The following is a 66089-nucleotide window of genomic DNA, read 5'->3' on the forward strand; positions in this document are numbered from 1 at the left end:
CAAGTAGGATTATTTTAGTCCTGATTCAGATGAAACCCTGTCCTCGAAAACCGCCCCCAATATGTCCGTAAGCAACCGGCACAGTCAGAAATACACCGAGGCGCCGCAGAAATGCCCATTTCGCTAAAAGGCCGGTAGAGCGGGCGTCGTCGGGAGTTAAAAAGGACTCACTGAGCTTGACGGAGCCGTCCATGCCGAGGAGGATGTTGTCACTCTTGATGTCTCTGTGGATCACCTGGTTGGAGTGCAGGAAGTCCAGAGCTTGGAGACACTGAGCGAAAGGAAAACGTTTCGTCAACGCACGCACACACACACGCACATACGCGCACAAACCTCCCGCCAAACAACTCTGCACGCTCTGGGCGCCGAGTCAAGGTGACGGCTGAATTCACCGCACTCATTAGTATGCGCGTGCGCCGGCGTTTTTCCCGGGACTCGGCGGCTCACCTCCCGGCACACGGCGGCGATCTGGCCTTCGTCCATGCACGTCTCCGTCACCACGTCCGTCAGCGAGCCGCCGGCCAGGTACTCCATCACCACCCACAGCTCGTCCCCCACCAGGTAGCTACGAGAGAGGGGGAGGGAGGATGAGTCATGAGGTTCACCAAGGTCTTACTCAGTCTGACTCAAGATGCTTCTCCCACTCCTAGGACGCCTCTGACACAGAGAAAGTGTCTGAACATCTGAATAAGTCGTGCGTGTGGCGGGCGGCAGGTTCGCTTCGAACGCTACCATCCAGAGGCAATAAAAAAAAAAAAACATTTTGCGCCCCTTTGAGCTATACTATATACTGGACAGCAAGACAACTATCCCCTGCTCAACAAGAATTTGGGATGATCGCCAAATTTACTCAGCAATACACAAACGATGAAATGGAGAAATGAACGGTCCGATAACAAAATGATCGGAGAACATTATCACGAATGACACTACATGAACGAATATTAAATATATTTATGTGGTCAAGTATGAAAATACGAACATCAGGAAAATGCGTCATTAATGGAATAACCCTAAATGATAGAATAAACGGATAAACTGAAGACAAGATAGGATAACATAACGATCACTTCTAAATTTAATTTAAGGAAATTTAGGGGTGGGGAGTTGCACTAGCACTCAGCCACCAGCGGCGGCGCCAAAAACAGCTTTTATGAAGATTAACGTCACTTAGTGACAGATCCTTAAGAAATCTTAACTGGGGAAGTAACAATAACAGAGAAATAGAATCATCTCTTTTTATTTGTTTATTTTAGGAACAGGTTATAAATACAGCGTGTATAGACTAGAACCAGTGTTTTGTCGAGGGACCGACCTGTCCAAGTAGTTGACTATATTAGAGTTTTTATTTTCCCTCATCACCAGGATCTCATTGATGATCAGCTCCTTCTTCGGCTGCTGCTGCAGGTTCATCTGTTTGATGGCCACCTGGAAGAAGAGCGGGCCACGGGTCACATTTCTCAAAAAACAAACAAACAAAAAAAAAACGTGGGGGGAAAGCTACGGACAGAAAGATAAAGGATGCGGTCGTTCGAGGGGAAATAAAAGCTCCGACCTCCTGCCCGGTGGCGATGTCGATAGCAGTGTACACGGTGCCGGACGCTCTGGGAAAAGACAAAAACACAGGCAAGATCCCATCAACGCTAAAGCACAATTCTTTCAACAAACGTTTTCAAATGTCGTGCGAAATCAGCCGATGTGAATTCCAAGACGTCGGGGCCTTTTGGACCGTTGACCAGTGCATTAAAGGAAAAATATGGTGCTTTTTTTTTTTTACCCTAAGACTTGATCCATTTCAAAGATTATGATGAATCTAACTGAAAAAAATTATATATATATATAAAAAAAATATATAATAATTTTATATATATATATATATATATATATATATATATATTTAAGTAAAAAAATACTGGCGTAACCCTTAAATAAATAATAGTTGTTATTTTAAATGTGTTTTTCTACCTCTCCTATTGTCATTTTCTATGAGTAAAACAGACTGAAGAGGCCTTGCTGTTGAGGTTTCACCAAGAAAAACAAACATGTTTTATGCAACTATTCAGTGAGACGGTGCTCTCTGATGACAGCCAGAGGCCGATTTGTAAAATAAACAAAATAAATAAATAAATGCTGATAAAAGTGACGAATGCAGGAATTCATTGCAACCTAAAAGCTGCTACAAGGGCCTAAGACAAAATAACCCGTCTTAACTACGAACGGAAAGAGCTTCGTCATCATACCTTCGTTCTCGGTTAATTCCCGTTTGTAAATTCATAAGGACGCAATTTATTCAAAGATCCTTCGCTCAACTCCAGAGAGCGCGGATTGAACGTCAGCATCTTATTAATGAGAAGCTGATGTAGTGTAATGTCATGAAACGCTGTCGGAAGGAAAGAAGGAGCCGGAGCATTTGATTGTGATCATTTTTTCAGCCGCTAAGACTTTATAAGATAAGCATCAGTGTCTGACGGAGCAAGGCATAAAAAGTAAATGTGATAGAATGTGATGTAACCTGATCACAAGGAACGACGGTGATCCCTCACGCTCTAAATGAATGAGTGAGTAGAATAGTTTCCTTTTTTCTATTCCATGCATTTAGCTTGGATTGCATGCATTTATTTTTTGATTGGCTTCTCTTAATGTGAAGCACTTTGAGTTGCACCTCAGTTATGAAAGGTGCTATACAAATAAATATTATTATAAATAATAAATGTGTTATTTATTTTATTATATAATAAGACGTTTCTCTTTTTTTTCCCTACTCACACAATAATTGAGGAAGAACTCAAATCATGCTTTCCCACAACGCCAAAAGCATCCAACAGCCTCGTATTTACAGCCACTATCCCTGCTCTCACCTTGCGTACAGATTTTTTATTTGTATTTTTTTTTATTTGTATTTTATTTTTTTTTAGGGATGTGAAGAGCGCCATTCCGTCCCCTGAACGAACGGCGACCCATCGTGCGGCGCGAGGCACACTGGTCATTACCATACAGTATGTTTGCGTTTAATCGCTGAAATGTCATTTGCACCCAATTACTGTCACGCTAATGGGCGCCGCAGACGGCGGGCGAGTGACATTGTGGCTCTTTATTCGTCGCGCGTGGCGCCCGGGACACGTCGTCCGTCGGGGCCCCCGACGGCCCCCCCTCGGCGAATTTAGGCTCCGACCCTCCCCTCCGCGGCGCTCGCGGATAACGAAGGAGATTCGCCTCCCGTTCGGACCGAGCCTAAAGACTCGGGAGACGCCGCCGCCGGAGGTGAGGCGACTCCGCCGCGGGCCCCCGGCGATACGGGCAGCACACTGTAGAGGTTTCTCCGTTTGTTCCGCTGTAGTACACGCAGTTGGAGGAGGAGGACAGGCAGCAAGCAGCCTTAAAAGGAAGCCTGAGAGAGAGGGGGGGGGGGGGGGGGGGGGTGAATAGCATGCTGATCTAATCTGGCCCGGGGCCATTTCTGGATAAGGTTCTCATTTCCTCTCCACGTCTCTCTCTCTCTCTCTCTCTCTCTCTCTGGCCACCCCTCCTCCGGCCCGGAGAGCCCGGCTCCGCTCGGCAACGCCGCCGGTGGGTTTGCGGCAGCGGGGGGTGGGGGGTAGACTTACCCTTGTCCTATTTTCTCGAAGCGCGTGTACTTTTTCTTCGGGTCCCCCACGCTCACGATGCTCCCTGGATGGAGGCAAAGCACCAGAAACACCACGCTTTAGATGGAGTATTGGAGCTGCGTACATACTGTATATCAACATCTCTCTTTGTGTGTGTTTGTTTTTGTTTTTTTAATCTCCGCTTCGGGCGAAAATATTCCCAGGCGCAAAAGCCTGCCGATCTCGCCCCGCGTTCTTTCATTCGGGGCTGAGGATGCAAACAAGATCCCTCCAGGTATTAATCAGTCTTGCTACCCGTCTGTCTGTCTGCCTGCCTGTCTGCCTGCCTGTCTGTCTGTCTCTCTCTCTCTCTCTCTCTCTCTCTCTCATTCGGGCAGAATGGCTTTGAAAGCTCGGTCGTCTCGGCAGAACACTGAGGAAACACCTCTGCAGCAGACAGAGCCAGAGGTAAAAAAAAGTCTTTATCGGGTGGGAATTCTGTGTACCAGGATTCTGGGAGCACAAGCAAACTACGCGAGCTGGGGGTGTTTTGCTCTCAAATATCTGGACACGCACGCACACGACAAATGGACTCGGACTGCACGTACTGAGGCGCTCCAGAATCTCCTCGTCCGTCATTTTGGACTTCTTCCTCTGGCGGTCGGTGTGGCGGTACATGGTGTTGGACGTGTTCTCCGGCTGGACCTGGGACTCCGGGGGAGTCACCACCTCTTTTACGGGGGTGGGAGGCTTCATCGGCTCCATCACGGAGCGCGTATAAATCTGAAGGGGCGAGAAAACGTAAAAAATATAAATAAATCACGAAATGCAATTGCAGTATATAGAATGCAGTATATATACCTATATATAGACGAATGTTTGTACGTATATGTATGTCAGGGAGTAAACAAGCTGCAGGACGAGCCGACGCCTCGCAGGTCACCCCCCCGGGCGAGGCGGACTCACAGATTTAGTGTGCTCGGGGCGTGGCGCGATGACGGGTGGCAACTCATCCTCCTCCTCCTCCTCCTCTTCCTCCTCCTCCTCCTCCTCGTCCTCCTCGTCCTCCTCCTCGGACACGGGCGGAGCGATGGGCGGCTCCGAGGAGGAGGTTTTGGCACCCTGGAGGGTAGAGGGGGTCAGTCGGGAGCCCTGAGCGGGGTGACACTGTGGAGTGGAAAGGCGTACGCGCACAGCCCCAACATGAAGTAGACCGTGAAGTAGAATTCTCGCCAAGACATGTCCTGCACTCTCACACGAGACATCCAGGACTTTGAACCAAACAATACAAATGATCAAAGAGAAACATTCTGGGAAAGCTGAGATCCAAAGGAGACCAGCTTTCCCTGCGAGGGTTTGTTTAGCTGTTTGACTTCCGAGTCCTTCAAATGCATAACAGAGTAGCCGTGTTCTTGCTTGCCACACTGGTCTCGTCCAGCATTTGTTTTAATGCACTGACAGCTGCATTCCGACATTATCAGGTGACCAAAAAAGGTCAAAACATCAGGGGGGAAACGGCGCATTTAAGCGGAGCAAAGGAGGAACGTGAGGAGTGAGCGAAAGGTGCGAGTCAGTGCGGTTTAGCCGCAGAAGAGCGGGCCGGTTCTGGCCCGGATGAGGATGAAAGTCGGGGTATAAAAAAAACAAAAACAAAACAAAACAGCCTTTGGGAGTTTATTGACTTATAAGGGCAAGCACGCCGCAACACTGCAGTGATATGCAGTGTCACGATGCGCTTCACGCCGGAGGAAAAATGTATTATGTCGAAAGCGCAGCCTTGTGGTTCCCCCCCCCGTCCAAAAACTCCGCTTGCCTTGGATCATCTTCCTCTTATGGGATGGAAACATTTTGATCCATTCCCAGTAGTCATGCATAAATGAAGCAGCGCAGCTTAGTTCTAGTGATTAAGGCAAAAGCGCCAAGCCGCCGGGCCGGGCCGGGCCCCCGCGAGGCTGAGGACCGGGCGCCAGGGGCCCACCTTCCAAAACGGAGCCGTGCAGAAGCAGGCGGCTCACTGACCATGCGCATCAGCCTGGCAGGGGACACCGGCCCATGCACGCACTGTTTACAGTCTTTCAAACCCTTTCACATGCCGGGTGACGTTTGGTTTCGCTTGCCCCCGCAATATAACTGGTCAAATTGACGTTTGGACGCGGAGCACGAGAACATCCCCTTAAATCGTTCGACCCGATTCAACCTTTGGCGTAAAAAAAAAGAAAAAAAAAAAAGATAGATAAATAAATAAATAAACAAATAAAAAGATAGATAAATAACTAAATAAACAAACAAAATACCGTCTGGAATATCTGGTGTGAAACAGTCAAATAAAGGCGCCGGGGCGGGGAGGAATTCAGCGCGAGCCGATGCAGAGGTGAAGCAGGGGGAGGGCGACGTGGATTCATTTACCTTGTCGAATAATGCGCTGCAGGTTCTAAGGCTGACCGGGGGCCCAGACGACATCAGCCGGTTCTGAATGTGAAGGTTGGAAAACGGGAGGAAACAAAACCACACAGCAGAGGAAGGTGAATGGGCTTAGGGAAAAGGGTTAGGGTCTTCTTCTGCTTCCACCTCATCGCTATTCTCATCAGTTCACTTAAGTGACGGGTCGCACTGCATATGACATGTATCTGCGTTCACGCAACGACACAAAGGAAAACTTAGTTATCAAGCTTAGTTCGTTATTAGTTCAGCTCTAAAAACGGGATTTGTCAAATATACTGTAACTTACAATCTACACATTGGTGACAAGTTAGACCCGTACAGCTCTTCCTTATAAGGCGCGACTCAACTGACTGTCAGTTTCGGCGTCAGCCACTATTTGCTTTTTAATTATTGAAAGGCTGTTTGCCTAGAAACACAAGTCTCTCAAGTCTCATGTCTGAGTAATACGAAAACGGACGACAAATATTTACCGGAGAACAGAGGCGGGAAGCGTCTGCGTGGGGCCGCATTTGGCCCTTCTTTGTTTTTTGTCCCCCCCCTCTCAATGGCATATCCACACACGCCAAACCTTCCAATCACCCCGGAATCTCTGAAAATGACCGAATACGCGGCAAAGAAAAAACAGCCGACGTCGCGTCCCGATGAACGGCCGTCGCTGGAGAGAGCGCTTGACGGTCGCTGGAGAGGGGCCATCGATTAAGGCGCCGCAAAATACCACCAGCGGCGCCAATTATAGCCGGACGGCTCTGTACGGGACAAAGAGCGGGCGCAGCTCACCGACTGCCGCAACCTGAGCTCTGAGCACATAAACAAAAAAAAGATTTCCTAAAAAGAAAACAAAAAAACTTTCGCCGTCGGCAGAAGCGAATGTGTCCCCGCAAGGCGCCCGTCAGCGGATGGATTCCGGTCGTTACGTCTAACCGCACAGCGGAGCTCTGGAGGCAGAGCGGGTCGTCTAGTAAGCGCAAGGTGGCCGGTTCGATCCCCCGGCTCCTCCTGGTGGCGCGCTGATGTGTCCTTGAGGCAAGACGCTCCAACCCCCCCTAGCTGCTCCCCGGGCACCTCTACACGGCAGCCCACTGCTCCTAGACACGTCAGATACCAGGAGGGTAAACACAGAGATTGCAAATTGCTAATTTCCCCGTTGTGGGACTAATAAAGGTTTGTAAAAAAAACCTTTGCGGTGTTGGGGAGCCCCAACACCGCTAAGCACAGAAATTGTTTTTGATTGATTGGCGGTGACGACCGTTTGGGACACCTGGGCATTATTGGCCACTTTCCCATAATTCCCTTTGCCTACGACTCCGGTGCACGCTAACGTGGAGCCGGCCGCATTCAGTCACCATTGTGGCTTCACAAAGACCCGCTCCAGCCCCCGTCAAAGCCGCTCGCCGTGCGACTCGGCGAGGGGCCCTTTTTAGCAGGGGGGGGGGGAAGCCTGCACGTCCTAGTGAGTTCCGCCCCCGGGCGGAGGGCGCTCCACCGCATTCACCGCAACTGGGTTACGCGCGTTTGCCCAGCCGAGCGTGCTCTCGGCCGAGGCACTCGGAGCGTAGACCGCGCTGGCCGGGCCTGGCGTACGGGGCAGGTGCCGGGGAGGAGTTCCCGCTCCCGCATCTTTACGCACGGCAGCTCCGAACCAAGTTTCTATTATTTCCTTTTTTTTTTTAACTCTCTCTCTCTCTGTCTCTCTCTTCGGGATTTTGAGCCCGCTTCACACTGAACACGACAAACGACAAGAGCGGACCGGAAGTCCGTTCGCTGCCCTGGAGGGCGGGGATTGCGCACGTGAAAAGCTGCCACGCGCTGCGATGTGGAATTTCCGCATCGGCCCATTTTCTTATCAGACTTGGGTTTGAAACTAAGCAAATAGGTCGCGTACACAAAATAATGACGTGATCAACGTTGATGATTAACACTGGATGTCACCATATTCACTGTCACCATCAATGCCTTTTCACATCAGTCAATTGAGCAAATTATCATGTTTTGTTGCACTTTGCAAACGGCGTAGAAAGGAAATCTAAAACCCATTAGGGAACGCGGTAAACGCCACGCCCAGCGCATCCCCCCGCCGTTGCTCTCCCACTTTCTCCGCCGCATTTTGGGACGGCAAACACGGACGCGGTTCACCCCGCAGCCACCGGGGGGTGCACGTGCTTGGGCGCGCCGAGAGACAACGTGGTCACCGCGCTGCTCTATGCGCGGCGTACCGCGGGCCTCCCGGCCAAACGGCGCCGGGGGAGCCGTCGCTCGACTCCCGCTTTGAGGGAGGGCGCGGAGCGAAATGTGCCCGTCGAAATGAGAAAGGGGCCGAACTCAACCTCCCGGGGGGCGACTCACAAACGCCACTTTTGCGACACGCAGTCTGCTGGCCTCCAAACACTATCACATAACAGGACTTGCATAAAAATTCCTGATTTACCGACTGGTACCTGCCATTACTACAAACGTACCGAGCGTTTATTGACTTTTATTTTTGGGGGGGGGGTCATGCACTCGCAGAGAAAACATTCACTCATAATAGACAATTTACCAGATTGTTCGCCGCTATGTATCCATGGGCCGATTTGTCTGAAACGGGAGGAAAAACAAGAGAGAGAATAATTCCTGGGCTGCCCCCGGCACGGTGGCCCCCCCGGCGCAGCTTGTGCTCGGCGGTTTTCCAGCCCCCCGTACCTCCCGAGGTGAAGCTCATGTACTTCTGGTTGTTCACCGTCTCCTTGGAGTCGTAGAACTTGAGCACGTCCAGGACGGCCTGCGGGTTCTTCTTCTGCTCTAGCTTGGTGATGTTGGAGGTCTGGAGGAGCCGCGCCCACTGCTCCGGAATGCCCTGCGGGGGGGGGGGACGACACACGGAGCATCAAACTTCCAAGCGCGGGACGGTCGAGGCGCGACGGGTGAAATACGCGGATGTGCATTTCGTATTTTTTCGCCTTGGGCGCCCATGACCACTAGGCGCTGGGCCCTGTAAAAGTATGAGCATCTGCGAAAGAAAAATTATCAGAATTTGGGGGGGAAAAAAAAGAAAAAAGCAAAGAGGAAAAAAATTGATCGAATTTTGATCGCCCTCCGTGAGACTCTGGACGTAACGGGGACGGTCCAAAGTGGAAACCGCGATGGGGCCGGGCCACGTGGAGAAAACGCGATCGACGAATACATCGATATCGATAATTTGACAATATTGGGTGTGACTACCGGTGCGTTCACAAGATGTTTACACAAAGTGAATATTTGACCAAAAAAAAAAAAAAATTATAATAATAATCACGAGTAACGTGGACGTCATGACCAAGCAGAGGCCTTGATTAACATCCAGAACGGTCCATGAAGCACAGAAAATGGCATTATTTCGCTGTGACGGCGATAACCAAAACACAGGGATACGTCGCCGCACCTGAAACGGGGGGAATTTTCAACGCCACGACGCCAAACATCCAGACGGGCGACGCCGTGGAAACGTACCGTGAACTCTCCCGTGACGGCGTCGAAGCCGACGTGGATGGTGTGTTCAAAGTCCGAGGGCAGGGAGATCTCCGGACGCTCCTTCTCCTTCTTCTTGTTCGCTGCGGGCGGAAGGGAAAGGAGAGGAAAGAGAATCAGCGCACGCTTCCCCGAAAAAAACAAAAAACAAAAAAACAACAAAAATAAATAAAAATAAAATGGGGGGGGGGGGGAGACGGACACTCACTCTTGTCCCCGCCGGGGAAGATGGAGCGCAGGCGAACTTTTTTGTTCTTCTCTTCGGGAGCCATGGGGAGCGGTTTGGAGGCGTGGTTCAGCAACGAAGAGTCTCGGGAGCTGCTGTTCATTCTCAAGGGCGGGGCAGGCGGTTTCTCTTCAGCGTCGACACTATCAGACATCTTTAGCAGCGCTCACAGGGCCCTGCGGGGGGGGGGGGGGGGGGGGAGAGGAGAGAGGGGAGAGTTCAGCGTTGCCGCGCCGGTGGCCGTCTCCGGTCGGACACCGACAAAATTCCGACCCGTCCCATCGTTCGTGAATATTATGACCCGGCAGGCGGCGCGGCGTCGACTAGAACAGCAAGAACCGTCCGAGAAGTCCACGACATTTATGAACCTGTAATTTCGGTTCCCCCTAAGCTCTTTTACGGAATTTCCTGAAAAACTTCCCGAAAAATGGCCGAAAAAAAAGACAAAAAAAGACAGAACATTGAATCAGAAAAAGGCCTTAGGTTTCATTTCACTGGGCGATGACAGGTATCTGGCGTGGAAACAAAGACTTAAGAGCACGTAAGACTTGCTTCTAGCGGAGAGATCCGGCTCTTATTTGTTCCAGGGATGAGCTTCCAGGGGAAAGGCCCCCCCTGACCAGCAGCGCCGGGGGCAGCAGGAGAAAAGGCAAAGGCCACATCAAAGAGTGCACCGTGAATGCCGATCGGCCCTGTCGGGGTCCAGTAGTTACATGTGCACGGAACGGGTCGGTTCTGAGCTTGGGGTCTTCCCGAAGCCATGGTCCTTTCACCGTCGCGTCGAGTCAAACCGGGTCGGAATGCAGTGACTTCTGACTCCCAGTCCAGACAAAGAGAGTGCTAGTGAAGCCCGTCCTTGTGATAGCGGGACGGTTTTCCACGCGGTTCGCTGGGCCAGGGGGGTGGAGACGTGTTCGGGCGGTGGGGGCGACGCGGCAAAACGGCAACGGGGAGCCGGCAGGGGCAAAAGAATTTTCACATCGCTCACCCTCCCCGTCTCCCACCCAGCGATTCCACCTCCGCCCTTCGACTCCATCGCCCTGAGGCCCGGGCCCATCGTGTCACGTGAAGTTCAACATTCTGGGGGAAACGCGCCGCCTTCACTTCCCCAAAGGGCGTTTTGAATAAGTTCGACACATGAGCCCACAGCTAAAATGTACATTCTTTTTTTTTTTACGAGCAGCGGAGTTTAGAACGTATTTAGAACTCACCGTTCATTGGCGTCACAATATTTGTTTTTGACGAACGCCTCCATTTCCATGACTGGTGGACGACTTTTGGCGCTTTTAATAAAATACTCACGCACAAATATCTGAGAAACAATTAGTGGCGTGGATATCATAACCAAGCAGGTCGAGGTTGTCGATAAGAGCATCAACAGTCTGAAACATTATGCGGGGTGGGCATCCGATGAGTTCTCTGATGAGGTTAATTGATAATGTTGTATAAGACTATAAAGCATGACTGCATGATGTTTAGTTCCCCGTTTGTTGCGTGAGACCCATTTATATGTCCTGGAGCTAACGAATTATTAAAAAAAAAAAAAAAAAAAAAAAAAAAAAAAAAAAGGTCTGATGAAAAACATTCGCCATCATAATTTCTTTAAAAGCTTCTGAAATCATCAAACATTCATTATACCGAACGGCTCCCGAAAGAAGAAGCCGTTTTATTTTTGGAACATTACTTACATATTCTTTGCCTCTTATGTATCTTACAGCTATCAACCTTGGCGGAGCGCTCGATAACAAAAAGAATGATCCATCAAATCTCAGGATATAATGCTCCCGTGTAGACGAATGAAAGCACAAATATTATCATCCATTCCGATCATAAAAAAATAAAAATAAAATAAAAAAATGCTTGACGACACCAAGAACTGCTTCGCGGATTAGACTGAAAACAAATCATCAATTTAGAATCGGGACGCTCCTTTCATCTCAAGTGAACAACAAAATATTCGCCAATCGTCATTATATTAAAAACGAAGTCACGCAGACGTCGTTTGACAGGTTTGATTTAGAAAGCTCTCAAGGAGCAGTCGCGCTTCGTCACTAAGCAGATGGTGTTTTTACGCTTGGCGATGCGGTGAAATTAGTTTGTTCCGTGCACCAAAGTGGACTAGCGCTTCACCCCCACAAGGACAAGCAGTTTGCGCAATGTACATTTTGACTAAGCAAATTATTTGGATTGTGGGTTCTTTGCCGTTTATTCAGTAGACGAGCGTCATTTGCATGTTTGCTCTTGACTGACTGGCACCTTATGTTTACCATGTCTGACTGTATAATTAATAACCAAATTACAACTCAGAATGGCTCTAGCATGACCAGTGTTCCTGTAAAAAAACAGGAAATGAAATAAAATATCCCTATTTTCTTTTGGGACAAGTACGTCAGTCATGACAAAAATATAACCAAATTTCTTTTGCTTTCATGCCACACTTACAGACGAGACATATTTGAAAAAAGATCGGTAGAATTTTTGATATTATAGCTGAGCGGGTAGAGGCATTGGTAAGAACAGCTGCTAGAACAGTCAGAAAATGACATGACTTAACTGTAAGGCAGCCTTAAAGATAACGTTTGACTATACCACCATATTAAGAAGAGAAAATCACAGATCTCTAAGTCTCATATCACGATATTGATATTATAACGACATACAGTAAAATATTGCCCAGCCCTGCTGAGCAATATTCCACATAGTATTTAATGTCTTTCCATGTCTATCTTCATAAAAAAAAATCATTATATTGTGAAACACTATTTTGTAGCCCGATTTAATTAAGACAACAACATATAACCTTCTTTCCACGACAGGAGGTCTGATATATAGTCTTTTGGTTTGATACAACCAAATACTTCTTGTTACCATATCATTCAATGTGATGAACCTCTTTTGCATTCTTCAACCTGATTGTGAATCTAGAAGCAGATACGTTGATATATACATCGATATATCATGTAAAACTTTCTTTTTACATGATATGATTTTACATGATACACCCCCCGTCCCGCAAGCATCACTGTTCAGTCAAACTGATCCTCCTGAGAGGTTCTCGCTTCCCGTTATAGTTCCAGAAAAAAATCCCCAAAACAGCAAACAAATCCTCTTAAAATGGGGGATTATGCAACCCTGTATAAACTTTGCTGTTCACCAAAAATTGCATGCCAAAGCAACACGGAGTCTCGGGCAAATGCAATTATCGTGACATGCGAACGCAAAATGCAACAGAAAGCCCTCAAAGGGGGTGGAGGACGACACTGGTGAGGCCCAAGCCAGTTGGAGCTTCTGTCGACAGGATCGGCACGGAACGGGCATTTTGCGGAAGGAATCGCCACGTCAATCGCCCCAAACAATGTTTCCGAATTTCAGTAACAAATACAGTTATATTCGATATAGTCAGCCGTTTACACCGGTGCCACGGTTACGCCGCCACGGATCCCTCACAGCACGTACGAAGTTGATTCGGGAACCGGATCACGCAACACCGGTGAGACCTGACATCGGACAAACAGTCCGGAGCGAGCAGAGGGGAAATAATCCATAGTTGCGTCACAGAATAACGGCGGTGGAAGGCTCTGTGACTTTCAGCATTGGAGCCGTCCTTGCGCTTACAGCACAGAGAGAGGAGCTCCCGCCGGGTCTCTCAAAATGCCCACTTAGCGGACGGTACGGTTAATAATGCTGAGTACGATCGCGTTTTTTTTTTTTTTTTTTTTAATACACAGGCAGCTTAGACGGAGCGGACTGGACCACGCAGCCGAGGTGAAACACAGCAGACTGTGATTTTTCTCATGAGTGGACTCACACTCTGACTGATTACGCACTGGAGCGACCACAATGGCAAGGCACGGGCCAGGGCTGGGGGCTAATATCACATTCTATTTTTTTGACGAATACCTCGATGTCACTGATTTCACGATGTTTTGGAGATGACTATTGGTGCTTTCAATCAATAGGAATGCGGATGTTATGACCAAGCGGGTAGAGGCATTGGTTAGAACGGCCGGAACAGTCGACGAAGTTCAGAAAATTGCATTAATTTACTGTAAAGCGGCATTAAAACACAACACTTAACTACACCCACATATCAGCCAGCCCTGACAGGGGGGTTCCAAAGCTCTTTCTGGCCTGTGGGTGCTGGCCAGTCACTCTACACAGAGGTCCAGACGGCAGATCCAGGGAAGTCCAGATATCACTGGTTCTTCGGCCGCATAAAAACACTGACCTATTTCTAGGGCAGACTGGCAGCCCGGGCAGGCAGCACCGCGTCCCGGAACAAGCATCTCCTCTCCCTTCGCCGTAGATCGGCTACATTCTCAACATAACGATAAACATTAAACCCCGGGCATTTGTCTGTTTTAGCTGTGTGACACGGAGCTTAGACGAGGTATTTAGTGCGAGGCTAAAAAGGCATTTATTCTGTCTGCTTACACGTCTGACTCACCGTTCTGTTATTTGTAAATCGATAGTCTTGTCGTTTTTTGGTTTTGAGCGTGACCAGGCATGCCGATTATGGCAGGGCATTGTCGCCAATGTGAGACAACTAGATGTGGAATATATCGTGAGGATATCCTGATTCTCTCTGCTTGGCTGGACTCATTAGGTTAGTAGGTCTCAACAGAGACATGCGAATATACGAATATGTCAAAAGTCCTTTGTCAAATGTCTGTTTTACGACTGGATTTCATTTCCATCTCCCTTCATATTTTATTATTATACTTGTGTCCGTTGAGCACTTCATAAACTTTGGATTTGGAAACATGGCATCCTTATAATGTTTATCCATATTATTACTATCATAATGATTTTAAAAAAAAGCTTGTCGATCCGAGCCGTTTTCGGCTGCCCGAACACAGCCCGCCCAACCTAGACACCAACCGGGGATGTTTTCTGGTTTCTCCTCCATAAAATATTAATCTATCCGCCAAGAGCAGGCATTTCGCCTTCTCTTTCAAACATTAATGCCGAATTTGAATGGCTAAGGCTGGAGGAGGCTCTAATCTCGAGCCCCCGGCAGCCCAGCGATGGCTCCGCAGTGGGGGAGGGCTGGGCGAGCGCGTCTGATTAGGACCGTCTCTGTTTGCCCCGGCTTTGGCCGCGCCTCTTTGAAAGGACGCTGATTACTTGGACGGGGTGGACGGCCAGGAGACACCCGGGGATGAAGGCGGCAGGGCCCCCGAAACCGGGAGAACAAAATGGTAACATTTTGATATGTTGATAATGATAATGTTCAGAGCGACCGCATGTAAGAGGAAGGAAATGAAACAACAGCTGGAGAGAGAGACAGAGAGAGAGAGAGAGGGCACAGATTAATCTAATAATGTTATAACCACCGCACTTTACTTCAAGATAAAACTTTAAAAGGACTAAACCGGTGTTATACCGAGTTTTAACACGTTTACCAGTCGGCACATTTTACATTATCGCATGTGCAAGAAAAATGCAACAATTGCATTTTGGTAATGCTTGGTATGCTTGGTAATTCATAACTATAAAAGGAATCTCTGTACGTATCTACGTCCCTGGACCATCTCGACGACAGCTCATCTGCTCTACTCCACACTCGGCGGGCGCTCGCCGGGGACCCCAGGGCGTGCGGTGAACAATTTTTCGACACGCGGCACGTGTAAAATATAATACAGTTTCAATAAACGGTGAACAGCGAGTTTGGCGCAGACACGCACAATTAACAAACTTTGAATAAACATGCGAAAGGCAGGTTTATCCAAAAGTGTGCATCGGTTACTCCCCCCCCCCCCGTGAGAAGGAGTGTATCTCCCCGGCGCCCCCCTCCCCCCCACCGCGACTCGCCGCGGCTTTCGGGAACGGGCATGTTTCGAACAGGCGCCGCACCGGCGTAACCAACGGATCATCATTTTTTTTCCCTCTTTTATATTTTCATAAACAAGCTCTTGCCTTTTTCCCCCCCTCACATGATTTGCTCGTACACCCCAGAATGTTTTCCAGCTAGTGATGATAAAACGATTCCCCGGGTGGATGTGCGGCCCACAGCGTCGGCACAAGACCACTCAGCAATTTTCGAGCGCCCAGAATGTTCCCAGAAAAAAAAAAATATATATATATATATAAATATATTCTGGCTTGGGTGATGTCAGAGACTCCTCTTCCTGTAAAAGACTCTCCGGGAGATACACTCCAGAGACGGCTGCTATCATCTGTATTTCTCTCCTCGTTTTTGCAAAACAAATTTTGTGCCGGCGAACAGAGCGCGGGGTCTGGGTTTGTTCCCCGACCGCAGGGGTTTATCTCGCCGACCGCGCCGCCAAATTTCTCTGAGGCCGGACCTGTCCCGCGGGGGTGAGAGCGCACGCTTTCAGACTTTTTTGACATGGTCCCTATTTCGGCGTTGGGGGAAAGTTGAACGAAAACGGCAGCAATTTTAAAGTATCTCCCGGAACCGCTCACACGTATTTTTTGTCGAAGATAATTTTTCTGTATTTTGTAGCTGCACATTTCCGTTTGCCAAGGCAGGCGCACCGTGGTTTTGACAAACAAAATATGTAAAAATAAAGCGCCTGAAATATTGATTTAATATGTGTTACCATAGTACCGCACAATACCTCAATATCTTTAATTATATTTTGGGAGATGACTACTGGCGCTTCACACGCAAGAAATATTTAAATCATTATTAATGTGGATATTATAACAAAGCGGGTAGAGGTTGTTATTAGAAGAGCTACAACGCTGCACTACTTTACTTTGACGCAACCTTAAAGAAAACATTTAACATTAACACAATAATCAAAATGCATATCACAATATCGATGTCATTAGTGACAAATCGCCCTGCCGCTGGCTAGGACCTGGAGATCGTTTTAAAGTACGTTTGTTTTCACCACGAGGTTTGGATTTTCCGAAAAACCTGCGAACTATTGCACCGCGAGCCTTAGACGGGTCAGCGAACAGTCGAGGGTGTGAGGCCGGCCGAGCAACTGTTGTGCACGCGCTCCCACTGTCCCTCCCACACAGAGAGAAGAAACAGCCTCACCCTCGATCCAACTGGTAATATCAATCTAACTGTTGCAAGATTGTGACCAGGCTGCTTACAAAAAAAATAAATTATATATATATATATATATATATATATATATATATATTGTATATCACCGATTTAATGCCAGCAGGTTCCTCCATGAAAAGCTGCATGAAGCAGCTATAGTTCTGCCTTTTATTTTTTTGGAACCTGGACTTTTTTCGACCTTTTATTGCCCTGACAACTAAAAGTAATTCTTCTCAGGGCAGGGCTGTCAGATTGCTGCTTGTGACCTCGTGCATCATCTTCACTTCCCTTTTCCTGGGCACCATTTTAAATACGATTGCGTAACTTATAGCCACTCTCGAGACTCGGCCTGACTGCACGCAGCGTTTCGTCTCCCATCGCTGTCAACGAGCGCAGACGGGTTCAAGCTCGACAGGCCGCCCCCGCGTGACCTCGGCTAACTCATGACCCCGAGGAAAACCCTGATCATCACAAACACAATCACATGTAAGTAACACCCCCCCCCCCTGCACGCACACATGCACACACACTCACACACACCTTAATTTGCATATCATATTTTTCCCCGTTTCTGTTGCAATATGTAAATGCTGTACATTATTTATTATATTGCAGTGCCCTGCTGTCTATGTCTTGGTATTCTAGAAATAGTCTGCTGCTTGCTTGGCCAGGTCTCTCTTTTAAAAAAGATGGAAGGTAAAATAAATAAGCAAATAAGCAAATAAATAAATAAATAGGCAAATATTTAAATAAATAAACAAATAAACAAATAGATACATTAAAAAATTGTAAATAAATAGGTGAATAAATTAATTAATTAACAACTGAGTAAATAAATGTGTGAATAAATAAACAAAAATAACTAAACAAACAAACAAATCTACTAACAATTAAATTAGGTTCATTATTATTTGCTATATCTTACTGGACTCTCGAAAGGCTTTTCCGTCTACACCGCTCCGAAGCATGTAATTAATAACATTACATTACGGCAGACGCTTTTGTCCAAAACGACTTACAATAACTATTTTGTCACAGTATCAAACCACTGTATCTCACCGTCACCGCCAAACAGAAATATGTCGATTTGTTTTTGTTACTGCCCCTCATTAAATCTTATTAAAGAGCCTGACACAATCCAGTGCCAATGCCCTGCGCTGGTCACGCCTGACACTTCATGTCGATGCAGAGGAACCCGAGCGACGCTCCACCAGGACCAGCTCTGTGGTTTCCACACTCGCAGACGGATAAACACACACAGTCGCTCACGTGAGCAAACCCCGTTCTACACAGCAACAGGCATCAAGTGGGAAGATTACGGAGAGAGAGCTGTGTCAATGTGTCAGTGTGTTGAGCATTCCCTCTCTCCCTTTCGCTCTCCCTTGCCCCCCCCCCTCTTTAAAACAGAATGGCCAGATGGCTTCCAATCCTACATGCTAATCCAGATCACACAGACTGTAGCTCTCACACACCTACCACCAGACTACTGCCCTGTGCCTCAACACATGCTTGTGTGCGCGCACGCGCACACACACACACACACACACACACACACACACACACACACACACACACACACACACACACACACACACACACACACACACACACACACACACACACACACACACACACACACACACCCCCACACCCCCCCCCCCCCCAAGTGTGAGACTGACGGACATTTACGAACTGGTGACAAGGGCACTAAACAGTCACTAAATCACTCGCTCTCCCCCTAAACTGACTCACCCTTAAACAGTGTGTACAGTAGTTCCTAAACAGATGGAGGCCTATTTGTATCTCCTGCGTGTCCTCATATCATGTTACAGGCAGCCCGGCTCGCAGGCTGCAGGCTGCAGGCCCAGAGACGGCTCCGCGTCCAAAGCCTTTGTTAGCCGAGTTGAGGTAAGAGTAGCCTTGTGTGTTGGGTTACAGTGACCTACAAGGGAAAAAATGGGGAAGCCCAAAACTGCATGCAAATGCGCACGCGGACGGCGCACGCACGCACACGCACGCACGCACACACGCACACACACACTTTTTGTCTAATATCTGACATGAACAGAATCATTATTACATTATTACATTTCACTGCATATATGTATGGAAGTATGTATATGTATGTGACAAATAAAAATCTTGAATCTTGAATCATAATCATCGTTATTGTGTGAAAAAAAATCCCACCACATTTCCATACTGCTCATTTCAGTTGGTACTACGACTACAGCAGATCATCTGCCGAAAAACTCTAAAATTAATTTGAAATAGAGTACGTATTAGTATCTACGTTGTACCTAGTCAGTGTGTGTCCCTCTGGTTGACTTCTGCCATAACTAGTCGAGGTTGTAAATCCGGAGTTCAGCAGGTAAAAACTCCACTCCGTGATTTCGAGCCCACCGTGTGGATTTTCCTAATGACAGTGCCGTCGGACACCCAGAGGGGCATGAGTGCACCGGAGCAGCAGAAACATGGAAACAGGACTTTTACTTTCTGAAGCTGGGTTTTTCAGCCTCCGATAACCGGTATGACTTCCACCGCTATCCCTCTCCCCCCGCTTCTCTCCATCACCCTGAACATCCATATTGTCATGGCTGTGTTACAATATCGGTATCCTGATACGAGGCTCGACATCTCCCCTGGGATTTCGGCCGTCCTAATATCGTGATGTCGTTAAGTGTTGCCTTTAAGGCTGCGTTAAAGTAAAGTCATTTTCTGATCATCGTAGGCTGTTCCAGCTGTTCTAATCAACGCCGCTACCTGCACGATTGGAATACCCACATCACGTAATGTTTTTTTTTTTTGTTTTTTTTCTTCCCCTCCGATATTACTTATGTGCAAATATATTCTAAAAGCGCCGACAGGCATCCCCAAAACGTTGTCAAATGATCAGGCTCGAGGTTGTTCGTCAAACCATATTGTGATGTTTCATCTGGTCGGTATCGCCCTGCCTCACTGGAACATATGGCGGCGTGTTATCCGGTCCAAACGACACGCCGTCTATGGTAATGGGAGCTGTGGAGGAGCACCGTGACCTTGAATTCTCATGACCACCCCGGCTTCAACCTTTTCGGGACGCACTGATACAAAGCCAACGTCGGGCATCGGCGACACGACAAACATGTCTGCGTATGCATTTTCCCTAAAGCGCTCAAACGCACCTAGAGCCGATACCGGCGTAGCGTGGCCTAGTTGCACTGAACCATTCAATCCAATCGAAGCGGGAAAAAGAAAACACACACATACAAAGGAAAGCCATGGGGCTGTTGGTCACATTATCTGTGTATATGCAAGTATCCAAAAGTGAGTACCGGAAGGGAAATGGACGTCGCTTATGTCCAATATTCCATCAGATTAAGTCCATTTTAGAGCTGAGGAATAACTCTTATTTTTTTTTGTCATATGGAAAACAATTTCAACATTACATCTCCTCGACTCCAGAGAGGCATCCATCTGCGCGCTTTGCAGAGTTGGGCGCAAGAAAACGTTTGAGTCAAGGTGAAACACATCACTGAGCGACACCACTGAGGGCGAGGACCACGGAAACTAGTGAAAGTTGTGAGATCGTGGGCGTCACAACAGCTGGAAGAAAGGTCATTTTTTAAAAGGGAGAAATGAATTGAAATGAAAGAGGAATGAGGCAAGACCCGTTATCAAGAAAGGGGAAGCCAGCCGCTTGTCGCCCCATTTCCAAAACGGATTTCATTCGACTGAGCAGAGTTTTCGACGGTTCCGCCGCCCCGTCGAAAGGGCGGACACACGGGATGTTATAGTCACTGTAATAAATCAGCTGGTGCGAAAAGGCCAAAAGCATTTCAAGGTCTCAAGCGAAGGGCCGATGGGGTCCGCCGCGCCGGGCTCACGCCCCGGCGTGTTTGTTGAGGCTATCAAGCGCGCGCGACACCCCGCGAAGCGCAAAGAGTTTGGACACTGCACCGTGCAGGCGTTGAGTCTGTGTCGTAACTACTAAAAGTACATCAGTTCTTCTCGTCGGCTTGGAAATGGCTACGCTGAATCCTTCCGTAGGGCTTTTGTGTGTTTTCCACCAGCCTCGGCCCTACGTTGTCACAACCTCTCCGCTCCACCTATACGGATCAAAACGGACATTTAAACATAATCGTTACGGAAACGCTGGGGAGGGGCCATCGGATTTACATGCAGGTACAAGGCCGAATTAATGTGTTGGGACATGAAGTCGGATTGCAACGTTGTTACCGTCGGTGGGTGACGGGTGCATACGCATCACTTCCCTCGCGGCACCTACAGCCACCCCTCCCCCAGCCCCTCCACCCCCACCCTCCCTCCGCCGCCCCCCGGGACGACTTTCCAGCATCGCTCCCAGAGAGGCGGCCGGCCAGACAACTAGTCCGCCCCCGATGGCCGAGCGGCTCCTCGCAAAAAAACCCCCAAAAAACGGAAAGACGGACCTGGCTCCCCGGGCGGCTCCCACGACCGCGGCGGGGGGGGGGGGGGGGGGGGACGCGGGGCGGCCGATGCCCGCCTCCCCCTCCCTCCCTCCCTCCCTCCGCTGACGGAAGACTCCTGAGGCAGGGCCGCTCAGCTCCCACAGGACCCGTCCCCACCCCCACACCGAACCCCGGTGAAGTCAGGTGACCAGATGTTGTATATCTTCTGACACTGAAACAGCCACACACACACACACACACACACACACGATGAAACCAGGGGACGGGCTCGTCTTGAGTCCGTGTGTGTGTGTGTGTGTGTGTGTGTGTATGTGGAAGGAAAGAACATAATAAGAATCTATGGAGAGACAAAGGAGCATCCAGCAGCATAATAACCATCCACCACTCCCCCACCCCATAGTGTGCACAGCTCAGCTCCATCCGTCCGCCAGCCTCGGGTCCATCCACGGACCCAAAATAGCATTTTGCTCCTTTTTGTTCCAGTGCTGCCACTGCAGCTGCTCCAACCCCCCCCCCCCCAACCAACCCCACCACACACACGCACACGCACGCGCACGCGCGAAAGGTTCGACTCTCTCCTCAGAGTCGCTTCCAAACGAGACACTCAGTACAGAGTCGTTCCGTCCCGTTGGGCCCCGTGTTGTCAATGGATTTCTCGCAAGGAATCATTTCGTTCCGTCGCCATGATCCGTTTTCGGCGGAGCGCGAAAGTGTCAGAAACGAGTCGAGTCCAGCGCCAGTCGCGCCGGACGCCCCCGACTCGGGTCCGCGCGCGCGCGCCTCTCGTTGGCGCTCCGCGGGCCCGTGAAGCCGCAGAACCGGCGCAGCCCCGGGGCCGCTCACGAGACGCGTTCTGCGCGAGCGGGTCGCTCTTGGGTCCCGCGTCGCCGACAGACGCACCGTCACGTGCACACGCGCTGACACACACGCACGCACACAGGCTCCAGTTTTGAGCGCGGCGCCGCACCGTCAATGGGGATGGACGCCTTCTGCGGAGCGCCGGGGAGCCGCGCGGCACGCACGGGAGCGGCGGGATGCGGATGGAAGCCTCGTCCACGCCAGTGCATCCAGCTCATCCGACGCGGGCATCCATTTTCCGCCTCCGACGTCCCCTCCTCCCCTCCCCGCATTTAATTACCTGAAATGTGTCTTGGCATTCTCTCGCTCGGTGTGACGCCTTTGGGCCCGCAGTTCCGGGAGACTCATCGCCAAACGCGCGGGTCCTACTGGCAGTTTGCGGGCAGGGTTGCCATTCTCCCGTCGGACCAGTTCCCGACCCTGGAAGCAGCGAGGCTGGCGGCGGCGGCGGCGGCGGCGGCGGCGGCTGGACGCTTCACTGGCTGCTCGCTGTTCCCTAGCCCGTGACGTCATCCGCCCCGTCCCGCCCCATTGGCCGACGGGGATGAATATTAACGAGGGCGGCGCGTCCGCGGGGAGGAGGGCGGGGCGGCGGCAGACGTTGGTCTGCCGTTTGTCGGTCAAACCGGCTCGTCGGGAAGCCGGTGAAGGAGTCGTTTATTATCAGGATGTGTAGATAATAGAATCCGTATCGTAACTCAGCAAAATGCATCCTTTACATTTTTTTTTTTATATTTTAAATATCCTTTTTTATAAAAAAAAAATGCTGTATATCACATTGACTCGACTACAATAGAATATGAATATGTCAGCGTATGCAAAAAAGAATTGGGAGGTGATTCCCCAACTCAATCAATCAACCAATAAATCAATCTTTACTGTCATGGTTGGGAAATTTGTTGCGCAGTCAGGTAAAAAACAACGAAAAAAAAAAACACAGGGCAGACAATACAGGACAGGACGCCTTATAATAATACAAATAAATAAACATAAAACCCGGAGACTGTATCTAAAAAAAAAACCCCCACACAAATAAAACATTAGACCAAACATCTAAAACAAAAAACAAAACAAAACAAACAAGCTTCTTCCTTTTATTTTATTTGTTGTTTTTTTTTCCCAGCGTTTCTATTTATCTTTACACGACTGCGGCGTCTAACGCCACAAGCGCTGAGGCGCCGGGACCGTCAAAAGGGCTCGAAATCCAAGGCGACAAGCGGAGACCGCGGCCGGTCCCGCGTCGCAGTCGAATAAAGAGAAACACAAGACAATTCCAAAACGTCAACCTCGACCGCGCGGCGCGCAGCTCGGGCGACGACGTCGAACGGAAAACTCCCCCGGTTTGCCCTCGTTTGCCTATGATGTCATCCTTTGCCTCGCGCTCACCTGCGATTGGCCGAGCGGCCCCGCGGCTCGCGCTCCTGGCCCGGGAGGAGGGGGCCCGAATCACGGAGGGTTGCCGTGGCAACCCCGGATGTCGACTCCCGGTCGGCGGGCGACGTGGCTCTTCTGCGCCGGCACGGACGCCACGGACTAAAGAAATAAAATAAAATAAAAATTATGAATAATAGATAAAAAGAAAAACCTTTCAAGATACAATCAAGCAGGTAACAGAGTAGTCAGCAGTTAGTAGTTAATTACAGATATACTACGGGTGTATTTGAGAGCACCGAATGCGAATGGCAATTGAGATTTAAAATAATAATGATTAGATATTGGCATTATAAGTAGTAAGACACCCAGCCAAGTCAAAGAAATCCCATTCGATTTTTCTCAGCTCTTCTCTCGGATTCCACGCGGTTAAGGGGAGTTATATTCGCACAATTATATTGTATATATATAATATATACAATATATCCCTCCCTCCCTCCCCGTGGTTCCCGACCGGCCCCCGCCAAAACGCACAAACAGGGTCAGCACCGTCGCACGCGCAATGAAGCGACGGCGACGCCTGAAAGGCCCTCTCATCCAAGTTACCACGCGTGAAACCCGAACCTGCGCCCCCCGCAGCCACCGTAGTCAGATCCGGGCGAGCGGCGAGAGCGGCCCCCTGCTCCGCGGGCGATCCCGTGGAAGTGACAGTGGCGTCCCGCGTTTAAGTTCAAACCACCCGCGAGGGGGTTTCTTCCCCGACCTCCCACCGAAGGAACGGGAGGGTCAGCGGCGAAAGCGCGAAGGCGAGACGGCCCAGCACAGAATACACGTGCGCCGCCGAAGCGCCTCCTTGACCTCACCGCCTCCTTGACCTCACCGCCTCCTTGACCTCACCGCCTCCCGCGGTCATGATGGATCCTGCGACGCGATCACGCCTCCTCCCGCTCTTTCGACCGGATCGCGCCACAACTGCGGCTTTCCAATTCGTTCCCCGCAATCTATTCTTTCTGGTCAATGATCCATTTGCCCTCAGCGGCAGCGTCGGACATTTCGGGCAAGAGTGCGTGGTAAACTAGCCTGACCTTCACTGTGACGGACGGCCGCTACAAACCTGTCTCTCCCTTCACAATGAAGAGGGGGAAATGTTTATGAGGACTATATATACAGTATATATGTATATATATATATATATATATATTTTTTTTTTTTACATCCATAAACTTAATTCAAGCACAGTTTAGTGTTTATAATTCATGCAGGCTTTTGCAGAAGATTAGTGCAAGCTTTGATGGCGAGCTGACAGCACAGCCTATAGCTGCAGTTGGAGAGAACGGGATTTATCATTAACCCCGGGCTGCCTGTCAAGCTATCAGGTTTATGTTTTATGTCGTGAATCAGCGGAGCTCAGCGCTGACATCCTGTAATGAACCCCGCCTTGCGCATTTTAAAACGTGGGAGAAACAAAAAAAAAATCCTTCGGCATCGTTGGATAATGACAATATTCCGGGTTTTGTTCTGAAACGATATAAAATAACAAGGCAGGACATTATCAACTCATTTTACGGTGGTATAGATGAATGCTTCCGGGGCCCGGTGCTTTCCTTCTTGTTTTCTTTGCTTTCCGGCGTAAAATATCCTCGAAAATCATACGGTATTATGCGATGCAGCTGGACTGTACGATGCTGTGTCATTTGCAGTCCCCTGGTCCGGCAATCTGTTGATATTATTTCCTCATTTCCAAAGCATGCTGACGAAAGCTGACCCATATCTTACCGTGGCTCCTCCCAAGATTCTGGGCGTCCTCGCCCGATTGGTTGGTTCTTCCAAACATTTCGGACCCCTCAAACTTTTGACTTTCTCAAAGTCACGATGATGTCGTGTTTCTGTCAGGTGCTCCACAGTTTATAAACAATTTATAGACAGGTGCTTATTTTCAACTTGACAGACTGTGATTATATAACCCTTTTTTCTATCGGCAGCGACTAAATTTGGCCCTCGTAGGTTTTAACAGTCCACATGCGTACACCGACGAACCAATCACAGTGAATTAATTTGAATTATTACTCACTAAAATTGCGGCGCCACACACCGCGCCCTATTGAAGCAGCCGACCCCTCCTGCCCTGCCTGCTTAGCTGTGTTGCTGCGCTCCCTCCACCTCCACCTGTTGGGCTCCGCCCTTCTATCCACGGTGGGGATCCGAGCTCATCACTCCTATATTTCTAGCTCACTAGGTAGGTTCACTTTTATGTTAATGTTTATGTTCATGTTCATGTTCATGATTATGTCTGCTGTGCACCTCGCAGGGAGGGATGAGCGGCAGAGCCCAGGCGCCAACCTCAAACGGCGCAAAATAAGTGAGGATCGTTTCGACACAAATCCAAGAGTTGTTTCTCAGAAATTATACAATAAAAAGATAAGCTAACACTTTATTAATCCCCGGAGGGAAATTCAAGTGGCAAAAACAGTGCAGTCAAGAAAGAGATATCATATTATAATCACATAAGAAATAACTTATGTAAACATTTATCCACGCAAAGTTAAAAGGGAATTACTTACATTACTTGTGTTATAAAATGTAGTACTACTAATAAGACTAAACATATGATTTGACAGGACAAATAAAAATAACACTTCTTCACTCGCCTACAATTGTACGTACGATCAAAGACTCTGGATTTTAGGGAATTTGCCGTAAGGATCTAAACGGAAAAGAAGAACGGCGTCGTCACTTTTGGACACATTAAGTGCGTGGATGCTCTGCACCAAATAAGATTTAATCAGGCAAAAAAAACTCCTGTGGGTCACACATAGAAGAGGATTGGTCTCGCTCATCCACGCTGCGCTTAAGCATTTCACATGTTTTCACAGATATAATCAGGCATAAACAGACCAGCTTTTCTTCAGTCCCTCCTCGGGATTTCTTTATTTTTAGCCCTTTTAAAAGGATGTGTGACTATCAACATTTCGAGAGGAATATTTATACCGACAAATAAACAGAAACACTCAAATCCCCAAACCTTCCTAAAATCCCGTCGTGGAATAGAAAACTCGAGACGCGTCAAGATATCTTTGTAAGTGTGATCATACTAGTTTATTTACTGACAGCCCTTTCCACAAATACAGTCATACAAAGGAGTATTCTCCTTAAACACGCCACCGCACCGTGCCTCACATGGTTAATAGTTATACACGACAAATACAGAATTTATAAAACACACAACTATGAATTCAAATGTGAAAATGCAATTTTTACTTTCGGTGTGACCTTAATGACCCTGCAGCACATTGTCCGTGCTGGAGGCGGCGGCGCAGGTAGGATCGGCAAATACGACTCCCCGCTTTGACTCCTAACGCTGTCTGTAACACCACGGGTCAGAACCTCCCCCCGAAGGATGAACAACGCCACGGAGGGATGAACCCGCTCGTGTCCGCTCTACGGGCTCGGCGTATGCATTTAATGTATGATACGCTGGCATCCTCCCCCCTGCTCACTTGCCTGCTCTCAATCAGCCCTGTGTCAATATTAATCAGTGCATGGTGGGCACGCATAAGAGCGCCCGTGAGCCTGCAGGAGGCCCAACAATACAAAGACCCTATCCATGACAGCGCTGCTCCCAACAAGCCCCTCCCACTGACAGCTGGCTTATTGTGAGTTGGGCCACTGAAGCCGCCTTGTTTCCCTTCAGACAGTTCAATAACTAATCTCAATACAGCCGGCAGCAGGTTTTTTTTTTTTTTTTTTTTTTTTTTAAGTTAAGCTTCAAAAATGTGGAGGACAAAATATAAGCTGTTTTCCAGAGGTGTTGTGGGTGTCATGGGTATAATGGGGACGGGTAAAAGTAAGCGGTGCTTATGTTTACTATGCAGGCATTCACAACCAGTTGATTTATTTTATTTTGTACGAGAACTCATATCTTTAAGCAGGCCGTAAATGTCCTTGGATTTATACGTGCTGAGAGAAGAATAAACCCACTAAAAGTCTGCATAAAAATATTTTGTTGTACCATAAATTTGTATCATAATATCCAAAAAAGTACAGATGCAATTATTCTGAATATATATTCACATTTTACATATTTTTATCCCGTAAAAAGGCAGTTTAATACACATTAATTCCACGGTGAACTCAAATATTTTTCCAGAAAATGGTGTCATTGCTGTTGTGACATATACGTGCAGTTCTTTAATGAATCCACAGTGTCAAGATGACATTAACGGTTGATCATGCTGGACGACTTGAAATTGACAGACTTAATTTCTTATGGTCAATGTGTATCAATCCTTAGGACTTGGAATTGAACAGTCTTGGTCAGTGTCTTTGCACGTGTCTTTACCTTTGATTTAAATCTTCATCAGACTCATCTGAAATGGAAATAAAATTACCATTCTAATGTAGAGATTGAAAAGGGTGTGGTTACTCTGAAACTACTGCGTTAACTGTGAAAATAGTGTTTGTCACACATGTCAAACAGGATTTCCGGGTGATGTTGGTGTTGTTTTGACTGTTGCGTTCTTTTTGGGTCAATACTTGGCAGCGGCGCTTTCCTGTGTCTCTCAGCTAAACCAACTATGACCAAGAATGTTACGTGAATTACACCTCTGAAAAGAGAAGTCCTCTTCCGCGCAACCTGATCCCACCCAACGGGCCTTTTCACGGCAGATGTACTGTATATGGATGGTTAAACCAGCACGGACTCCTGCCGTCCAGTGAACCCCCTGCCTGGCACGCAGAAAAACACCTCGGTGAAACGGAGCTGTGAACACGGGTCCGGCGTTACCTCGAGACGTGTAGAATGACATCACACATGAAAAAAGGGAACCCCCCGACATGCCCTCATAGTTCCCCATGAACAAAACACACGAGCGGTCCCTCCTTCTGTCACATTAGGGATGGCGACCCACAGGATCGCGCCGCTAATGGAAGAACAGACCCGCGGAGCCATAAGAGGCTTGTGTACCCACTGCATTCTGCTTGGACACACACCAACAAAGGGACGCGTCTGGGGAGTTTGGGGCCCCAGCCCCAAGGTAGGGCAGATGGTGCCCGGGATCCAGGGCCACACCACCATTAGCATGAGAATGGAGAAGGACAGAGGCGGGGGAACAGGTACCCTCTCTTCCCTATTTGCTTCATTACTGGAGATTAGAGAGGCGGATGAGTCATCTCCAAACACATCTGTGGCAGTGAAGTGGACCCCAATTAGACATAATGTGAACAAAGTGTACACAGTGCCCTTTTTGTTGATATTGTTTCTAATAACTGATAAGAAATAAAAAACACACGTTGCAGCAGCCCTCTATTGGCTAGGGAAAAAAAACATGAAAACAAATTTAATTTTGTATTCCTAATCTACAGTATGCTCAGACTGCCCCTATTGGAAAAAGCTCCAAACCCCTATTGTTCGCAGCATTGATGGACAGACCTAAAGCAACACCCCATAAAAATCAAATTAAATACAAGGGTGGATAATAGCAGTACAAAATCCATAGAGGTGTTGAATATATAGTATTTCCTCCGTCTTGTCCACAAGGAATTAGTGATGCAGAGGTGACAAACACTTTTTTTACAGATGATCCCATTTGAGAACCACAGCAAATAAGTAGAAGGAAAACCACCAGCTCCTTGGATCCAGAACTTCAGGTACATTATCTCACGAAGAACTCTGACATCCAAACAAGATATTATCTTGGCTCCTCAAAGCAAGAACTTGTCTGATCAGATGGGACAAAGAAAAGGGTCCAAACAACTACTGACAGATAACATGCTTACATACAACATGAAAGTTGCTCCCGCGTACGACCGGTGATTCCCAATCTGGGGTCCCCGACCCCCACAGGGGGTCGCCAGAGATCGCAGGGTGTGTCGCGAGAACTTGGACTATTTGAGGCATATGTTTCCGAATAGTCAAATATTGGTTAAAAAAATAATTCAAATAAATACAAAACCCATGAATATGTGTTATAAGGTAGTATATGGCCTACAAACATTTTGTATATTCTGTATATTTTACCAAGACAAATTCCTTGTATATGAAATTGTTTTTGGCCAAATAAACTGATTCCGAGTAAGAAAGTCACAAGTGAGCTACTGAATGCGACAATTTTTCAAAAGGATTTAAAAGGCTATTCCCAAACGGTACACATTCACATGCTGTCAATCTATGAACGCACAGGCCATATCCACTGATCAGAGATAAAGCTTGCCTGGGTCCAGGTAAAGCCGGCTTTACACCGAATCCGACAAACGACAACAACAAACCGGAAGGCCGTGCGTCTAATCGGGTCTCCGGAATGCGTTCAAATTTTTCAACTCTTGCGACAGGTCTCGGTCCGACAGCGAGACCGGAAAATTTATTTACATAATTTAAAAAAATATTTATTTTGTAAATTCGCTCAGAAATTTACTGATTTGTTGATGGCAATATACCACCAAGAAATCAATATCCAACATTGATCCGAAACCGGTCACAGTTTAAAAGTCTCACAGCTTTCCGGAATCCGGAATCCTCCACAGGAATGATTGGACTTCCTGTTTGCTCTGGTCCGTCGTCGGATTCGGTGTAAAGTTGGCTTTAACAGTGAGCGCGTGGGTTACTTTTCCAGGCGCCAACGCACAAATGACTTATGTTTTGTCTCCCCCTGGTGGAGGAGACCAGGCAATGTATGCAGACCGACCAGTAGACGCGGTTTACACTCTGAACAGCACACCTGACCACAGCCCTGTTTGATTGTTTCTTCCTTTCTTTCTGGGAGCAAAATACGATGACCATGAACGGATTTTGATTGGGTTTCGGTAGCCCCGGGGCTACTGTCACAAACGCTGCGAATGCGTAGTCTCACACTGGGATATACGAGGAATTGGAATTGAGCTCAACAAAAAGCACAAAACAAGACGATAAGGAGGGATTTATTATTACACCGGCCCTCATTCTGTCAGTTAGTCATGCTCAGGCGTAGGCGAGGGGGAGTCAGGGTCGTTCACTAACCCCCAAAAGCCTCGATCTAAAGCGGCATTTTATTGTTTTTTGTTTTGGTCTGTAAAAGACAAAAAGTTTGGTGACAAGAGTCTGATGCAAAATATTCATAATGTAGTATAATTGTAAATTAATTCTGAAAACAATGAAAACCATGCAGCAACAGAAAAGAGGCAGCAAAAAGGCCCACTTGGTACAAGAAAACATATTTGAGCCCTCTTGGCTAACTACAGCCCAGAAATCCACATTCCCTATCCCTAGTATTTAAGTCTAAACCTCAAGGGTCTTTTTTAAATTAAAATACAGCAAATCAGCATTCATGATCGTCATGTCTGTAAACCTGGCTCACCCCAGGTATACGGTCTGTCGACTGCGGCCTCCTCCTCCAATGCTCAGGGTTCCACGGTGAAGCGAGGCCGCCTGGAGGTGGGCCACCGTAGGCGTGCGCTGGGTTCATCGTCTTGCCGTCACGAGGCTGAGGGGATCGAACCCAAGCGCAGAGGCGAGGCAGGAGGCAACGAGATTTCAAAGGAAAAGACTCTTCAACATGGAACTTGAACCACTTGGAAGAGGGGAAAAAACAGCAAACTCAAAAAGTAAAAAAAAAAAAAAGGACTAAGTTTACCGGGTAGTGAGCACAAGGGACGGTCTGTTAAGTACGGAGCAGAGTTCTCCACACAAGGCGAGGCTTATCTGGAGGAGGTCATTAAAACCTGCGTACCGGAGGCTTCCTCTCCCTTGACGGCTTCTCCGCCGAGCATCGCGGAGAGCTTTTATCTCCTCAATCCCCCCCCAGGATCATCTGCTCGACTTCCGACTCTGTCCTCCCCGGCTGAGCCTACTTCACCCCTCTATTCCTCCTCTCTGCCGTAGGAACAACTCCATGGCGCTTGCGGTGTGCACGGGGTCGATCGGGTGCTGCGTCGCGGCTCCGGGTGGGTGCCACAGCACGGGGCGGCACGCTCCGGGCGGGACTCCGGCGGGGGGGCCTTCTCCTCGGCCCCCGGGGCAGACGCCGCAGGGCACTTCTCCCGCTTCTGCGAACCTGACTCTCACTTCGTGAGCGGCGATACGCTGTACGAAGGCATCGACCCCGTAAATCAGGCCCCCGGTTTGGGAAAAGCTCTTTCACGCGCGGGACACCGGTGCCGGATGGCGCCGCCCCGTCGGGTTGTAATGCGAGGTCACGGGACGGGTGAACGCATCCAGACGGCTGCAACGTGACTGCTGGGAGAAGCCATTCCCAGACGGTGAAGACGATATTTAACTCTAAAAACATGAAAAAATTAGGCTGTCAGATTGAGAAAACATTCATATTCTAGTCACAAGTGCCTAAAAGCGTGCGGCGGTTCCAAATTGGAGCAGATGGTGAGGCAGCTTATTAGGGGTGAGGATATTCTGTTTTGCATTCATCTTACGTCTGTAGTCGGTCTACTTGATTATTTGCTGAGAAAACGTTATTTTTGCCCTTAATGAGGAGAACGGCATCCTCTGCGGCGCAGGTGAGAATGAACAACCCTCCTGTGACGGGTGAACGTTCTCCGTCGCCCTCGCCCCGTGCCTCGTACGAGCCGTCTGTCTGCGTCGCCGTTCCCTCGCCGTGTCTGTGGGACACGTTGTCGCCGCGGCGGCACGGCTCAGGGTCCTCACTTTGACCTTTCTCCCACGTGACATTACACCGTGTCTTCCTCTTCTCCAACCGGATGCTCCGCCTCTTTCAACACTCACGTCATCTACAAGAGCATCACTGTCCCCTTTGAGTCTGAATAAACAAACATTATTTTAGTTTACTTCGACTGTCTTATTTTTCTAATTAATTCACAGAAAATATCAAGTTGATCTTGTCTCCTTGAAGTTGCTGGGACTTGGAAAAACATTTGCAAAGTTACGGTTGATAAGGGAGGATAAAATAGAGGGCGATGACAACTTCATCACAGTCTTCATTTAGGGTTAAAACGTTAAACAAACACACGGTTTAATTATTTCTATATCCTGTTTAGGGGAGGACTGTCAAAGCAACGCGATACACAATTAAAGCAACTATCAGGTTCACAGGCAGATGAGGAAATTCTAGGTAGGAAATTATCTGTAGGAAATTATAGGATATGATATGGGCTCTGGGCACAGAAGTCTTCTATTCCCTCTTTAATTGCTGATATAGTATTGCTATGCCTATTATCATCATTAAAACATTTTCTTACAGTCTATGGGACGAATAGCCAGTTCAGCCAGCTTTTCCACTGCTGCACCATCGGAGCGACTGTTGGTGGGTGTGGAGCGCGGGGTCCCCAAGAGCCAACAGCAACGCCCTCCAACACGCAGGAGCAGCTACAGCTTCATTTTTAGCCTCAGTCATTTGTCAGGAGTTTATTGAACTTAACATATTATTCCAAAAATCACCTGCAAGACCACACAGCTGCTGCTCTGGAGACAGGCCCATGTTATATGACTCTAAATGGGGGCCCTCTTCTGACTGATCAGGAGTGGAAGACAACATTTTGGGGTCTCCATAAACCATGACTTTACATGAGAGGCCTTAGACACTAGTGCAGCGCTTTATCGCTGAAGTCTCGTAGATGAAGTGAGGAGAACGCCAACTTTGACAGTGCCATGGTGACACTTTCAAACGAAATGTTTAGGCTGTTACAGTGGGAATTTCAACGCTTTGTTGTCGGGCAATAAATATAAAGTTAGGGACAGCATAATCAAGCATCAGGCCCTGGCCTAGAGTAGTCTGGGGTTATCTATTCATTCATGTTCATATATATATACAGTATATATATATAAAATATTAATAATAATAATAATAATAATAATAATAATAATAACAATGTAAATATCATCATAGTATATCACAATATCAATATGTATATATATATTTATTTCTCGTTTTATAAATATATAAAAACATTTCTAAAAAAGAAATATATATTATGTATGTATATATTATTAATAAAAAACATATACATATATAATAAAAATAATTATTATGATTATTATTATAATGGTTATTATTATTATTTATATATATATATATTTCATCATAGTATATCACAGTATGTATATATTTATTATGTATGTATTTATTATCTTTGAAATATAAATATATTAAATATAGTCATAAAATATAAATATATATGTATCATTAATTAAAAAAAATATATGTATATAGGTATCACAGTATGTGTATATATTTATTGTTAATTTATTTTTATTTTGAATATAAAATATATAAAATATATATTTATAAAAAATAAAAATAAAAAATGGAAAAAATAAAACAAACAAACCAAAAAAACAGATCAGTACATAAAAGCAGCCAGCGCCGTGTGGCTTGTGTTTGTGGCGGAGCAGCGAGAGCAGAAGACGGAGCAGCGAGAACCCGGTCGGCGCAACTTGGAGGTCTCACCCCCGGAGCTCGCTGACTGCGGAAGGGAGCCGGATGAGCTAACGCTATAATTTATTCAGCCCGAACCTGCGGGAGGCTGGGACTCCGGGAGCCGCTTGAGGGGGTCCCTAACGCGTTGGGAGAGAGGAAGGGGCGCCCTGGCCACGGAGGACACGGCGTTACGGTGAACGGAGACGTTGCGCGGCGCGTCCCTGCACAGTATTGTGGGGAGCGCGGCTAAGTGTTAGCCAGCTAGGCTAACGCTAGCGGCACGGTGCTATGTGTTAGCCATCCAGGCTAAAGTTAGCCGGAGCGGGAAGTGGAGGCGACAGTCCGGGTGGAGGCGGGGGGAGAGCTGCGCGGCGAGACTGTTATTATACCGGTGAGTGGACCCTGGACTTGTGTGTATTTATCTGCGGTGAGTTGAGCGTTCGTGTTAAAAAAAAATGTGTTTAATTTTTTTTTTCCGCGTTAGGAGTTAGTGGAATAGTGACGTGATTCCTAGAGTGGGTCTGTTTGGCTGGTGCGTGTTGGAGCTGAACGTTGAGGCAACGTTTCGTCTCTCCCTCTGGCCCGCTCAGTGGCACAGATTGACACAGAACTAGTTACTTAAGTAGAAGTACAAATACCGCGACACAAAGTTACTCTGGTAAAAGTACCACATCTACATTTCTGTCGGAGTAAAAGTATAAAAAGTACTTGCTGTTGAATGTACTTAAAGTATCAAAAGTCCTTGTCATATCCAGTGCCCTGATATAACAAAACATTGTTGTACTCTATTACCTAAGTACTTGAAAAATGTACATAAGTACAGTAACTTTCCACTACGTATCCATGCGAGACGGTTTCTACCAGGTCATCCAGGCAGAGCTTTGTGAGATCAGTGCTCAGAGGTCAACCTTAATCCAACGTTTTCCTTTCTGCTTTCAGTTCCCCGGGGGATTCCATGTCTGCACCAACATCGGAAAGTAATAGAGATGTCTGTTGACGGGGAGACGACGAAAACGGGTGCTTCAGAAGGGAAAGTAACTCCCTCTGTGCAGCTGTCAGAATGCAGCGCGGCTTGCAACAGTCTTTCCATAATGGCTGAGGTCTCGCTGGGCGCCGCCGCCCGCTCAGAGGTGGCGGCCCCGTATCCCGCGCAGGCCGGCCTGGCCCTCCCGAATCGCGCCGGCTCCACAGACACTTGTTCAAACTCTGAGGGTGCTGAGAAGAAGGCGGCGCAGAACGAAAGCCATATAAACCGCAGGAACAGCTTGCACCCGTCCAAACAGCAGCAGAGACTGTCAAAGCGCAGAAACACTTCGAATTACGGATTCAAACATTCGACATCGGGCAAAAGAAGGCGAAGGGCCAACTCCGAGAGTGACTCTGTCCTTCCCAGCAATTTCCTTTTGGGCGGGAACATTTTTGACCCGCTGAACCTTAACAGCCTGCTGGACGAGGAGGTCAACAGGGCACTGAACGCAGAGACTCCCAAATCCTCCCCGCTACCCGCCAAGAGTCGAGACCCTGTTGAAATCCTGATCCCCAGGGACATCACCGACCCGCTCAACCTCAACAGCGGAATCGCAGACAGCAGCTTTTTGGTTTACCCGTTGAAGAGCGGTGGCAGAAGGAGAAACCGCAACAGACACCATGGGTGCGGCGGCGGCGGTGCTGGTGGTGGTGGTGGTGGGGGTCTTTCGGCCTCCCATCCCAACCTCACAGAAGCAGGGAAGGGCGGTGAAGTGAAAACCAGCGGCTCCGCACTGAAGCCAGGTGCGTTGAGCTCCTGCTCGGTCCCAGACGTCCCCGGAGAACCCGCCGCCCTCTCCGGCGTCGGCGGCGGCGAGGCGCATGACTCGAAGGACGCCGACTCTGCCGGCTGCCGGGAAGAAGCCACGGTGTCGGCATCTGGCCAGACGAGAAGCGCGGAAGACATAACTTCCCCCGCGCCAAACCAGCATTCGGGCAGGCGCAGACGCCGGCGCAACTCCAGCAAGATGGAGCCGGCCGCCGCACAGTGTGTTTCAGTCAGAAAACATGTACCTGCGGAGAGGGGTCCCGGCACGGGGCCAAGGGCCGGGCAGGGAGCCCGCCAGCCACAGCAGTCCTACAACCATCAGTCCTACAACCAGCATAAGCAACAACAGTCGAGGAAGTTCCAGTACGGCAACTACAACCAGTATTATGGCTACCGCAACCCTGGCACGAATGAAGACCCGCGGATAAGTGTGCTGCGTCCCGAATGGTTCCAGGGTAAAGACGTGCTGGATCTGGGCTGTAATTCGGGACATCTTACCCTCTACATTGCCAAAGTGCTAAGGCCGGCTCGCATTTTGGGCTTGGATATCGACAGTGGCCTTGTGCACGCCGCCCGAAAAAACATCAGGCATTATCTGTCGGCGCTGCAGACGGAGGAGGCCAGACGCACGACACAGGGAGGGAAAAGCACTGAAGGAGAAGAGAGGGATGGAAACCAGCAGCTGGTGGCTGCAGCAGACAAACAGGACAAGCACAAGCAGGCGGAGAGCCGCGATGAAAATGGGGAACACGCGAAAGGAGTTAGTAACCCTTCCGAGACGCCAAAGGACAATGTCTCCTGTCGCGTGGAGGACGCAGATACCCGGGAACGGGACGACACGACTGAGAAAAGCGTGCCGGATGGTTGTGGAGTCCTCCCCGCTGACTGCTCTTTCCCTGTATCCCTTCGGATAACGCGAGGACCCATCGCAGCACCTCCACTCACAGAGAAGCCGGCCCCAGCGCCTGGCGAGTTCCCTTCAAATGTGTCCTTCATTAAGGTAGTGTGTGTGTGTGTGTGTGTGTGTGTGTGTGTGTGTGTGTGTGTGTGTGTGTGTGTGTGTGTGTGTGTGTGTGTGTGTGTGTGTGTGTGTGTGTGCTTTATTCATCCCTGGAGGGAAATTACAGCATCGGAGCAGCTTACATCAAATCAATATGTCAAAATAAAGCAATAGAATAAGAAAATGGCAGCATACGGAAAAAAATTACAATAAAACTTAACAGTTAACTGTACATAATAAAAATATGGCCATCTAGCCTAAACCTTATGATTAAAAAAAAAATACCCCATAAAAAAACTAATAACAAATAAAATAAACTGGAAAAATTGGTAACATACAATAATTAAATAAACTTGACAGTGAACCATAAAGATAAACCTAAAGATAAGAAAGAAAATGGTTCTGTTAAATAAAACTAATGATAAAGTTAAATATAAGCCAAAGAATCTGACAAAAAAATGAACTTATAACATTTTACCAGTCTACAGAATGCCGGCAATGAACCTCATAATTAACAGTAAATGTACACCTCTGGAAGTAAAGAAGTTGTACAATGTGTATGTATGTGCGTGCAGGATTTCACCATTTGATTTTGATATACAAAGCGTTGAAATGAAAATTTAACCCAGCCCAGTGTCAATGTCATTAATACTTAAAGATTGCAAAGCATGTTCTTAATATCCTCAATATCAACTTACCCCTGATTATGTCATCCATACATGAGTTTCACGTCAAACGGTCACCATGTAAGAGAGAGGTTCTCCGTTGATCCGCAAGTTTTAATGTAAGTGAATAGGGCTCAGAATGAAAATCCACAGTCCACCAAAATCACACACAATGTCTCCTCGCAAATTATAGATGTAGGCAGATTTGATCATTTTGATACGATGGAGTTGGTACACTTGATTCCTTTGGGGTGTCATGGTATCACCGGGCCCGAGTGTTTTCTCCAACGCGCATCCATACAGGATTGACAATTTTAGATCAAATTGACAAATACATTTTTAGGAACGTTTTCTTTGTCGGTTATAGCTGAGTGGCCTCTTTAAACCAGAAAAATATGCTTTTACATTTGGGGTTTTATAGAACAAACAAACAGTCTTGGTGTTACATAATTATACCCTCTTTTATGTGCCCTACAATAAAGGGGCACTTTAATAGAATTTATTACCCAAATAAATGGCGGGCTTATTTATGTTGGACACAGTTATTTGATGCAGTACGCCTGATGTGTATTAAGTGATCACAGGTATCTTTTTTTAGTATGCACCTTGAAAACACTGATATGATTTGCACGTGTGACAAAAGTTTTTCGCAGGAAATGTGTTTCCGTCTCTCAGACTTGAAACTTCACTGTTCACTGAATATTCCTGCACAAATTTTAATTACACATGCATCAAATATTTCGACAGTTGCAAAGCTTAAGTTACACGTTCACAAACCAATTATTAGGCTCAAAATATTACTGACCCTTATTCGAGTCTGTATTTGAATAGCAAATGTGTGTGCCTTAGCCTTGTGAGAGCCTTGTGACAGCCTGAGTGCTAACAGTTTCCTCATCCTTTTGAATGTGTTTCGTTGAATTCATATTTCTCAATATTTATTTTTGTTTGGGACTGACTCAGTCGCCCTGGTTTTTGGGGGATTCAATATTGTAGCTGTGTGTCGTGTTTCAGTCCTGCGAGAAAAAAAAAAAAAAAAGGAAAAAAATAAACATTTAGTTTTATGTACCAGTCATAGCTGTTAAATAGACCAGCCGAGTCTGTATGACAATGTTCTCCATACATAATCTGTGGCTTTTCTGATTCGCTACGCTGCGGTTGAGAAAATTGGGGAGGGGAAAAAAGGTAGCGGGCTCTCCAAGGCAAACCCTTTCCAACTGTTATCTCGTTGTCTTTTTCGCCCTCAAGCAATTTCTTCCCGTCCGTCCTCTAAATTGTTTTACTATAAACATGAAATATCTCTTATCAACTCTAGTTCCTAATGTTGTATGTGATACAAATAAGATCTGATCATCCGGCCACCCCTGTGGTAAGTTTGCGACGCCCGTCTTTAATTTTTTATATATATATATTTTTTTAGGCCAACTACGTCCTCGAGAGCGACGAGCTGCTGCTGACCCAGCGGCCCGAGTACGACGTCATCCTGTGCCTCAGCGTCACCAAGTGGGTTCACCTGAACTGGGGAGATCGTGGCCTCAAGCGTCTCTTCCAGAGGGTGTACAGACATCTCCGTCCAGGAGGCATCTTCATCCTGGAGCCGCAGCCCTGGGAGTCCTACGCCAGGAGGAAGAAACTGACCGTAAGGCTGTGATGAGGGATGTTTTAACCAGAAGCAGGCCTTGTTGAAGACGCTCATGATTCAGGAGGCTGAAAATGCATTTAATTGCACAATTATTTTCTCACGTAGTTCCGTATGAAAATGAGAACATGGTTGTGGGGACGGCGGGGGGGGTCGATACAGCATAGTATCGCAATATTTTTCCCCGCGATATTGATACAATACTCTGCAAAGATGCCAAGAATAGATTTTTTTTAATTTACACATAAGGACATTTTACTTCAGTCAAAGGAGAAATAAATTATATTGCAGCATCGTACCACGATACTTTGTGTATTGCAAAACAATAATCATAATATTATCGTATATGGGATCCAAGCCTGGTGATTTCCACGCCTAGTGTGTGGGATAGATTGCATCTCTAAAGATATGAAGTTAAAACTATATCCAACTACAAAGGGAGACATCTCCGTCCGTATGTCCTTTGATGATCTCGACAACTGTTCTGCTTCACACTTGGCGGGTGTATCGCCGGGGGGCCAAGGACATGCGGTGTCAAAATTTGGACACGCGACACGTGTGATGTCAATGAACTTCCAATAAACGGGGACTGTTTATTGGAATTTTGACAGTTTACTGACCACGGCCAGCTGCGCTGCTTCATCAGTTCGTTGCGACCGCCCTTCACCCCTCGAGCACGCCCGATCTTTGCACTCTTGCCGAGGAAAGGCGGACCCCGCCACCAGTGGCGGAGAAGACGCATGGAGGAGCACTTCACAATGAATGGCTGCTTCTCATAACGTGCTGACACGTACCAAATACGAGAGTTTTTAAAGGGAAACATCTCAGGGTTCACCGCTCTTGAGATATACTCCGCTTTAAAATGCCTGTTTTTCTCTCCGTCTTCGCAGGACAGCATCAGCAAGAATTTTAACAGCATCTGCCTCAAACCCGAACAGTTTTCCACGTACCTTACAAACAAGGTTGGCTTCTCCAGCTATGAGTTCATTGCCACGCCCAAGTCTTCGATGAAAGGTAAATTCCGCCGGTCCGTTGGAAACCGCTGCCATTGTCGTGTCGCGCTGCGCGCAGCCGTCCACTAACGTCTTTGCTCTCCGTCCCTGCAGGTTTCCAGAGGCCGATCTACTTGTATCACAAGTGAGAGCTCTGCCTCCGAGGACGTTGAAAGTGAGCAACCTCAACCGCCATTTAACACTATGAGCACCACCCTACCATCCCACCACCCAGCCATCCCACCACCCAGCCATCCCACAACCCAGCCATCCTACCACCCTACCATCCCACAACCCAGCCATCCTACCACCCTACCATCCTACCACCCTACCAGGCCACCATCCCACCAGGCCACCATCCCACCATCCCACCACCCTACCATCCCACCACCCTACCAGGCCACCATCCCACCATCCCACCATCCCACCACCCTACCGTCCCACCACCCAGCCATCCTACCACCCTACCATCCCACCACCCTACCATCCTACCACCCTACCAGGCCACCATCCCACCATCCCACCATCCCACCATCCCACCATCCCACCACCTTACCACCCCACCATCCCACCATCCCACCACCCTACCATCCTACCACCCTACCAGGCCACCATCCCACCATCCCACCACCTTACCATCCCACCACCCTACCATCCCACCACCCTACCATCCCACCACCCTACCATCCTACCATCCCACCACCCTACCATCCCACCACCCTACCATCCTACCATCCCACCAGGCCACCATCCCACCACCCTACCATCCCACCAGGCCACCATCCCACCACCTTACCATCCCCCCATCCCACTATCCCACCATCCTCCCCCCTCACGGTCAGCAGGGCTCTGGAGAGGCCGAGGGAGAACGGGACCAAATATTGGTTATTTCGCCGACGACAAGTACACTTTTCCAGACTAAATATATTTTAAATCCTCTAAAAATGCTTTGAATCTACAACATAACGGCCAGGGTCAGAAGGGATTGGCCAAAAAAAACAAAAAACAGCTGCTTACCGCATCTGCTTCCTGGTTTTAAAAGTTCTGACCGCATTCAGTTCTAGTCTGTAACGTCTATTTAAATGACCGTAATAATAATAATACAATGCGCAGCCATATTGACAATAATTTGAATGATATATATTTTTTTTTTGTGTGTGTTTTTGAATTGTAGGCTACATGTTGCCGATTTATATTTTAAAGTGGAATGTTCAGCATTGACCATTTTCACCATCAAAATGGGTGAGGAGCACGTAGCAACGCGGGGTGGTTGATGTTGAAAAGGAGGTCTTTTCCCTTCAATCACTTTGTCAGATGCGACCTGCGTCTTTCCATCTCGCTAGTGTCCGGCGTGCAGGTGTTATTCAGTCTCAACGCGTGCGGTATGTTTAAAGTGGCAATGTCGAAGTTTAATCTTACGGTATTTCAAAAATATATCCACATCAGTTTCACTCTAAACTGCGCTTTGAACCTAGACCTTGTATCCTTCGCTTCATGGACTTTTCCTTTTTTTTTTTTTTTTTTTTTTTTTTTTTAAACTTGGTGTTATTACCTCAAAAAAGAGAAGCTTCCATCGGAGAAATGTAGATTGATGTGTTTAAAAAGGGATTTGGAGTACGCATTTTCTTTGTTGTTGTTTTTTTTTTGTTTTTTTTGTTTTTTTGGATGGAGGGGTCCTTAATGTACATTTTGGAAACTGTTATTGGCCTGTGGTCTGTTTGACTTGATTGTCACATGGTACTTCGATACAACGATCGTCGGTTCTGGAGCGGTGTTCAGCTGCGCTTTAGGACTTAATGAACTATTTATCAAAAACAACAGTGCTTTTTTTTTTCTTGATGTTTTTGCAGTGGCGGAGCCCTTTTGTTATGTGTCGTTTTTAAATGCCTTCACTCCGGGGATAAATACAGTATATATCTGTCTATCTCTCTCGCCGTACAATTATGGAAGAAGTATTGTGCAAAAAGTTCTGAAGGCCTGCAAATTCAGCTTTGGCATTTTAATTCCTTTATGGTCTTACTCGCGTGCCCTGTTTTGAATACATGTGGCCACCTACTCATTTAAATTGTCTTCAATTTGATGTTAAATGTTGACAAAAACAGCGCAAATTAATGCAACGATACTATTATTTAAAAAGATAATAATAATAAAAATTGGTCATTTTTGTTATTGCTGTTCCCTTTGCAGTGATCGGTCAAAATGACTTACTACTACTACTGTAATATTCTCTACTTTTATTTAAAACCTGACAATGTTTCTCAGTCTGGCAAGGGAAAGACAGCTCTAAATTATTCACTTTGAGGCCGTATTCCCATGGATATTCCCATGGATGCTCACGATCCCCTGCTCTAGCTTCCTGGTAGAATCAAAATGTTATTTGAAGGGTTGAGATGATGAGGAATCGGGTGTTTCTATTCCAAGTGATTGATGTTATAAAGGTTTTTTTTTTTGTTTTGTTTTTGTTTTTTAACTATTGACAATATTGAGTTTGTGTTTGACTTTATCAGTTTCCATTGTTTCTTGTCTTGTTCAGACTTTGCTGCCAAATTGTAAAAGTCAATGTCGCAGGGCCACAGTTTATTTTACACTTTTTTTTTTTTTTTTTTGGATAATGAATTGGATTGATTGTCCAGCTCTGTAAATCAACATGTCACACGAAAGTAAATCCTTATGTCGTCGCTTGTTCATGTTGGCAGGAAACGAGATGTTGGATCTCATCTTTTTGTTTTTGGAACAGCTCTACAAAGCTTTCGATATATCGACACACTCCCTTTATTTAATACAGGGGCATTGAATTTGGTTTAATGTCCTCAAAATAAAACCGAGGCATCCAATCCTTTTGGAACCATCAAAAAACTTATACACGGATACAAACATTTTTGAGGATGATTTTTATTTTTTTATTTTCGTCGAATGGCAAAAGACGAATTGAGTTCATGGTCAGTTTAAAAGTGAAAATCCTGGTGTTCCCCAAAGCTAAGACAATCTGACTCTCAGGCTCCAATAAACCTACAGCTCATACCTGTATTTGAAAATACATCTTTCTTTGAGCAAAGTTCAGTTTTAAAATTTTCAATTTACAATTTTTTTTTTTTCCTTTAACCCTGGAGTTCACGTTAAAGTGAAAGTGGGTTCAAACCAACACTTTATGATCCTGAAAAAGGGCTTCTTTACTGTCAGAATTGTTCGTTTTATTATTTACTTCAAATTATTGCGGAGGAGCTTGAAGTGTATTTTGTAATATTTTAGTGGACTCATCAGCACACATCTGCGTTTCACCTACTTTGAGTTAACTTGCAAAACGTATGTTTTTATGTTCGTTTCTTTGCACTAGTTAAGTTGCAGCTTATTGGATGTACGAGCGGATTCATCAAATTAGAGCCACGTGTTCAGGGCTTCTTTGTTTTCGGGTTGGACATGTTTGCTGGAGTTGTTGTGACATTAAATGCTTTCCTAGCCTTCAGCTTCACGCCCTCTTTTGTACTGACGTGACCTTAGGGGATTCATTTGGTTTTTAAAAGTTGTTGCTCATTTACAGCACCGCTTGGTCGCATTTACGTATTGATGTTTTTTCCAATTCCTTTTTGGGGGAAACCCCGTTTGGGATGAGAATGCGTTGGACGGATAACGTCGTAGAATTTCAGCAAGTGTGTTGTTCTTGTTTTTGTTTTCTCTTTAGATAGGACGCGTGGCTCTCGCACATGGCCGATCTCCGGCAGGCGAGATGACGGAGCTCTTCGGCTCCCGACTTTGACTTGGTTGACCAACTTTTAGAGTCGTGCAAATGTTTTCTAGGACAAAGACGTCGAACACGACAGCGCAAACAGTCGTGGCAGTCTGTGAAGTGTTCCGTCGCTCGTTTCTGTTCACTTCGCGGGCGGATCGCTTTTGCCAAACTCTGAAATGTCATGACATATTCCTAATTTCTGTCTACAGCGGCTTAAAGTCAATGTTTAACATGCACCTTAACCTGCTGAAATGGATTTTGTTTTTTGTTTGTTGTTTTTTCTGGTAAACCGTTTTGGGTAGTTTGTCTATCAGTCAGGGAGTTTTCATATTTTCATGCCTTGAAGAAATATGTGAATGTTTTTCCATGTTTTAAAATATAATTGATTAATTAAAAAAATGTCTCCTCTTTGATTCTCTACGGTGCACGTTGTGGCGCGGAATCCCCTGCGAATCATTATTTGCACTTATACAACTGCTAATTTAAAAAAAAAAAAAAAGTCAAATTTGTCAAACTGCTGTGTTAAGGCTCTAATTTTTACAAAGAGAAACATTTTGTGACTCGCTTTTGTTATAGTGATGGTTGATATTTACCGGTTCCCAGTTTGTATCGGTGAAGCCCAGAGGCCCGACAGTATTGAAACGTGGAGGTGGCTTGTTGGAGACCACGCAGTCAAACAGAAGAAGTTAAACGTTGTACCTAAGTTTGTTGTGGGGGGGCCTCCTGTTTTTGAGGTTTGAAGGAACACACTGCCATCTAGTGATGGAGAGAGAGAGAGCACGTGGTTTGATTCAGGTACCTTTGCTGCGTTGGATCCAGTCATTAGAGGAGCACTGCATCTGTTCACACAGGGAGTAAACAACCTGAAATGACGACACGTCCCTCAATGTATCTTCCCTTTTACTGAGCACTGGAATGCAAAAGACGCACGCATAGGGAAAACAATCATCTAAAATGATAAATGAGGAACAAGTAATAAATAAGTAATAAAATAATAATGAGTTCTACATTTCTCCTGACCTGGTACCTGCCAAAATTTTAATATAGAGGCAAAGTCTGTGGTGTTTTCCTTTGGAATATTGAAAGAAACGACTTTGCAACTACTCCCAGCGGTGCCTCCTTTGGTGAAAGTGATCGATATTCTTTCCACCTGCCGGGACACAGTCACTCCGGTCTCTAACGCCAAAAACCAAAATGCTTTGTGGCCATTTTGGGGCCCTTTGATAGAGACACTAAAATAACTCCGCCGATTAAAAAAGGGACGACTGCACCGATCCATCCAAATGATTGTGAAGGGGAAAAAATAATACTGCCATCACAGACGGAAATGTGGGACAAAGGGGACAAATACAATCACTCATTCCCAGTAGAGGGAGTAGTTGTAATTAGTTACTTCCACGGCTATGTGTGCCACCCTAAAACCATAGGCTTTGTACATTAACTGGAGTAGGCATAGCCTGTGGCGGCGTTTAAAAAAGGAAAAAAAGGATCCCTCCCAAATTCCTTGCTGTCGGATGCGGCGGCCCAGGCCCGTGTGTGATGTGATAAAAACGGCGAAGATAGAAAGCCTCATGTAAACAGATTTGTGGGGGTTCGCTCCATTGTGGTGGTGCCACGCTGCACTGTCTGAATAGTACAAAGATTCAACCCAGACGACAATGCCGCGCACAATGCGGTGGCCAATGTTTACAGATAGAGTCCGCGCTTTTAACCTCTGCCGCCCCGGGCCGGTCCCAAACCATCTTCAGACCCCGGCTCAAAACTCCCGGCCGCCAATCGTCACTGTGAAAACAAGGTGGAGATGGGTTGTCTGTTTGAATAATTAATCCCGACGAGCTTTTTAGCATGTTTTCATTGGTTGCGTTGCATACCAGGGTAAATCACCCTTGGAAATCTTTTTTTTGTCCTGTTTTGACTTGATGGTCGACGGTATTGGCGATTGCTCCGTCCAATATTAAGACGTTTGCTCTTGGTTTGGCGGCGTTGCGGCGTCGCTTGGCCCATGCCAGGCGATTGGCTGCCCAGACGTAGATTCAACAGTATAACAACAATATAAACACAGACACGAGGCGTAACACTTCATTCACAAAAGCTCCATTCCATCACGGCTATTTGGGTCGGTCACTTGACCGTCATTGTCTCCTAAGAGCGCGGTGCTGAGCGGAGTCACGCCACGCTACACCCAGACTGCTCTGCGTGCTGTTACCAGGGGTCAAATTAGCGGGGTTGGTTTAACATGCAGCGTTCCTCCACAATAAATATCAAATCAACACACGGTCATTTGAAAAAGCTTCCAAAAATAAATACATGAAACAGTGTTTTTGTTTAGTTTTTTCCCCTGTGCATTTATTGACAGCCGTTTCCATCTTTGAATGCAGAACACATTACAACCTGTCACAAAAGCATTCTGAGGCTCAGCGGTGGGTTTTCCGACAGCAAGGCTTGTCTTCTTTTACTGTTTTCATGTCTGCAAGGGAGAGAGTTTGGTTGCGGGGAAACACTATCAACACTCCTTGCAGACCGGACAAAACATCCAGCAGGTTCGAGAGGTGTCAAGCGGTTGCCATTGTAGTTCCCATTGTTTCAAATGGTAATAATTAAGCTCCCTCCCCTGTTTGACTCGAACTCGAAACACGCAGATCGGCCGTTATCCCGAGGCGCTCTGCAGGGGACAACTCGAAGGTTGGGAAACGCTAAAACCGCACGGCACAGCACCTGAAAGTGAACACACGACACAACACGGCCTTCATGTTAGAATGCGTCGGACTCGGGCTCTTCGTGTCGCTCCGCGTCTGCGTTTTTCCACCCCCCCCGCGGGCCTACCTGTATCTGCGTGGGCAACCGTGGTGACCGACGATGTACTCCTGGGCATAGCAGAACCGTCTGCAGAGTCCTCTATACCCGCAGGTCCAGTACTGCGTCTCTGCATCGTCGGCTGCTGGTCGTCGGCGAAGCACCACAAACACGTTGTGAGAAAACGCATCAAGGAACATACAAACATCACACAGTATCATCCACATCACGGTCCTGCATTTCAACACGCGCCCGCCCCCGCTCGCAAACCCCGGGGGCCGCCCCCGGACGCGAGTGGGCCTCCAGGGCTACCTCGCTGAGAAGACAAAAGCCGCGCCCCCCCGCGCGTGCGCGGGGAAGGCGGCGTGTGGAAGGAAAAAGGCGCGTCCCGCCGCTTACCCTCCCCGGCGGAGAGCATCAGGAGGAGCACGAGGAAAAGCAGGCTGAATCCCTTCATTTCAGGGGGGGGGGGGGGCGCGGCCGGGCTCTCGCGCAGTGCCCGTTCCCGGGGGCTGATGCTGCATTTATACGGCATTTGCAGCCCAGGGGAGGAGTCGCCCCCTGCGCTCTGTCCAAATCACAATAACACACGTTACTGTCAATGTGGCCCCGGATAATAGCCAGGGCTGGATGCTGTGGCTGTGAGGCTACTTCACTCCCCTCCCTGGGGGCGGGCGGAGGGGGGGACGCCCGGTGGGTCCACTTTGACGGAACCTTAGAGGAAAAAATAAATAAATAAATAAATAAACAACAATAATAATAATAAAAATCATAATAATGGCGGTGCACCGTACTTACATCAATCACTAATCGCGGGGCAGTGCAGCAAAGCAGAGTCAGAGGAGGGAGGACGTCGTTTGACCGTAAAAAAAATAAAAATAATAATAGTAATAAAATAATAAAAAAAAAAAAAATAATAATAATACATACGTACATACATAAAATACGGGTGGGGGGTGTGCTTGTGTGGTTTTGCGGCCGTTTTTTTTTTGTTGTTGTTGTTGTTGTTGTTTGTTTTGTTGTTGTTTTTTGAGAGGTAGGGAGAGAGAGAGGGAGAGGGACCGCGCTCTGCCCCCGCTGCGTCGGCTCGCGTCTGAACGCGGCCGTGGTTGATGTGATAGTGCTGATGCTGTCAGACTGAGATCTAACTACACAAAACGCGCGGCTCCGGTGACGCGGGGGGCCATTGTCGCCGCAACAATGACACCAAGGTGAGGCGGGGCGATCTCCGCGCACAGCATGCCCCCTGGTGCCGGCGGCGGGGTCAGCGACGCGCCCGCTGCCCGCTTTTGTTGACGTCGTCAGCGGGACCGGCGGGTCGCGGCGGTTGGTATTTATGTCGCTGTTTTCCGCGCGGACCGTTCGGTCGAAGACAGCGGCCGCTTAGCGACGGTGTCAGCGTAGCGCCGGCGAGGACCAGCGAGGGCTACACACGTTGTTTGTGTACACACCCCCCCCCCAAAAAACACAAAACAAAAACAAAAACAAAAACAAAAACAAAAAACAAAGGGGCTGAGTTTGAGAGGAAGGTGAGAAGAGCGAAGCTCTGCGAGAAAGGAGCTGGAGTCAAAAGTAAAACAGAAGGAAGGAAGGAAGGAATGGAGGAAGGAAGGAAGGAAGGAATGAAGGAAGAAAGGAATGAAGGAAGGAAGGGAGGGAGGAAGGAAGGAAGGAATGAAGGAAGAAAGGAATGAAGGAAGGAAGGGAGGGAGGAAGGAAGGAAGGAAGAAAGGAATGAAGGAAGGAAGGAAGAAAGGAATGAAGGAAGGGAGGGAGGAAAGCTGGAATGAAGTAAGGAATGGAGGGGGGAAGGAAGGAAGGAATGGAGGGCACGGAGAATGGAAGAGAGGGAGGAAGGAAGGCTCGGTTCTGCTCTGCGACGCTCCTCCAAAACAAAAACAAATAAAAATCTTGAATCTTGAATCCTCCTCCTCCTCCTCCTCCTCCTCGGCGCCGACAATAAACATTTACAAACACGTTCAAAACAAAACAAAACAAAACGTCAAACTGCGCTGATGACGTTTCCTCAAAACGTCGCGCTACTAATTGGGAAACAGCGCGTGTGCGTGGGGGGGGGGGGTCGTGCAGGAAGACATTTTGTTCTTTTGTTTTTGATTTGATTTATTCTTTGTTCGTGTATTGTCACCGTGGACGACGACGAGAGGATCTTTGTTTGTTTGTTTGTTTGTTTGTTTGTTTTGTTTTGGAGGCACCACGTGGTCGTGTTCACCCCCACGCGCAGGGCGGCGCTCGCGCCTTTCGAAAACACCCCCCCCCCCCCGAACACCGAGTGCGCCTGCGCAGAACTTCCCCGTTTCGCCCCGCGCGTCGGCCTGGCTCCATCATTCCAAGATGGCGGACCTCCTGGGCTCAATCTTAAACTCGATGGAGAAACCTCCGACAGTCGGCGACCAGGAGAGCCGACGAAAGGCCCGAGGTACCGACACTCGAGAGCACAAATACTACCGACGCCTTTTTCTTTTACAAAAAAAAACAAAAAAAAATCAAAGTAAATACTCAACCGAGGGAGCGCGTACGAGGCGTGGACCGGGCGCTTATGGAAATGGCAAAAACAAAACACGGTCCCGGAGCTGGCGGCGCCCGACCGCTTGTCGGTGACGCATGCGCACTCGCTCGGCCCCGCCTCCCGGGAACACGGGGATGTAGGTCAACGTGCGTCGTGATGTGGGAGAATGTCAACACCAGCACAAATACCAACGTTCCTTCCACTTTATTTCATCATGTTGTCACAATAATATATATATATATAAAAAAAAAAAAAAAATATCCATATTTAAATTATTTAATTATTTAAAAACCCTCATATTTTGTTCCCTGGCACTGTTTATAAGAGTGGCCGCATTGCAGCAGTAATAATATTCTACTTCCACCACTCATAACGATAATAATAATTATGTATAGCTGCAGGCAGCAATGCATGGGGTCCAGGGTGGTCACAGCAATTGCACCAACGGCGATGATGGGGTCAATTGAGGACAGTTCAGTCTTCCTCGTTCTCGGGCTGCTCCCGATCATCTGCCTCCTTGCCTGCTGCCGGATCATCTTCCCCCCCGAGGACAGTTCAATCAAACGTGGTTATTAATGCGCTGCGCTTTGTTTAAAGGAGGATAAAGAAAAAGCGCAGCGCACTTCGTGCTGGACCCCTAATAATAACCCTCTGCCTACCATAACATTGTTTTTTATTTGTCGCCATTCTAAAGACAAACACAATCCTTTAGTATTTAAGTATACGTCCATCAAATGTATTCGCAATGGATGCATTGCATGCCACTGAAAGCAAATAACAGCTCACAGAAAATCGGAACTTTTATCCTTTTAGAGCAAGCGGCTAGACTCAAGAAGATGCAGGAAGAAGAGAAGAGAAGGAAAGCAGAGTTTCGGAAAAAGGTGAGACGCCTATGGCTTATACTTAAAATGTTACCCTATGCTGTATCACTCCAGAATATACACTATGTAAGTGAGTCGCTCCGTAGGTTTGCTTCAGTTTTCTGATGCACCTTTGCGTTAGCTTTTCTTCCGTCTGTGTTTCTGTGTATCTCTCTGTATCCTCTACTGAGACGTTCCCCACCCTCTCCCCAGATGGAGAAAGGAGTGTCCGATTTCATCCAAGACAGTGCACAACAGAAGAGGAAATACAATCCCATGGGAAAGATTGAGAGGAGTATATTGTAAGTCATAATAACTGTCATCGTAGCGCACACTTGGTTAGTACCAGCGTTGTATACTTTAGAGGGATACACAACCCGACTTTTTTTCTTTTTTTCTTTTTTTTAAACAATAAAAACAACTTTCACTTCTTTTAAACAAGGCACGATGTGGCAGAAGTTGCCGGTCTTACTTCATTTTCCTTCGGTGAGGATGAGGAGAGTCGCTATGTCATGCTTTTTAAGAAGGTAGGAATGCTTTGGTTTAATCCAGTGTTGTACTTTCATGAGCATGTGGGTTATCAATTAAATCTATTGCTATAGCATTGTTGGTAACATCTTATGTGCTAATCATGGCGTATTGAGTATCAATACTCTCCAGAATATCTCCAGTACAAAATCTGTTACCAACAGCATGTCAAACAGGTCAGATATTAAAGAAAGACATTTTTATTTCCTTTTTGACACATGGAAGCATGTTATATGCCTCTAATGTAGGAACTTTATTATATATCAATCATTTTGTTTTAATAAGCCTGAAATTACAGTATACATCCATGGATTACACTACTCAGCCACAACATTAAAACCACCTGCCTAATACTGTGTAGCTCCCCCTCGTGCCGCCAAAACAGCTGTGACCTGTGGAGGCATTGACACCATAAGAGCTCTGAAGGTGTCCTGTGGTAACTGACACCAAGACGTCAGCAGCAGATCCTCTAAGTCCTGGAAGTTGTCAGTTGGGGCCCCCATGGATCAGGCTTGTTGTTCCAGCACATCCCACAGATGCTCGATTGGATTGAGATCTGGAGAATTTGGCGGCCAAGTCAACACCTTGAACTCTTCGTCATGTTCCTCAAACCATTTCTGAACAATGTTTGCAGTGTGGCAGGGAGCATTATCCTGCTGAGGAGGCCACTGCCATCAGGGAATACTGTTGCTATGAAGGGGTGGACTTGGTCTGCAACAATGTTCAGGTAGGTGGTACATGTCAAAGTAACATCTACATGAATGCCAGGATCCAAGGTTTCCCAGCAGAACATTGTCCAGAGCATCACACTGCCTCAGCCGACTTGCCTTCTTCCCATAGTGCATCCTGGTGCCATCTCTTCCCCAGGTAAACAATGCACACAAACCCGGCCATCTACATAATGTAAAAGAAAACGTGATTCATCAGACCAGGCCACCTTCTTCCATTGCTCCATGGTCCAGTTCTGACGCTCACGTGCCCATTGTAGGTGCTTTCAGGGGTGGACAGGGGTCGGCATGGACACTTTGAAAGGTCTGCAGCTACACAGCCCCATACGCAGCAAGCTGTGATGCACTGTGTTTTCTGACACCTTTCTATCATAGCAGTATTCACTTTTTTCATCAATTTGTGCTACAGTAGCTCTTCTGTGGGATCGGACCAGTTCACCGGTCGTCCTTCCTTGGAGCACTTTTGGCAGGTACTAACCACTGCATACCGGGAACACCCCACAAGACCTGTCGTTTTGGAGATGCTCTCACCAACGTCCAGCCGTCACAATTTGGCCCTTGTCAAAGTGGCTCAGATCCTTACCACGCCCAATTTTTTCCTGCTTCCAACACATCAACTTCAACAACTGACTGTTCACTTGCTGCCTAATACATCCCACCCCTTGACAGGTGCCACTGGAACCAGACGATCCAGGTTATTAAATTCACCTGTCAGTGGTTTTAATGTTGTGGCTGATCGGTTTACATCGCAACCTTGTAGTGAAAAAGTGGTCTCAGCGCGTCCCCGATTACGATTGTATTTGGCTTTCCTCCGCGGCAGGAGTTTGCCCCATCAGATGAGGAACTGGAAGCCTATCGCAAAGGGGAAGAGTGGAATCCTCAGGTGGCAGAGCAACGTCGCAGACTCAAAGTAAGGCTACCACAACCTGATTTGTATCCGAGCCGTTGAGTATGATCTCCCAATCGAATTTCTCTCACTGCCTCTCACCGTCTGTTCAGGAGCAGGCGGCGTTGGAAGAGGCGGCTGCCAGTCAGTCCAAAAAATCGGAGGCGTGTCCGAGCTCCAACTACAGAGACAAATACAGCCACCTCATCGGCACCTCTGCTGCCAAGGACGCAGCGCACACACTAGAGGCAAACAGCGCTTATGGCTGTGGTGAGTGTCTGGGGACGTCAGAGTTGAACAAACGATGCGTAGCTTGCGGAGCTAGTTCTGTCAGACAACTTGACGGCGCCACATGCTTCCACGCCCTTATTTGGCCGGCCTATTTAAACAGTCGGTCCCTCCTGCCCCGCCCGTTTTGCTACACTCCCTCCACCTTCTCTACTCTCCTATCCAATGGGTATTCAAACTCATCACTACTTTTTATTTTCTATGTTTGCTGTACACCTTGCCTGCGGCGATGAGCAGTAGAGCCCAGGTACCAAACTCAAACGATGCAAAATGTATATAATTTCCAATTAAATCTGTAGAGTTGTCCGTCAGAACTGCTTTCGGCCATTCCTTAAAACCTTCGGTTCACAATTCTCATTAGTCTCCCTGTCTCACTAACCATTATTTGTCAATTAAACCCACCAGTACCTGTGGCCAACAAGAGAGACACCCGCTCCATAGAGGAAGCCATGAACGAAATCAGAGCCAAGAAAAAGCAGAAGAGAGAGGACGGGAGCGAGCCACAGTAACTCCTGAGTTCCTTCATTTCCCCCTGTTTCTATAATTGTGTGTGGAAAAAAAAAAATGTAAAGCAATATGTGTTAAAAACATACAAGCAGATCCCATCATCAATCAGCTGAACAGTATTCCATACCATATTGCCAGATTTTAAATGAGCACAAATTGGACTGGGAGATATGGATACATTTGTTGTCACGGTAACAAGAGGGAATTAACTAATTAAACTTGTGTAGATACACACCGTTTTTAAATTATTCATTCCCTGTTAAAGGATCCAACTATTATGAGGAAATCTGTGGTCAGATCTTGGAGTACTACATATTATGAATGGTGTGAGAACTTACCCTGTTACCTGTCCTTGGCCTGAAACCAGTGCTCTGAAGCTTTTTATCTCTGTTCATCTTTTTAAATATTAAAGAATGTGTCGTTTCATCACTTTATATCTGTCAGCGATTGGAACTTCAAAATCATCCGTGAGGTCCGTCGAGGTGTGGGTTTCAAATTCCAATTTCCCTTTCTTTTCATCCCTGAACCCGGGAAAACCCGCGTTCCCGTAGCAACCCCTCCTGCTTTCGTGATGGCGTTTCAAGATGCTTAAAAGAGAAAAAAAAAAAAAAAAAGGGCCCCAAAGTCTGACCCGTGCGAGGATCTCGTTTTACCATCCACAAACGGCAACGCTTGTCACATTTTTGCGCTCAGTCCCGAGAAGAAGAAGAAGAAGGTCATCCGTGCAAATGTGAACCTGGAGGGCTCGACCGATTTCATCAATTACAGAAACTTTTATCTAAATATATAGAAAAACCTGTGCACAGTGCAGCGGTTTGAAAGGACTTTCTACCTGTCGACCGTTTGAGCCAGAACGTTTGGCGGGATCCCGTGACTTCACTGAGTCTCATTGTCTGTTTCGAAGCCGTGAATTTGTGGCTTTTCCTCCGCGGGCGAAAGTTTTATGACCCGAGACTTGATGTGAGGTTGTTATGTTGTTGTTTTTTTTTTGTTTTTGTGTTGGTCAAAGGAAACTGGTGAAAATCAACCAATCAATCTACTGATCTGTCCAAACGTCTTTTACGATGCCGTGCATTAGATTAAACTGAGATATAACAGTGGTGGGTGAAAATGTATGTTTCTCTTCCTTTTCAACGTGCTCGCTAAATGTTTGGTATTAACGTGGTGCGCTCCGGTGCACACGTTCATTGATAAAAGGCCTCAATTCATTTCGAGGCATGTATTAGAAGTTCATCGTTAACCTTTAAGTGAGCTGGAAGGAGTCATAATGGTAAAAAAAAATTGCACCCTCCTTCCTTTGTCATATTCCGGAAGCCTTCATTACCATTTTAGAATGTGGATGATATGTTTGTTTTTTGCCTGCCTGCGGCTACACTTGTATTCCTGTAACTTTCTCTCCTGGTGATGTCCTTTATTTATTAAAACTAGAATACTAAAGCCAGAAGTGTTCTTTTCGTAAATGGGGACAGGTTACGACGACGCGGATCAAAGTGAATGCAATTTCACGGCCGTTTCGGCTGCACGCAACATTACATTCATTATCACTATAATCATGGACTGGTCTTGAACTGCTCTGAGCAATTCTCAAATAATCCTCAGGGCCCTTTTCAGTGGATTCACCAGCGAATGATCTCTATTGAATTGTCAGTCTTGAATCCACGTAATTCTCAAGTAATTCTCTCACAGTATTTTCGTTTTGGGCACTTTTTCAATAAATTCCTTCGGTGGACTTCACTGGACGCCACTGTCAGCATCATACTGGTCCTTGAGGAGTTTTGAAACACGTCCTTTAGTGCTCAAAAAGATCACACCGACACTCTATTATTACATATAGACGGTAACCAAAGAGCTATAATAACAATAATAATAATAATCTTTATTTAGTATAGCATCTTTCATACACAACATGCAACTCAAAGTTCTTTACATTAATAGAAGACGATCAAATTGTAGTAGTAATAATAATATAACAAATAATAATAATAATAAAGAAAAAAATGCATTCAACAAACATGTAAATATTATACTACATTTCAGGTTTGGTCTCAAGCCAACGGCATGAAAAATGGATCGCTTATTGTGTTCGATTTGGATAAATGTCTGATAAACATAGATCGCTTCCGAGATGATTCTCAGTCATGCAGCCAATCAATGTTACCCAGTGTTATCACCAAAAACAAAGACTTCCCCACCAGCGTGGACCGGAGTGGGTCGACGTGGCTTTAAAACCCGGCAGCAGAGCGACGTCCCGGGCAGAGCCACGCCGAGCAACACTGAGGATCTGGATTTCCATTTCGGCAGTTGTGAAAGGATGTGGCCTGTTTTCCTCTAGGAGGCGCCTGGCATTAGCAGGATAAAGGCATGATTTATCCACGTTTCACACTGTCCTGCAGCTCCAGACCCAAACAGGCACTCCACAGAGGAAGGCAGACTCCAGCACATGTAGGAGATGAAGCCCTTATTTCTGCTCATTGTCGTCACGGGGTTCGTGGACGCGGAGCTCAAAGCCGGTAAAGGTAAGTCAAGAGAGTTTTGAAGCTTGATTTGAGCTGATCAAAGCCAAACTTTACACAAGTCAAAGCGTTTAAAGTCTGATGTTCACATTCAACGGGGTTGTTTAGACATATTTTACAAGTGAAAGGGGCGTGCGCCGCTGAGTATAATGTCATTTGGACCTGTTCAAACGAGACAAACGTGTGGTTGTCCTGTTGTGTAAAGTGAGATGTGTGATGTCCCTTCCTCCCTTGGCTGTAAAAGGTATTTTGAGCTGCCTTTGCTTCTTTACAACGGGCCTCGCTCAACACAACATGTTGTTGTTCACTCAGTGTCGGGTGTATCATGCTCCTTTAAAGACAAGACGTACAGCCCGGGAGACAGCTGGCACCCCTATCTGGAGCCCTTTGGATTCATGTTCTGCATGCGCTGCGTCTGCACGGAGGTACCCAGGCTCATTTCACACACACACACACACACACACACACACACACACACACACACACACACACACACACACACACACACACGCACGCACAATAGACAATCAACGTGAGACCTCACCAAAAAGCGCCCGAGTGACTGTCGGATTTGGGATTAGGCCGCTGGAAAACGCCAGGGTTGGGTGGGATTTCAAGGTGCCCCCCCTGCTTGTAAACAGTGATGTCTCCATCCCTCAGACGGGCCACGTGAAATGTAACACGATAAAGTGTCCCGCTCTGTCGTGCGAGAACCCGGTGACCGACCCTCAGCGCTGCTGCCCGCACTGCACAGGTGAACCTTCAGACTTATTTCCTCGCACCCTCGACAAGAGGAAATGTTTCTCATTCTTGCCCTGAGCCGAAGACATTTTTATTTTTTGGGGTTTTTCCTATCTCGTCCCGTCCTCAGATGAGCCTAGGAGCCCCGCGGGGCTGAGAGCCTCGGTCAGGTCCTGCAGGTACAACGGAAGCGTTTACCAACCGGGGGAGACCTTCACCAAGCACGACCTCTTCCCGTCCAGGCAGACCAACCAGTGTGTCATGTGTACATGTTCCGTGAGTCACTTCCTCCCGTTTTTTTATGATTTCGTTACCCGAGCAATTATGGCGCGCTTCTGTCTCGACCGGTGAGAAACACTGTCGCGTTCGAGGGGGAGCTCCTTATCGCTCCCCACCTGGTTGCCACGCTTCTTGCTTTTTCCTTTTGGAAAAGTGAAACCTTTAAAAAGAAAATGTCCCACAAGCAGCCCAACATTTATGATATACCTGCAAATAGGAATAATAACAATAGTAAAGTCTTAATTTTATCGCTACGCAATCATCTTTAAAGGAAGATTAAACCTGTAATTGACCATAAACCCTGGTAATGGAAAGTACCACTGCTGGCAACCTGAACGGCACTTCCGGGATTCAAATTCCTCCTCGTTCTAAAACAGCGGTAAAGATCGGGAACGTTCTACTGCATTTACTGTTGAAACTCAACAAAGGTACAAATGTGGTGAAGCAGAGAGTTTCCCTGCTGCTCTAGCTTGGCTTGTGTGCCATCGCTGGAGGTTCTTGTCTCCCATACAGTATATATAGTATATATAATAAATATAATAGAACTGGGGAAACACTCAAACCCCACTTGGCTATGCACCCTGGATATGCTGTAAATTTGCTATAAAAGGCTGTATCACGATCGATGTGCTATGGATGCGCTGTAAAAGGTTCCTCTCGCAGACGGCGCAGCGCATGAGAGATCTGCATGAGATGCACAGGCGACACAGTCTTACTCGTTGCTTTCCCACCTCCACGGATATAAATGAGCGGGTGAATTAGCCCATTAGTACAACTGGTACAACAATTCTCCAAGTAAATGTCTGTCGCCCAGACATCGAGACTTCCAATCTCTGGGCGCTCATTCGGCCTCGTTGTGCGTGCGCATAATTGGCTGCTGGGATGGGAGCCTTTTTGGGACACGTTCGTGTTTGCTGCGGTGGGGCGGCTCCTTGTAGCCAGGTGTCTTATCTAGGAAATTTGTTTCCGTCCCAGACCAATCGATGTGGAACGTTCTTCTGTAAACCAGGTCTGTGCCGTTTCTTCCTCAACCCTCTTTCAGAACGGCAACATCTTTTGCGCACTGAAGACGTGCCAAGCCGTCACCTGCTCCTCCACCGTCTCGCTCCCGGACACCTGCTGCCTGGTCTGCAAAGGTCAGTGACGCCGGTCTCTCCACATCCTAGATACGCGCACTTGTCCCAGAAATCGTCCTTTGTCGCTTATTTGGCGAAGGTTCCTTGTCGGGGCCTTTAGGTGACCGCTTCCCTTGCGGCGTGCGGTCGACCTGGACGTTCTTCACAAGTCTCACGGAATTACGTTTTCAATGAGAATATCACGCATTTGACCGTGTGTAAAACCGACGCCTGATTACGTCTGAAGTGTTTTGGATTCACCTCGTTGGCTGGGATCTACGCTGTGGGAAGTCAGTGTTTGCTGTGATTGTCGCATGCTTTCTTCTGTTGTCTGCTTCCCTTCATCAGACCTCGTCACCAGCGGCTCGTCGTCAGCTGAGGACGGAAACCAGCAGCTGAACCGAGGCGTTGTACGTCCGTCCCGATTCACCAGATAATCCCAAAAGAGAGTGTTTTGTGTGTGTTTAGAACGCCTAATAAGAGAAGCTTGATTTTTCATGAAAAGCAGACGTTCTACAATCTACAATGTGTGTGCCCTGCGTGGCTTGGAACCAGGGGCTCAGTGAGGAGTGGTGCAAACTGAGTTTTAACGGCGCATATGTCTTTGTGTCCGATCACACAAGAGACATTCCGTGGACCACTGTGCCGAGGAGCAGCTCGCCTCCCACTCGGACCGAGCTGCCTCGGCCTCGCTCAGGAACAACCCCAGGGGCCCGGGCCCCGGCAGGCTGAACCTCAAGGGCGCCTCGGAGACCACGGTGAAGATCCTGCTGCAGAGGAAGCACCAAAGATGTGAGTCGCGTTTTAATCCGATTTGATGTCTCACATTCAGAGACGACTCGATGACTAAGATGTTGTTCCGCTTGTCGCAGCGTGCGTCTACAACGGTAAGACGTACTCCCATGGAGATATGTGGCACCCGGTTTTGGGGAGGGTCCTGGAGTGCATTCTGTGCACCTGCAGCGCCGGCCTCCTGGACTGCAAACGCATCACGTGTCCCGACCAATACCCGTGTAAGCAGCCCATGAAACCGGCGGGGAAGTGCTGCAAGACCTGCCCAGGTAGCCGAGCACAAGGGAACCCGGTGACCCGATCGAAAACCGGAAACAATGGCCGACGGCTGCGAGCGTCGTGACATCGTAACGCCTCACCTGTCTCACCCCCCTAGAGATCAAAGCCGAAAACAACCAGAGCCACTGCTACCTGGGATTTAAAAACAACGTGCTGGTGTACAAGGTGGAGCCCGTGGCCAACGCGTCCGACGACTCCAGAATCATTGCGATCGAAAGACAAAGTGTCGCGGAGGTGGAGCTGCAGACGTGGAGGACCGTGGAAGGTACTTTAGAACAGACGCTCCGTCGGCACATTTCGGTCAGACGCCATTGTTGACGTCGCCCTGTTCCAACCGTGAGTTGTTCGTTCGCACAGGAGCCGTACAGTTGACGGAAATAAACGGAGTTGAACGAAAAGATCTTACGGATAACCCAGAAAACTACACATTACTTACGACGGTGGATGAAGGTTGGTTTCTTGCCATTTTTTCTCAGAATATGGATTTATAGCATTTTCTTATTTTATTTATTAAAAGAAAATTATTTTTATGCATTTATTTAAAACCTGTCTTTATGTATTCAACATGATTAATGGTAACCATTTGATAATTACTTGACTTTGCTACTGCTGAGTTTGAGTTTTGTTAATTTTTCAGAGACTTGGAAAAAATTTAAAGCGGAAAATATAAGTGACGTTTCTCCCTCAACAACTTGTGAAGATGGCATAAGAGAGATAGTACATTTTTTAAACCCTAAGCACACTGAAGGCCTGTGTTCATCCTAACTTGTTTCATTTTCCTCTCTTGGGAAAAAAAAAAGGATCGTAATATTTATACTATAAACTAGTCAATGGTTTGTACACGACATATTTCTATAATCAAATAATAGAACAATATTTATAGAAAGGGTTGTTGTATTGCTGCACTGTGACACCCTACATCACGAGATATGTAGAGCTCTGTTTATGATAACGAAAGGTTCTGAACCATGATAAGCAAAAATGTATCACTTATTAAAAGCAGAAAAGATCCTCAAAAAAAACCATCACTACTCAAAAGCAATTTGTTTAATACGTCAAGATTTCTCATTGTGAAATTGTTAGCCTGATTTTCTGTATTCTTTGCATATTATTCACACTGAATGTTACTGATGTTCAACCGATATTAATATTCAATATAAACTGACCCCAAGTGAAGAAATAACACAAATTAGATAGTTTTTCATGTATTTATTTTAGTCGTGAATGAAACACCCTGCTCTGTGTGCACCTTGGGGAAATGGTAATTTGCCCTCCTGGACTTCTACATGAACTCGTTAAGGAACCTTTTGGTGAAATAATGAACAAGACATTATCTGTATTGATTACTCTCGCTAAGTGCTAAAGTAGTCGGTCTGGACTCGGCCCATTCCAAAGACTTGAAATGCCTTTTTTAACAACCTGGTCCAGACCGAGCCCCCTTGTGGTTTGGAATCATGGTTTTTGCTGCATGACCTGGCTGACATCGCCCCCCCGCAAGATTATTTTTAATATAGAGCAGGATTCATTATTCCTTCCACGACGGCAAGGCCCTCAGATCCCCGCGCAGCAAAGAGTCGGCAAACCGTGGTTCTACAACAGCCGTGGCTGACTGATGGCGGGAGGTTCGGTGTGGAATGTAGTGGAATGATTTCCACCAGACGTAACAGGGCTCATGTCGGCCAAAAGGTCCCATTTTGATCCATCTGTCTATAAAACAATGTTCCAGGGCTCTGGAGGATCCCACTGGTGTGCTTTGGCAAACTTTGGACGAGCGTTCGTGATGTTCTAAGTGAGCAATACTTTCTGCTTTGCTGCTCTGCCGTGAATCCGGCTTTTGCCACCCGGTGTCTTTCTGGTGTCGGAGGCACGGAGCGACCGCCAGAGTCCTGCAGAAAAGCAGATGTGTTCTAGGGTTCCGTGAATAGAAACACCCAAAATCATCGTATATGTTTTTTTTAATTCATTCCTGAAGTCGGCTGGTAGCCACAGTTTAAATACTTAGAAATACAGCTCTAAAAAAAAAGATTTGCCGTGTTAGTGATGAGTACTTAAATAACGATGCAATTTTTAAAGTTTTAAAATTTACTTGAAATTAGCAACCAACATAAAGTTTGAAGTTCCGTGAACTTTAAAATGAAGTGATTACACCAACGTGTTATTGTGACTCATTTGGACTCAAAAGTTTTGTGTCCAATCAACCGTCGTCAAGTTTTACGTTTGACGACGTCAAAACGCTCAGGACTCGACTCGTTGGATGAGGTCGTGTTGGTGCTGATCACATGGAAGCGTGCGGCTACAGAGCACAGCGATCTCACCTCATCCCAGGATGTTTGACACACATGTGACGTCACGCCTGAGATATATCACCGAGTAAAGTTGTATTCGTGAAGAACTGCGGAAGTCGGCGGGAAACAGGCTTTCTGCCGGAGCAGCCTGTCGGCCACGCCCAGGTACAGTATTAAAAACTTAGAGTCGTCATTTCAATGTTCCTGTCTAGTTGTTCTGCATTGGTGTTCATACCAACCAGCTTTTATTACACGTCATGTGCGTATGTAGGCACTGAGCATTGACTCCCATGTAGAAAAAGTGGGCCTCAGCTCGTCTATATTCCATTTTTGAACATCTATATATGAGTTACTCAGATGCCGTTGTAGTCGTAGTTGTTGAGGAATGTTTTTATCACTATTTTATCCTTGTGATTTTGTGATCCATAGATAATTATATGGACAGAACATGTTACTACCAACTATCCTGGTCTTTGTCGTGCAGATGAAAGAGGAATACAAGAGGATTACCACAGTAAATGTTGAGTCCACCTCCATGGCGAACCGGGCCCAGCACATGGCCGTGGTCTCCTCCAGAGGGGGAGCCACAGGGGTGGAGATAAAAGCACATGTAGGATGCCTTACTGGAGGTGTGGAAAATGTACACGTCATACAGGAAGGCTGAACTCCTGCTGCCACACTCGGTAAACCCCCCCCCCCCCCCCTTCCATATATCATAAACATATCATAAATGTACTTGTTCTTCTTTTCAGCCCTTTCAGCCCTCCACCCTGTCGCACCCGCCTACCTGCCTCCATCCCTCTGTCCATCCATTGGACTCAAGCATCAAACTTAAAGGCCACTATCTTTCTACTGTAACCACTGTGAACCAACTCCCCCAGGAGGAAGAGGAGAGAAGTGATGAAGTGATGAAGATCATCGCCACCAAACGCGGGGCTCCGTGGCCGTCGAAGGGACACGCCGTACGGTGCTGCTCGTGGCGCCGGTGCGCGCTCTCCATCCCAGCGACCCCGAGGAACTTCAATATACCTCCGTGCTATTCTCCAAGGTTTTCCTCGAGCTGAGCAGCCTCAAAGCCCGCAAGGCTGTCTCTCCAACAGCTGAAAAGTACATTGTACGTCTGCTTTTAATGTGCAAAATATTTGCAGCCATTTGTTCTTTGTATTGTATATACGTTTTTAAGTTAGCCACTAACAAAGTGAAAAGTATTGTACAGAATTTGCCCACAGGTGGTTTCTCTTAAACAGAATATTGTGAATTTACTACAGCGATTAATCCAATTTTGGCTCTGGCTTATGGAACACCATTTCAGTCAATATTAAATAAATAAATATGCCTATGAAATAAATCCTGAAATAAATAAACGACGCAATAAATATATAAACAAATGTTCATTTAAATATACAAATGACTGAATAGTTAGATAAATAATAATAAATAAATAAATACATAAATTTAGAGGACATTTTTCAAAAGACTCCTTTTATTCATTTCACGGGACATTTATTTCAGAAATCCACATTTATTAATTTAAGGGGACTTTTATTTCATAATGCCACATTTCCATTTCTTGTGAAAGGGGCGCTGCTGTTGGCCCTACGCAACAGTGGTAGGAGTGGTTGCTCAGAGCTGGCCCGCAGCCAGGGGCCGGTAGGGAGCGAGCCAGCCATGGTGGAGGGCCACCACCCGGTTCCACACTGGGTCCCGGGTCCGATGTCCGTTCCCTGGCAGCGGGATTTGCAGGCCCGCTTCTGTCAGCACCCAGTTTTGCTCTCTGCACTCCCGCTAATGTTTGGAGTCAACTTGGTGTTTGGGCCAATCCCCGGAGCCAAAGGTGCGGGTGGAGCCCGGCCTGGGCTACCTCCACAACCTCCGTGAAGGGCTGCGGGAGGTGCACGGCTTGACCAGGCAAGCCTTAACGGCCATCGGGTCCTGACAGAGATCGTGTTGGCCCCTTGCTCCAGGAAGTGTCAGGAGCTGAGGACCAGCTCAGAGCGACCACCACTCTTGCCCGACAGAAGCGGGCCTACGACTCCCGCTGCCGGGGAACGGACTTTGTACCCAAGACCCAGTTGTGGATCTTCTGTCCGGAGAGAAAGAAGGGCCTCTCCCCCAAGCTGTCGAGCCAATGGGCTGACCCTTGCACTGTGCTGGAACAGCTGTTGGACGTGGTGTACAGGGTGCGGCTGGTCAAGCGGAACCGGGTGGTGGACCTCGACCGTGACCGGCTGGCTCCCTACTGGCCCCTGGCTGAGGACCAGCTCCAAGCAACCACTCCGCCGGTGTTCCCTGGCTCTGAATGTGTGAGATAACCACGCCCCATTCGTTTGCATATAAGGAATTTAAATGTGACATTCTGAGAGAAAAGAACCACGAAATAAATAAATGTGGCATTATGAAATAAAAGTCCCTTTAAATAAATAAATGTGGAATTATGAAATAAAAGTTCTCCTTAAATGAATATAGTCTTTTGAAAAAATGCCTTTTTAAAATAAAAAAAACATTTATTTATTTGTTGAACAATATTTACACATTTATATATTTATATTTACATCTATTTATATATTTATTTCCTCATTAATTTTTTTCAGGATTCATTTCACAAGAATATTTAATAATTTATGTAGTTATTTATCATACTAGCAATTGTTTTTATTCTACAGGAAAGAAAACTGTTGAATAGTGTTACTGGTGGAAGTGGTTTCTAATAAAAGTTGAAATTACTTCTTAACTTAATTTCTTAATTTCAAATATTTATTTAATACTCAAAATATTAAGGCAGCAACTTTATTTGCTTATTTCTAAAAGAAAAATATTGAGTTGGTCCAAGTTGAGCATAATTATGATTAGAAAGACAAATCTCTCCTTGAGTATGAACATACACATTCAAATAGGCCATGTTAGTTGTATTTAATTCACTTGTGTTCTTTTGGAAAATTATAACATCATGGCGTTCACTGAAAAACATTGCGAGTAGGGATAACTCAAAAAGATCTGTGCAAATACTCACCTACATGTTTTTGAGTTTGAGACAGGGCATTATGTTTTGACAGTGCACCATCCCCACTCCCTCATGGAACAGTTTCTTCAGGCTGTGCCCCCGACTAAGAAGTCTAAGAAGCCACCGTCCCAAGCACCCTTTGGAAATCAGGGTTTACGGCGTGGTTCTGCGGAGCTCCAGAGCTTTAAGGCCCTGACTTCCGGGCCGGTCGCCGAACAACAACCTTCTGATTTCAGAGGAGGGTTTCCGCAACGTATTACGATGTGCATCCAGAAACTCTGCAGACATTTTGGGCCACGGTAGCTACTTGGCTCAGCAGCGGCCGCTGGCTGCTGCGCTTAGCGCCTTAGTTCACGGGAATGACAAGTTGCATTGCTCTCCATGAACACGCTGCAAAGGGAGGCAGGAGCAGATATGACCAAGCACTGCAGCTGAAGTTGGATAATGCACAGTGATAGAAACGCTGCGGTTCTCGGTCCCTCTGGCCCCGCCAGGCTTTGGTTGTTCATTCCAGTCAAAAAGTCTTAACTTCTTTGGGTTCAGGTTCGGGTGCGGGATAAAAAAAAAAAAAAAAAAAAAGTCACACGAGCAGGCAAACAGGGAGGATATCCACACGCTTTAAAACCCAATCATTTATTATTGCAGCAACGTTTCCATTGTTGCTGCAATAATAAACTATTGAGAGCTGAGTTTTCAGCGTGCGGACACATTTTTCTTCCTTGTGTTTATTCCAGTCAACCTTTGGTACCCACCAAAAAAAAAACAAAAAACAAAAAAAACAAGTGTATAAGCACCGGTCCCGCGAGCAGCGCGCCGCTGCAGCCGCTCTTTGTTCCTCCGCCGAAGTTGTTCCGCGCCGCGCTCTGGTTCTGACCGAGCGCACGTCAGACTCTGCCAGAGCACCATCAAACGCAGAGTCATCCATCATGTGCCACAAGCAGCTATTTCTGTTTCTCAGAAACGGCGGGCTCCTTTTTTTAAGCACGACGGCTGAAGTACGAGGGCCGGTCCCATGTGGGAGACGGGGGGAGTCGTGCGGAACTCGCCGCAGCTCGGCGGTTGAATCAATTTGACCTCCAACGCCGTGCCCTGCCGCCTCCGTCTCCCGCCCGGATCCTGGGTGCTTCCCTCTAGTAAAGCCCGGCTGCTACAACCGCCCAGAATTAGATCTCAGGGACAGAGATGGAAATAATGAGTGTGACTAATGAGCCGAGCGTCGTTGCACCTATAAAGGTTTTTTTTTAACTTTTGTTTGTTTTTTTTAATCACAAATGAAGTTCGCATGGTTGATGAGCTTGCACGAACGTCGACGGCGCCTCTTTTCGCCCTCCACTTTCGGCACAAGAAGATGTGCGTGGCCGGATTCAATTTGAAGAAACACACAAACGTGCCGGCGGCCGGGCGCGGAGGTGACGGCATCCCCAGACCCGAGAGATGTTGGAGGGAGCGCGGTCGTCGTGCGCGGGGAGTAAACAAACGGATCACCTTCCTGCAAGCGCACGAGGCCAACGCCGGAGTCCGGTCAGAACCAGCTGTACCGCGTACAAGAGGTTTCAGTCCGGAGCCTCATCGGTCATTTAAAAAAAAATCCATTATCATTCCATTTTAACAGTTATCGTTTGACCTCTGCATACGAGGTCAACTGATGGATTCACTGCCGTTGAAGGTTGTTTACCGAGTGTGTAAACAGCGAGAGGATCTCACACCGCGCTCCTCTAAACACTGAAAACCGACACTTGAAAAGCTCCTCGACGCGGCGTCGTCAGCGAGTTCATCTGCGACGCCTGTGGCATCGCGGAAACGGCTGCCGAGCTGTCATCGCCGTGACAAGACATACCTCTGTGCTGGACCTCGACGGGCCCCGCAGTCCTAGCGCCTTCCTCTGAGGTTGTTATATCGTAACTTCTCGGGTTGTTCGATCATTTTATATATCGCCACATATTTTGTAAATGCAAGCAGGTTTCTCGACACCTGCCTTTTCAGTGGTTCTTTTTTTTATTTTAAATTTGGAATTTTTTAATTTTTAAATATATAGTTATTCATTTTTTTGTATATAGCACTGAATTGATGATGCCTATACTGCATAACTGAGGGAACGTGGACGGGGGAGCGAGTGGAGAAGCTTATCACTTGTAAATAAAATGTTGTTTCAGGTTCATACACACATTTGTATCCTACCTTATTATGTATGTATAATATTATATGTATAATATTATTCCCGCGCTGTGGCCAAATAACCTAAATATCCAATCTGTGATGAAACAGGTGTATCCTCATAGCTCCTGCTGTTTTAGCACACTTTTGATCATTTAAATTTAACTTATAATAGCGGACTCAAGTAAGCGTGTCATCGGTAGTGAGGCAGCGTATTTG

At 47.0% G+C, this 66089-nt stretch overlaps 5 protein-coding genes across 7 annotated transcripts in view; 3 read left to right on the top strand and 2 right to left on the bottom strand.

Annotated features, from left to right (window-relative positions):
- The window catches only part of LOC307240470 (serine/threonine-protein kinase PAK 3), a 30510-nt gene extending 8020 nt beyond the window's left edge, over positions 1-22490 (bottom strand). The window contains exons 1-13 of one of the 2 annotated variants that reach the window (XM_080014261.1): positions 22331-22490; positions 9718-9911; positions 9492-9592; positions 8706-8859; positions 8563-8600; positions 5991-6053; positions 4551-4706; positions 4193-4367; positions 3606-3669; positions 1556-1604; positions 1316-1428; positions 448-565; positions 172-271 (exon numbers count right to left, since the gene is read on the bottom strand). In XM_080014261.1, the coding sequence (XP_079870387.1) occupies positions 172-271; positions 448-565; positions 1316-1428; positions 1556-1604; positions 3606-3669; positions 4193-4367; positions 4551-4706; positions 5991-6053; positions 8563-8600; positions 8706-8859; positions 9492-9592; positions 9718-9889 (1303 nt within the window). In that variant the 5' untranslated portion in view covers positions 9890-9911; positions 22331-22490. Of the gene's footprint in view, positions 1-171; positions 272-447; positions 566-1315; positions 1429-1555; positions 1605-3605; positions 3670-4192; positions 4368-4550; positions 4752-5990; positions 6054-8562; positions 8601-8705; positions 8860-9491; positions 9593-9717; positions 9912-22330 lie in introns of both variants that reach the window. The other variant, XM_080014260.1, reaches the window with a different exon arrangement.
- A 12380-nt stretch (positions 22491-34870) lies between these two features.
- On the top strand, positions 34871-40016 carry mepcea (methylphosphate capping enzyme a; the record flags this gene model as incomplete). Its single annotated transcript, XM_080013576.1, has 4 exons — positions 34871-36574; positions 38657-38875; positions 39766-39889; positions 39982-40016. The coding sequence occupies 4 exons, from the start codon at positions 34871-34873 to the stop codon at positions 40014-40016; spliced, it is 2082 nt and encodes a 693-aa protein (XP_079869702.1).
- A 5979-nt stretch (positions 40017-45995) lies between these two features.
- On the bottom strand, positions 45996-47853 carry defbl2 (defensin, beta-like 2). 2 transcript variants are annotated; one of them, XM_080013979.1, is made up of 4 exons: positions 47186-47853; positions 46787-47101; positions 46418-46529; positions 45996-46309 (listed from the first exon to the last, which is right to left on the bottom strand). In XM_080013979.1, the coding sequence occupies exons 2-4, from the start codon at positions 46920-46922 to the stop codon at positions 46288-46290; spliced, it is 270 nt and encodes an 89-aa protein (XP_079870105.1). In that variant the 5' UTR covers positions 46923-47101; positions 47186-47853; the 3' UTR covers positions 45996-46287. The 2 variants fall into 2 exon arrangements, with proteins under 2 accessions (XP_079870105.1, XP_079870104.1); XM_080013978.1 differs by having other exon boundaries at positions 46418-46532.
- Positions 47854-48722: 869 nt separating this feature from the next.
- Positions 48723-54155, top strand: spag7 (sperm associated antigen 7). The gene is made up of 7 exons (XM_080013384.1): positions 48723-48824; positions 49728-49795; positions 49988-50076; positions 50217-50301; positions 51851-51940; positions 52030-52186; positions 52610-54155. Exons 1-7 carry the CDS (start codon positions 48740-48742, stop codon positions 52711-52713), a joined length of 678 nt encoding a protein of 225 aa, XP_079869510.1. The 5' UTR covers positions 48723-48739; the 3' UTR covers positions 52714-54155.
- A 948-nt stretch (positions 54156-55103) lies between these two features.
- On the top strand, positions 55104-60659 carry chrdl2 (chordin-like 2). Its single transcript, XM_080013321.1, has 11 exons — positions 55104-55227; positions 55537-55649; positions 55885-55978; positions 56096-56241; positions 57287-57380; positions 57708-57769; positions 57983-58151; positions 58232-58420; positions 58528-58695; positions 58788-58880; positions 59068-60659. The coding sequence occupies exons 1-11, from the start codon at positions 55161-55163 to the stop codon at positions 59193-59195; spliced, it is 1323 nt and encodes a 440-aa protein (XP_079869447.1). The 5' UTR covers positions 55104-55160; the 3' UTR covers positions 59196-60659.
- The last annotated feature ends 5430 nt before the right edge of the window (positions 60660-66089 follow it).

This window comes from Zeus faber (assembly GCF_960531495.2).
Source record: "Zeus faber genome assembly, chromosome: 14".
Lineage (NCBI taxonomy): Eukaryota > Metazoa > Chordata > Actinopteri > Zeiformes > Zeidae > Zeus > Zeus faber.

Bases quoted from the DNA above. Each gene is read 5' to 3' on its own strand.
- spag7 (XM_080013384.1), top strand. From the start codon at position 48,740: ATGGCGGACCTCCTGGGCTCAATCTTAAACTCGATGGAGAAACCTCCG. The intron at 50,077-50,216 runs GTAAGTCATAAT...CTTTTAAACAAG, and splicing joins AAGATTGAGAGGAGTATATT to GCACGATGTGGCAGAAGTTG. The intron at 50,302-51,850 runs GTAGGAATGCTT...CCTCCGCGGCAG, and splicing joins ATGTCATGCTTTTTAAGAAG to GAGTTTGCCCCATCAGATGA.
- defbl2 (XM_080013978.1), bottom strand. From the start codon at position 46,922: ATGCCGTATAAATGCAGCATCAGCCCCCGGGAACGGGCACTGCGCGAG. The intron at 46,533-46,786 runs GTAAGCGGCGGG...GCCGACGACCAG, and splicing joins GATGCTCTCCGCCGGGGAGG to CAGCCGACGATGCAGAGACG. The intron at 46,310-46,417 runs GTAGGCCCGCGG...GTTCACTTTCAG, and splicing joins GGTTGCCCACGCAGATACAG to GTGCTGTGCCGTGCGGTTTT.
- chrdl2 (XM_080013321.1), top strand. From the start codon at position 55,161: ATGAAGCCCTTATTTCTGCTCATTGTCGTCACGGGGTTCGTGGACGCG. The intron at 55,979-56,095 runs GTGAACCTTCAG...TCCCGTCCTCAG, and splicing joins CTGCTGCCCGCACTGCACAG to ATGAGCCTAGGAGCCCCGCG. The intron at 58,881-59,067 runs GTTGGTTTCTTG...TTAATTTTTCAG, and splicing joins ACTTACGACGGTGGATGAAG to AGACTTGGAAAAAATTTAAA.